Source organism: Phaseolus vulgaris, chromosome 2 (genome assembly GCF_051622355.1).
Source record: "Phaseolus vulgaris cultivar YP4 chromosome 2, ASM5162235v1, whole genome shotgun sequence".
In the NCBI taxonomy this organism is placed as follows: domain Eukaryota; kingdom Viridiplantae; phylum Streptophyta; class Magnoliopsida; order Fabales; family Fabaceae; genus Phaseolus; species Phaseolus vulgaris.
This window is the reverse complement of record NC_143499.1, coordinates 33090525-33162613: the sequence shown is the minus strand read 5'-3', so window position 1 is coordinate 33162613 and position 72089 is coordinate 33090525. Positions and strand designations below refer to the sequence as shown.

General features: G+C 34.3%; 4 protein-coding genes, 1 long non-coding RNA gene and 2 pseudogenes across 11 annotated transcripts; 3 read left to right on the top strand and 4 right to left on the bottom strand.

Annotated features, from left to right (window-relative positions):
* Positions 1–3406: 3406 nt before the first annotated feature.
* On the bottom strand, positions 3407–9562 carry LOC137817139 (MACPF domain-containing protein At4g24290). Of its 2 annotated transcripts, none has more exons than XM_068620378.2 (7): positions 8593–9562; positions 8235–8473; positions 7620–7821; positions 7467–7544; positions 7202–7385; positions 6881–7047; positions 3407–4269 (listed from the first exon to the last, which is right to left on the bottom strand). In XM_068620378.2, exons 1-7 carry the CDS (start codon positions 8845–8847, stop codon positions 3565–3567), a joined length of 1830 nt encoding a protein of 609 aa, XP_068476479.2. In that variant the 5' UTR covers positions 8848–9562; the 3' UTR covers positions 3407–3564. The 2 variants fall into 2 exon arrangements, with proteins under 2 accessions (XP_068476479.2, XP_090154750.1); XM_090298624.1 differs by having other exon boundaries at positions 7620–7825; positions 8593–9374.
* Positions 9563–23111: 13549 nt separating this feature from the next.
* Positions 23112–26986, bottom strand: EMB2816 (Small nuclear ribonucleoprotein family protein). The gene is made up of 5 exons (XM_068620369.1): positions 26818–26986; positions 26555–26636; positions 26272–26343; positions 24970–25022; positions 23112–23475 (listed from the first exon to the last, which is right to left on the bottom strand). The coding sequence occupies exons 1-5, from the start codon at positions 26818–26820 to the stop codon at positions 23386–23388; spliced, it is 300 nt and encodes a 99-aa protein (XP_068476470.1). The 5' UTR covers positions 26821–26986; the 3' UTR covers positions 23112–23385.
* A 5996-nt stretch (positions 26987–32982) lies between these two features.
* Positions 32983–35563, top strand: LOC137817132 (Amidase family protein). Its single transcript, XM_068620370.2, has 5 exons — positions 32983–33628; positions 34097–34308; positions 34404–34640; positions 34716–34908; positions 35066–35563. The coding sequence occupies exons 1-5, from the start codon at positions 33077–33079 to the stop codon at positions 35417–35419; spliced, it is 1548 nt and encodes a 515-aa protein (XP_068476471.1). The 5' UTR covers positions 32983–33076; the 3' UTR covers positions 35420–35563.
* An 8596-nt stretch (positions 35564–44159) lies between these two features.
* Positions 44160–50978, top strand: LOC137817133 (uncharacterized). Of its 6 annotated transcripts, none has more exons than XM_090298619.1 (10): positions 44160–44739; positions 45128–45219; positions 45396–45503; positions 47654–47736; positions 48232–48365; positions 48731–48780; positions 48998–49090; positions 50118–50209; positions 50539–50645; positions 50743–50978. In XM_090298619.1, exons 4-10 carry the CDS (start codon positions 47655–47657, stop codon positions 50782–50784), a joined length of 600 nt encoding a protein of 199 aa, XP_090154745.1. In that variant the 5' UTR covers positions 44160–44739; positions 45128–45219; positions 45396–45503; position 47654; the 3' UTR covers positions 50785–50978. The 6 variants fall into 6 exon arrangements, with proteins under 6 accessions (XP_090154745.1, XP_068476472.1, XP_090154747.1 ...); XM_068620371.2 differs by having other exon boundaries at positions 44163–44546; XM_090298620.1 differs by having other exon boundaries at positions 44667–44739; positions 45410–45503.
* LOC137817134 (uncharacterized) lies at positions 50735–64746 on the bottom strand. The gene is made up of 3 exons (XR_016518655.1): positions 64637–64746; positions 64193–64327; positions 50735–50872 (listed from the first exon to the last, which is right to left on the bottom strand). It is a non-coding gene; the product is annotated as an uncharacterized LOC137817134 (long non-coding RNA).
* On the bottom strand, positions 52420–55691 carry LOC150029120 (uncharacterized; annotated as a pseudogene).
* On the top strand, positions 55831–63006 carry LOC150029119 (uncharacterized; annotated as a pseudogene).
* Positions 64747–72089: the final 7343 nt, after the last annotated feature.

Genomic DNA, 72089 nt, shown 5'->3' with positions numbered 1-72089 from the left:
CAGACCTTGGGTCTACCTTGGTTTTCCAGCTCTTGATGGAACTCCCTTACCTTTGGTTGGGCAGTTCTAGCCCTACTCCTCTGTGGTGTGCCGACCCGATGCGAACCTCTTGACATGTTACAGCGTCTGCCTTTCCTTCCTCTCCCACGACCCCAACTTGACCTTCTATCGTGGTTGTTCTCAATCTGATGCATAAAAAAGTTTAAGAACCCGAACTGGTCAACTCTTCCAGGAGGTCTTTTACTTTGAAGCACTTTTTTGTACTATGGCCCTGGGTTTGGTGATAACTACAGTGCTTAGTTTGTTCCCCCAAAGGATTTCCTGACCTTTTCCTCTTAAAGTTCAAGAAGAACGTCAAGGTTGACGCCTTCATTGCCTTCCTTCATTTTTCTCAATGCTCATATATCTTGCTGCCCTGACCCGTAATTGGTCCATGTCCTTCGGTGGCTCGACATACAAAGTATCCAAGAATTTTCCAAGATGCAAACCTACCAGCAAGGCATGCATGGACACTGTTGGGTGTAAGTCAGGTATATTCAGTATGGCTTGGGAAAATATGGTCGTGTATTTCCTTAGGCCCTCTCTCTCCCCTTGTATTACGTTGTGTAGAGATGTTGAGGTGGCAACTATAGGCTTCGACAAACCTAGCCAAGAATCGACCGCACAATGTGTTGAAAAAATCTACTAAGTTTCGATGTAGAGAGTATTACCATTTTAGGGTTATTCCTGCCAAAGTGGTGGGGAACAACCTGTAGTGCATGACCATATTCTCCAAAAACAGGTTTGCCTGGGTTATATAGACCTTCACATTCTAGGTCTGAGGTTCCCACATACTTCTCCAGGTTGGGCAACTTCCACCGCCTTGATAGTTGGGTATTCATGACCCCGGGCGAGAAAGGATGGAAGCCCTCCAAATTAGCTTTCATGGTTTGGTTGATTAAAGGGTTAGGTATCACCTTAAAGGGTTGGTGTTTGTGCCCTCGAATTTTCATCTAAGTCAAACCTGGTATGGAACTCGTCTAGGTTCCGCTCACAACCTATGTGTATGTGTGTGGGAAGTTGTCCTTTCCTGGCGAGTAGAATAGTCGAGGGAGCCCTACTGGGATTTCGTCATGTGCCTCGAGTAATCCAGATCGTCCTAAGTGCAATCCTCACTCCTTCGAGCTATCTGATCATGCAATGCCTGCAATTTTTCAATATGTTGTTCTTTCAGGGAACTCATGTCCTTCTCCATTTTGTTTTGCATTTGACCCAGGGCATCTTCCATTGTTTTCTACAAGTTCTCCTCACTCCTCCGTAGGAGAACCTCAAGCTACTGATTTATGTTACTTTGTGGAGAACTCATGTTGATAAGGTGTGTCTAGTTGTTATGGTGGTCCTGGAAAAAGTTTGCCAAGACTCCACGGTGGGCGTCAAATGTTTTCTACCAAAAATGAACTCAGGGAGTATAACTCGACGAGGACAGGGTGTTCCTCATGGATCGAGCTTTCAGTTGGTCTCCGATGAGAGTGAGAGATCCGCTTGAAAAAGACTCTATGATGCTTAAGTCAGTAGGAGCACAAAAATGATAAGTTCTTAATAGTATGAGAGTTAATAGTATGAGATAAGATAGATTGGACTTTCTAGAGGGTGCGTATTTATAGATTTCTCAGGTGGTGCTCTTTGAATTGATTGTTATAAGACTTTTGGATTACTCGTATGATTGTTATTTATTGTTCCATAAATAGTTGTTCATCATTTAAGACTCATTGATTAGGTCGTTTCATTCATAATATTCATAATTGTCAATGATGACTATAAAGACTCGATTATGAGAAATATACAGTCACCCAAGTTCTTTGGTATTCTCAATATAATAGGAGAATGGGTCGGTATAATTAGTCATTGGAACAATCTTACATACATACGTAGGCTAATTTAGACACACATAAGTTGTGAGTATAAAATTGTGCACGGGACATGATTATAATTGACACATTCAGAAGCTTCAATATTGACTTAATAATGACAAATAGGATTTTTGTTTCCTAAAATGAGGTTTACTCATAATTTCTTATATTCAAAATACATTTTTCCAGAAGATGTTTGATTAAGTACGAGTTTTCTTTCAGTTGATAATTTATATTAGTGTGTTAAATTTTTTATTATTGAAAAAAATTCAAACACATTACATAACTTTAAACCTAATATAAAAAATAAATAAATGAGGTTGAGAAATGAAGTTTAAAAACTGGTCTAACGCACCTACGTATTCTACCTTCTATTTGTGTCATTTTTTTCTACTTTCAAAGTATGAACAGCCACCTGTCTCCACTTGTTTCTCTCAACCTGGTATACGGCAATTTGGGCAATGGTCAATAGTCAATGGTCAATGTGATAAAAATAGCCGTTTTTTGCGAAACATATTGAAAATATAAAAACAAGGCTTTGACCATTTTGTTGTCAATTGGGTCCTGCAATTTGGAAAGTGGTTCAAACAAAGAGGACCGTTGTTCCCCTTATTCGCTTTTTCAGTTAATTATATAATTCAGACGCAACGCAATCAGTGGGCATCCCATCAAGATTCCTTTCATTCCAAGTGAAGTTCCATAATTACAATTATAATTATCACAACCATTGCAGGAATTAAAGTTGGCTACTAATCAACACAGGAAATCAAGGAGATAGCAATAATTTTCTACTCAAATTTAATTTGATAGTGTTCACTTAAATATAACAAATATGCATACCCAGAGAATTGCAAGAAAGCTACACATTAGGAAGAACCCCCCAATTATGCATTTGATATGGTCACTTGTACCATCTTTCCACAGTATCAACTACCTCCTCTTTCTTTTCCTTAAATGATTGTTAATGTTAATGCATTGATTTTAAGGTAGCAAATATCAAAGGAAGTTGGTATGATTTCATTTTATGTCTGTTTCTTTTGGTATAGTGCACACGTCCTATTCACTAAACGTAAATGCACTCATTAAATTAGTGCTCGGGTAGAGCAATGTGCTGCACTAACAAATGAGAACACAAGAGAACACTAATTTTGACCCATGCCATCGCTGTCCATGTATGTTCAATAACTCCTCTCATCTCATTTGTGAACATATCTTGTGAAATATGAAGGGTTGAAAAGATCATGAATAAGGAAGAAAATAAAGAGTTTGAACAAAACTTTTTTTTTTCGGAAGTTTGTAAAAGATAGTGCTAATTTCTTAATTTTTTTTTATATATTAGAAGAGTTTATAGAAAATTTTCTTCAAATTAGACAAAAAATAATCTTGATACGTGTAGTTAAACAGCCAAGGTTAAATATTCTTATAAGTATCTTGCTACAAAAGATTTGCAATCTCCAGTTAAAATACTTCATCAATAAAAACATTATTTTAAATAGATTTACCCAGACTTAGCGGAATAGACAAATTTAAATTTTCTATTGCCCGATGCCAACAGCCACTCATTTTGTATACTGTACTGTACAAAGCCTTTAGAAAGAATATACAAGTGATGTGTAGTTTCAAAACCATTTCAAGCAACACATAAGTAGCAGTATGAGTGAACTGCAGCCCGGAATCACCAATAATCTAGCAATGCAAACTTAACCTGTAATCCAATCTTACCACCATCAGTCACAAGCTTAGCAGCAGTTACCAACCAATGGCCAGGAGCATCATGTGGACCTCGCACTACCTCAGCTGTCTCCACGTATTTAAGTAGTTTACCGGAGCGAACGGGCACAGGTGGACCATCTGGATAAACACCAGAATTGAGTGCAGTTGGAGCCTGCTTTGGAGGACCAGTGTTGCCATGCTGTGTGAATGAAAATGTTGTGCTCAAATTTGTGAGAAAAGATGTTTTTCTTGAAGCCTCTGGGGCAGCAGACCACTCTAACTTCCGGATACTGCAATTGGGTATATGAGTGAAGAGAAGACGCAGGTGAAGCACATTCCTTGGCCAACTGCCTTTGCTAAGGAGCTGTGCACCTGTAACGATATAAACACCTCCAGAACTATTCAACCAGTTAGGGTCATGTTTAACCACTGCTGTGCACACATTTGAGAATCTCTTCCATCTTATTCGTTCCAGAAACTGATCACTCAAATCGTTATCATCGGATCCTCGCCACATAGATGGCATGCTCGAGGTTGAGGTTCTTGAAGAGAGGATCATTTTATTTGGAAGGCTAGAAAGATGATGTATATGCAAAGCAAGCCTATCACATTTCCTTCCCTCCAAGTACAAGCGCATGCCAACCACAGGTTTTTGTTCACTTACCACCTGACATTTTGTATAAAAGACCACAGTTAACAAGAGAATATGGTGTGAACCATAAGAATAAAGGATTGACAAGTTTTCAGAAACAGATGAGAGGAACAACTAGAACAAGTAAAAATCCCTGCAAAGCTGTGCAGCACATATCATGAAGAAAACAGAAAGAATAGCTCAAGTGGCCAGGAGCTTGCATGGAACTGCTCACATGTTATGACATGTTGGAACTGAGAGCATCTGAGCTCCCAAAATGATCAGAGGTGACCAGACATTCACGTGACCCACTAAAATGTATAAATCATCTAAACTTCACACTTCTTCATATACATGGTATTCTGCCACTTCCACTGTAGTCAGAAGCATGCAAGATATTTTTACATGACACAAGATAGAGGACCAGCCATTCTGGTTTAAACTCCGATGCTAAAGGGGTAAATAAAATGTAAGAATTAACTAGTTGGCAGTCTTTGAGATTCTTCAAAGGAAGCAGCTTGGACTTCTGTAAATTGAACATCTTAATGTAGGTCTGGTTTAGAAAATATACTTTTGCTAACTTTCCTAGAGAGCTCTGGAAATAAAAGCCCCTATTTCTCCTTAAAAAAAAGTATTATGTTTTTGCCTGACTACCTTGACCACTTCTTTGGAAAGATAAATGTTGATGGAAAAACCAAATTTTACCAGTTAATCAGACAAAATACAGCGCAAACCTAACATGTATACTAAAAAATTCTTAAAATCATAGAGAAATAGCTACAAAAGAAAAATTAAATTGAAGGAAGCATATACAGAAAAATAAAAGAAAAATCTCACTTAGTGAGATCAGCTACATGCATTAACGGTTATCCAGGACCCAACTACAACTGCTCCACTAATGGTATTTGAGTTTGTCTTGACTGAAACATAATCGATTATTATTAGCTAATATAGATAATCAAATTGTGTATATTTCCATTCTTTATTTTTTCTACCAAACACATCCTTGATATCTGTTATTCTCTCTTTTATCTTTTCGTTTCCTCTATAGACAAACAAGAAAATTTATTGTTAATTGTGTTTTTGTCCTTAAGGTTTGAGAATAATCAGTTCACAAGGGGGAAATTATTTGGTCCAACTACTTTACTATTGTGCATCCTCTTAAATGCTTCTTTTACCCTAAACTACAGCTTACTAGCATGAAAAAGTAACAAAATTGTATGTATATAGCATAACTGCAGACCCTAAGCTACAAGTAGTTAAATCAACAAAATAGGCATGCCAAATCACCAGGCTTAAAACTTTGTACATTTTCAAAAGTTTTCCTTCGTATTTCTCAATACAAATATATAAGATATACATAGATCATCTTGGAATGTCTTTCTAGATGTGTTTCCAATACATTCTAGTGCTATTGTTAGTGGGTGGGCTAATACTAGTAGTTTTCAAATGGGGAATTTCTTATTGCACCCCTTAATATCCTTCCGCATCCCCATAAATATGAAAATTCCCACTTTGCCTTTTTAGGTTTATGAAAAAAAAGATTTTCAAATTGTGTAATCCGAAAATAATATTTTGCATGAAAAAAACTTACAGATTACAAAATTCGAAAGTCATTTTTTTCATAAAAAATGCTTCTAGATTGCACAATACAAAACACTTTTTTCGTTAAGTTCATCCATGACATAACACACAGACAAAGGTGGTGCTACGACAAGGGGGCGGTGGCGACCACTGCACGGGTGGTGGCAACAAAGAGGCAGTTTGACCTTTTAACTACCCCCATTAGGGTGCAATGGAAACTATGGGGACGCAAAAAGAAATGACCTTTCAAATGTACTTTTCAATATCACCTCTTTCATCCCATATACCTTGCTTGGCCCATGAATCTTGGGCTTCATCAAAACATTTCTAACGAGATTTACATTCTAATCCTACATCATATCATTTATTTCAGACTCCTACAGGTCCAATTCCATAACAATAATACACATGAAAGAAGGGTAACTGTTCTGGTAGAGAGTGATAAAGATAGAAGTCCTTCTCTCCTAGTGTGTTTAAGTGCTCCTTCAAGCCAGAGTTGTCTTGTATTTATAGCAGAGTCACGTTTGGTTAGAGAGGTTTCCGAAAGGTCTCTAGGTACTACAAAACAGCTTCTAAGCTAATTGCAAATCCTGGGTTGAAAGATGAGGAGTTACTCCGTTTTACCTTGGCACTAGAATAACGGTCGGAAATTCTCCCCAAATCAGCTCAAAATGGGGTGGCTTAAGTCGGTCGGCTTATAGGAGATTGGGCCACAATTGGATCTAATCCGCATTATCGATATTCTACCGATCACATAGGCACTCTGATTGGTCCATGGTCACTTTGGTTCCTGGGTGTAAGATTAGTCATAATAGTACAGTAACAGACTAACAGCTAGTGTATCCAATAAAAGAACTAGGAAGGTTGGAAACAAAAGCTGGTTGAAGCATAACCACATTTTATACCCCAGCCTAGTTTGTCACAAGCCAGAAGTGATAGGAGAAAGTCCTGACACTAACCAAGTATGAACCTTCTAAAAGAATATTAACCTCAAAGGTAGGAGTAAAGTCTAACATGCCCAATATTTGCTCTCGCTCAGACACGGGAGTTTGGTTAGCAGTACCTGTGTAGAGATGATATGAAGCTTCGGACCCATGAAACTAAATTGCAGTGAAGGGGAAGCAGTCTTTCTCCGCTGATGCCTGAGTGGCAGCTCGCAAAACATGGGTGCCCATTGCCTCGGAATTTGAAACTCTAAAAAGTACTGTAAATCATCAAGAGAAGGCTTATCTGCAAAGAGTAAGTGAACCAATGAAGTGATGTCTACCTCAACAATAAAGACAATAGACAGTGGTCTGTGCAAGGTAAAAATATATAAATAGTTTTTAGGTGTAAAATGGATTAGCGGATTATAGAAACAATGTTAAATCAGATTAGAACATACATCGTAGATACAGATTGATTGCATGACTAAGATATCCACTTCCAGGAATTCCTGTCAGAAGAGAGGAAATAGGAACAAACTTGAAGAGGATTGCGTCAGGGTTAGAAGGCACTGTCTGAAGCCAATTTGAGTGACTGTGTTTGAACATATCTCCTCCTCTTTTTGAACAAATAATAGTGAGGCCCTGCTCCAAGATAAAACAATTTAGTCACAACCCTAGAACATCTTTATTTCAAATTAAAATTATTTCTCTTTTGTGGCTTACATCCTTGCTTGATGTTTCTGAAATACTAGTGAACTGCATTGTGTTAGATTGCATCACACGGTTAAAGACCTCGGGGACCTACATGAATAGACAGAAAGAATCAACGGAAAAGTAACAAATAAGTTAAAAGTTACAGAAGATATAGCACTTTACCTTCTGTTTTCCATCTGCTGTCTTCCCCTGTAGTAAAGAAGGGCTTCTCACATCTGAGAAAAGAAAATCTCCAAGATCTTCTAAATGTCTCCTGAGATCACCAGGAGGAATTTTTGATGAATGTTTTTGTTTGACACAGATTACATCTTGACCTCCTACAGCCATGCCCACTATTATGTGCGTACCATATGTCTGTATGAACCTGCCTAACAAAATTGATTAGCACCATGTACTTATCAAAACCAACCATGCACCATTCAAACTGTCAATACAGTTACTCGGCCAAACAGTTTCACCCATAAAACATTAAAACACGAACGCAGAAACTAACATCAACTGAAACAGGTGCTACCAAGGAGAGTAGGAAAAAAAGAATGTCTAAAAGGAAATTCGAGCCTCATGTAGAAGACAAGAAAATCCTACATTTCTTTATTAATTTGGTTACCATTGTAGGATGATCGAAATAATGGAAGCACAAAAACCAGCAACAAATTGAATGTATCAAATTCAATCTCATTAAAACTTATAGAAAGTGCGAATAAATTTTACATAGGGAAAACAAAGATGCCATATCTGTCTATGCGCCAAAGATTGTTGTAGTAGCTTAGTGTTTACCTAGACAATGAAGCTGGATCCCACTGAGCCAGAACAGACTTCTTTACCTCTTCTTGCAGTACGAGTGGAGAAGCAGTGAGGTGCAAATAGTAGAGTGAAATGAAATACCCATCAAAAGCAAGGTATTTTGTGTCAGCGGCATCACGAAACCAATCACCAGTCAAATCAAAAAGCGCATTAAAATACCCAGAAGGAACTTTCCCTTGCACTGCCGATTTCTGATTAAGCAACTCGGACATCTGCGACAAGGAGAGAACCACAGAATTAACTAAAAAGATGCACAAAACAACACAGATCTTAATTCAAAACTGAAATCTGCTTCTTAAAAAGTAACATAAAGATGAAAAGGAAAAAGGACCTGGTTGAATTCAAGTACATCAGACTTGAAGCGTATTCTATCCCCTTTATCACACCGAATATTCTCAGAAACCGCTTTAATGGTAACTCCGCCAGTTCCAGGAATCAATATATCCCTTTTGTTATGTTCATCAAGCACCACCAACCTCCCTCCAGGAATCCCCTTTGCAAACCTCAACCGAAAATCACTAGCTATATCGAACCCTTTCCCCAGACACTCCAATGCCACCATCTCAACACCCTTCTCCACCGCCATCTTCCCAACCCAAAATCAGTTCACTGATTCCACAGAGAGAGAGAGAGAGAAAGGTGCTGGCTTTGGTTTAATGTTACGGTGCCAACCAAGCCCAATTCAAATGGCTTAGCTATGCCATGTGGGGTGTGGGCCAAAACGGATAAGATGTTGTCTTTGGTGGTTTACTCGGAAATGGGTATTGTTAGATGTGGGTGGAAGGTTGAGGAAGAAGATGGGATGAGTGAATGTTACGCAGGTTTTAGTGAGGCGAGTTAAAAAGAAGAAGAAAAAAAGAGTAGCTAGGTTTGATTAGGGTGAAGAAGAAGAGTAGAGAGGAAGTAGCGAGTAAGGTAGCTGGTGTGCGAGGGCGAGGAAAGGGTTGAATAAAATGTAATTGTTGGAGTTTGACTGTGTCAGTTGTATTATTGTGAAAATAGCATTGAGATGGTGAAAGAATAATATTTATGTGTATGCTTGAAAAGAATGGGTAACGCTGTGTCAACTGAAGCTTGTGATGCATTTGCCGTTACTTTACTCTCCTCTCTTTCATTGGACTTTACCTACTGCAAATCCTTTATAGTAACACCAAGACGCAACAAAGGAAAGGGAAAATGGGACCAGTCTCCCATGTTTCAAATCTCTCTGTTCAACCCCACGGGACACACATTTGAAAAATTTACCTCTTTTTTTCTTTCGCCTAACCAATTCCCGATGCCAACAATAATCTTTCTTAACTATCATTTACTTCATTTTCTCTGTTTCTATATTTTAACAAGTCTGAAACTTTTCTTGATGGATTTCTAGAAACATCACATGTCATTCAAAATATATACATATACATATATATAATGCTTTTTTTTTACCGCATGTATCATGCTGGAAAGTCAAATATGATTTTTTTCATTCAATATTTATGTAGCATCTTAAATTTTAAAACTTTATTCAAAAAATTTAAAAATGAAATTCAAAAAGTAAATAAGTTGGTCATTTTAAGACATTTTACTGTCTGAGTTAAGACATCTCTGCAGCGAAGAGAACTAACAGACTGATATCCACACAAAATTTAGAAAAAAAATCAATATTTAGAAAACTTTTTCACAGGGCGTTTTTGGTATGAACAAAGCTTCTTGTTTTCTAGAGGTGTAGAACTAGAAAATATAGTATGGTATATTATTTAGAAAATAACATTCTTATCCTACTGCATAAGATTTTTTGGAAACAGTACATAACTAGGTTTCCATAAAAAAAAATATGTATGAAAAAAAAAATAAACTTAAAATAAAAAATTTATCAAACAAATTACCATGTATGTCTCTATACGACTTGGAGAACGCTATATAGAAATATTAAATGCATATAGAAACTAACAAATACAATAAATTAAATAAGTTTTAAAAATAGTTATTATTAATAGTAATTTTAAGGGACCTAAATAATAAAATTACTCATTACAGCACAGAATTTAACTATTTAAGAAGATTCCTAAAAGAAATTCTTTGAAAAAAAGTAATCAATTTTTTTATCATATATTATTTTAAAAAAATTACTTATACAAAATGAATTTCGTAGCATTAAAATTTTAAACATCTATCGATAGTAAAATAATCAAGAGTCAATATATGAACAAGTTTTTTCTTTTTTTATATTAATAAATATGTATTGTTCTTTTTAAATTTGAAATAAAAATTTCTTTATTTATGTGTCATTTTTAAAATTTTAAGATATTATTACTTTTTTCTATTTATACTCCTAATTAAATTAATATGTAGAAAAAACGTTAGTTATGATGAAAGAAAAAATATATGGTAGTATATAAATAGATTGAAATAAGAAAACTGAAACGAGTATAATAAATAACTCACTTAAAATTATATTAAAAAAATACTTTCTTTTTATTTAGATAAAAGAAACTTATGTGATTGTTATAAAGTAACGTAGAAAATAATAATAATAATAATAATTATATTTTATTTTTAAATGTTAAAATAGGTTGAACATAATTATATTTTGTAGAGCATATACATATATATATATATATATATATATTAATTTTTTTAATATGAAGTCGTGTATTTTATAAAAAAAACACTAACGTAATCATCTATACCTTACTCTTCAATATATTATATTTATTAAGAATGTAAGACTATTTTAGAAAGGGGGATTAATTAACTTAGGAAGGCTAAAAAAATTTAATGAGATTATTATTTTTATAATATTCTATTTTTTAAATTCCTCAACTCTTTAATATATTCTTTTAGATGTATTTTTTTAAGTGTTTTTTAAAATCTCATTACACAAATCAGTAAAAACATTAATTTTTATATTTATAATAATTTTTTTAATTATTTTTTAATAATACGTTTATCACTTTATATTTTTGTATTTGTTAAAAATTATTCACATGTCTTCTCTATATAATAAAGGAGTATTCAATCTACTCTCTTTTCACTTAATAAATAAAAATCTTTGAATTCTTTTCAATGAATTACATTACCTTAAACATATTTTTTTCAGATATCAATGAAAATAAGCTTCCTTATACAAATTTTAATCTTAAAAATTTTACCAGTAGAAAATTTGATTTTGAATTATTATAAGAAGATTTTTGCTTCCCACCCAAAAAAATTGATATCACTCTCATTGAATCTGAACTTTAGAAAAATCATTATTTCACAAAATATTTGTACAAGATATATTTTCATTAAGTGAAGTAGATTTAAATGTTTAAATCGCTAATTCATAAATTGAAAATAATGATGCTTAATTTATTTTAGCAAGAGAATCTCACACTTTTTTTTGTCAGACTTAAATATTGGTGCAGAAGATCATTTTTATCTTGACCTTGACATTATTCCATATTCTCCAAAATCAGCTATCATTTTATTTAAACAAAGAGGCACATGACAATGACGATGAGGTGGAAGATACCATACCAACAATGACATTGATATGATATTGCTATATTTATTTTAAAAATATTTAGTTTACTCATTTGGTTGAATTTTGAAAATACTTTTAACTTCCTATTTATTTTATTTGTTTTATTTTTATTTTTATAAATTTAATGTTATATAGGTGCAGACATGAATATGAAAATAAACTTGGAAGTAATAGAATATATTTTCATATTAATAAGTTACTAATGATTTATTGATTAAAATTTATTTATATTTTAGTATCTACAATAATTTTCTTTTGCTTCTAATACTAGGAAATATTAATGGAAGTCAAGAAAATATTGAACACAGAATTCCAAAATCAAGGAAAGGAACTACAAATCTTGAGCAACGAAGAACGTGAAATCATTTATCATGCTCTATTACAAAAAGAACTCTATAGTATGGCCGACCGACATTATGACGTGTCTTGATCTTCTTGTCCGAGATGACCGAGATATGTCTCGGTCTATCTGGCTGAGCTGGACGACACCACGCACGGTCAGACCGACCGACACGTATAACCATTAATGCTCAAACCAAGGTTAGTGAAGCTAAACTATCATTAAGAATTAAGTAATGCAACCCTAAGTGTGATCCATTCCACTAATCAAGCCCAATGAGGTAAGCCCATTAACTATAATATAAATAGCACACATTCCAAGGAACAAGGTACGTCATTTTATTACTGTGCACCTACCCGAGTGTCGATCACCCGCTTTACTGACTTGAGCGTCGAAGTGCCTTCTACAGATACCTCCCCCATTTGGCATTTACCTGAGACTGAGAAACGAAGGAGAAGCACGAAGGCAAGAAGGATCCCAGTGAAGCCCTAACAACTTGCTCGATCGAAGGAGGAAAACGAAGACTTCAATAGTTCTATAGGTCTCATCTCCCTAGCAGAAACAATTGGCGCCCACCGTGGGGCCGAGAGAAACTAGCTGAAGAGAGAAAGTAAATGGTCTCAACCAAAAGCATGGAAAGGATGACTGATGTCGACCAGGCAATGCTGTTGTTGTCTCTCCAAAGAGAAATGGTTGAGATAAAGAGGAGGACAGAGGAAACTGTCCAGAAGAATGAACAACAAATGCAAGCTCTCCGAAGGGAGAATGACGAGATGAAGAAGAAGCTGATGGAGGGAGGACAGTCCACTGGACCGACCAATGTGGTCGGCAGGTCCTTCGCCTCTCCTTCCCACCCGAGACCGGTGGAGGAGACAAGAGACAAGATTCTCACCCACGAGATGGAGGGATAATCCTTTATGAACAGGTCGGCCAGGACGACCATCACCATGGACTCGGCCCGTCGACACCCATTCACCAACACTATCATTGAAGTCCCACTACCAGACAAGTGGAAGGGTTTCAACCGAGACCGATATGACGGGTCTACTGACCCGGACGAGCATATTGATGCATATACTACTCATATGAGTCTCTATACCTCGGACGATGCAGTTTTGTGACGAGTGTTTCCCACATCGCTGAAGGGGGCAGCCCTTAGCTGGTTCACTAAACTCTCACCCAACTCCATTGATAGCTTTGCCACGCTCGTGACAAAGTTTGAGACTCAGTTCGCCACCAGCAAGCCACATCACCTTACCTCCATCGTCCTGGTAGGCATCCGCCAGGAGAAGGGAGAGTCGTTGAGAACCTTTATTGATAGGTTCAGCAAAGTGGCAAGGAGAACCTCAGCCCGGACGTTGTCATGCATCACATGCTGACGACCCTGCGCCCAGGACCTTTGGCTAATAACCTGTGCATGCAGCTGACCGACAGCCTGGACGAGTTGAGGAAAAGAACTCCTAAGTATATGCAGTTGGAGGAACTCAGGGAGTTCCATAACCAAGCCCGAGCCGAGGCTACTAGAGAGAAGAACAAGGAAGAGAAGGACCATCAAGGTCAGTCAGGCCAGCGGGGCGACAGGCGCATAGATAATAGAGACTGACCAATCCGATTCACGAGGTACACACCCCTGGCGACCGAGAGGGGAAGAATTCTGGACGAGGCACTCAACGCCGAGTTGATCCCTCCTCCCAGAAAAGTGGTCAGCCCAAACAATTTCGACTGAAGGAAACAGTTTCGGTACCACCAGAACAGTGGACACTCCAACAACCAGGCCGAGTACGAGGTCTTGCTCGTTGGGCTAAACCTAGCCTACGACATGAGAGCACGCGAGATCATGTGCAAAAGCGACTCCCATATTATGGTTGGCCAAGTCAAGGGAGAGTTCGAGGTGAAGGAGCCTCTACTGAAATGTTACTACGATGTCGCCCAAAATAGCATCGCTCGGTTCAACAAAGCACACTTGGAGCACATACCGAGGGAGGAAAACAAAAGGGTCGACATCTTGTCTGATATGATTCCACTATCAAAGTGGAAAACAAAGAGATGATTCTTTGACATTCTATGGAATCAACTTGAGTTGGAGATAGCTTAGGCACTTTTAATAGAATTGGATCAATGTTCTATGTTTCAAGAACTCAGCAAAACTTGCACCAAACACCAAACTCATATGGAAGATCCATCTATTGTCAATTGAACCGAACAAATTGTGTATAAAATCAAAAGGACCAAATAGAAAGCTACAAAACTGAAAATGAACCGAACAAACAGCAAGAAATGAAGAAGAAACAACTAGGAACAGCCAAGGCAAAGATGAACCGAAGCAAATTCAGAAACAAGATAGAATACCGAATGAAAATGCTAGAAAAGTAAACTAAGACATGTTTAAGCTTCAAATGAACTAGGAGATGAAAGAAAGAAGAACTTATGGAGATGGAGGCTTTGGTTTGATGGTCACGCCACTTGGATGGTGAAGGCTCCAAGATAAGTGAGCTAGTGCCGCCACTTGAGAGAACCAAATGCACTCAAGATAAGACAATGTGAAGGAGAAGACAAGTTCTCACAAATTCTCTCTCAAATTGAGTAGAGTTTCTCTATTACTAATTTCCAATCTGATTTTTACAAAGGCAAACACCTTTATTTATAACCTAAGAGGTGCTGAAATGAAAAGCTAATTAAACTCAAATTACTCCCTAAATGACATAAAAGTGGCGCCAACTTAGAGCATGAGGAAGGTGTGACTTCCTCTCTTAGTTTGGCACCTCCCTATTACACCTACACCCCTCTACTAAGCTCACACCCCCCAAGCTTCCTATTATTTTCCTAAACTAAAGACCTAAAGATGCTTTTACAAAATTTGTTTCCCTCTAAGCACCTTCTAACACAAAGATATTACAAAAAGAGAAAACAACCTTCCATTATTTCCTAATGCCTTGATTTGACTTCTTGTAAGCCTTTGAAGTGGGCTACCAACTCCTTGAGCGTCTAACACTTGAGCCTTTTCCTCTTCTTGTCCTTGAGTATTGGCCTCCATTTGGTCTTGAACTTGATCTCCATCATTGTCTAAGCTGTCGGTCACCAAGAAGAAGAGCCACCTAGGGGTGGCAAAGCGGGCCAGCCCGCCCGGCATTGGCTCACAAAAATGCGGGTCGGGTTGGCCCACCCCGCAAAGTTATTGCGGGCTAGAATTCTCAACTCGCGCCGCATAAGAGCTGGCCCGCGGGTTTGCGGGCCAGTCTGCGTTCTTTTTTCTTTTCTTTTTTTAAATTAAATATATTTTTTTTAACATTTTGTTCTTAAAAAATTGTCAAATTAAACCCATATATTTGTTACTATCAAACCTAAATTCTTTTTCTTCCTTTTCAAACATAGTCAAACATCAAAACATTAAACATTAAGATAAATATCAAATATCACTATTCTTCCACTTCCAAAACATTAAAAATACCTAATTCCAAAACATTAAACAAAAACAAAAATATAAACATTAATTCAAAAACATTAAACATAAACATTATTGACGCGATTGTGTTGTGTTTCTTTCTTTGAAATTTTGTGAAAACCTAATTATGTTGCCTTGCTGCTGCCAAGTGCCAATTTTTTTTTCTTGCGGGTTAGCGGGTTAGCCCGTCCCGCCCCGCTGTTGGCCTGTTCGGGTTGCGGGTTAGCGGGTTAAAAAGGTTAGTCCATCCTGCGTTTTTTACCAACGGGCCGCGGGCTGGCCTGCACGGCCTGCCCCACTTTGTCATCTCTAGTGTCACCAAAGATCAGTCGTACAAATATGGTTGAGGCACCCCAGTATATCCGAGACCGAATGTCTTGCAATAGTCGAGGTCGAAACCGATAACTGGATGACACTCATCATTCAGTACCTAGAGGATGACACATGCAAGGTAGAACAAGAAAAAACCATGAAGCAATAGTGTGCCCGGTACAACATGATCAACTATCTATACCGAATAGGCTACTCGACCCCCCTGTTGAAGTGCATCACCAACAAGCAGGCCAAGTACATCCTGACTGAGATCCACGAGGGTGTCTACGGAAACCACGGACAATGGCCTCCAAGATCCTGAAGGCAGGTTACTACTGCCGACCGTCCAGAGTGACTGTGCCGAGTACGTGAAGAAATGTGCCAAGTGCTAGGAGTTCGGCCCTTTGCACCATACAAGAACGAAAGAGTTGCACAGTCTTATCTCCCCATGATCGTTCACCATCTGGGGAATGGACATTATCGGTCCATTTGCACCAGGAAAATGGCAGACCAAGTTCCTCCTGGTGGGAGTCGACTACTTTACCAAATGGATCAAGGTCGAACCACTTGCATAAATCTCGCCTAAGAATGTTCAAAATTTTGTATGGCAAAGCATTGTTTGCCGCACATAATAATAACTGATAATGGCAAACAATTCATTGACCGAGGTCTATAGTCCTTTTATGATGACTTGGGGATTAAGTTAATCACGACCTCAGTCGAACATCCGCAAACCAACGGGCAGGCCGAGACCACCAACAAGGTCTTACTAAACGAGCTGAAGAAACTCATGGGCAAGGCAAAAGGCCAATTGACCGATGAGCTGATAGAAGTACTCTGGATGTACAGGTGCACCCCCTAGACAACCACACAGAAAACACCATATAGTCTGACATACGGGACCAAGGCGATGATCTCGGTCGAAGTGGGCGAGCCCACCATACGAAGGCAAATGTTTGACCTCACCCTAAACGAGGAAAGCCTAGCGGTCAACCTCGATTTAGTAAGTGAGCTTCACAACAAGAGCAAGATTTGGGAGACCGCGTGCAACCTTCGGGCGTCAAGATAGTAGAACACCAAAGTCCGACCGATGAGCTTTCATAAGGGAGACCACGTCTAGAGGATGCGCAGCGATGCGAGAAAAAATGAAGGGAAGTTCTCGTCCAACTGGGAGGAACCTTTCCGAGTCCGAGAAGTCGCAAAGGGAAAAGCTTATCACTTGGAATGACTTTCGGGAAAAATTGTACCGAGGATGTGGATTGTCGCATACCTCAAGTTTTATTACAGCTGAATAAAAATAAAGTCACACACTCTTTCCTCACCCTATCAGGGAGGTTTTGACGAAGCGTTTTCCTCAAGGTACTAACATTGTTCTCCTACAAATCCTCGGCTCGGTCTGGATGAAGCCTTAACCGGCATATTCTGCCGAGACCGATCAACTAAGGTTGGTCTGGATGAAGCCTTAACCGGCATACTCTGCCGAGACCGATCAACTAGGTCTGGTATGGATGAAGCCCTAACCGACATACCCTGCCAACACCTCACACTCGGCTCCGTCTGAATGAAGCCTTAACCGGCATACCTTGCTGAGACCGATCAACTAGGTTTGGTTTGGATGAAGCCTTAACCGGCATACCCTGCAAACACCTCACACTCCGCTCGGTTTGGATGAAGCCTTAACTGACATACCCTGCCAACACCTCACACTTGGCTCAGTTTGGATGAAGCCTTAACCGGCATACCCTGTCGAGACCGATCAACTAGGTTTGGTCTGGATGAAGCCCTAACCGGCATATCCTACCAACACCTCACACTCGGATCGGTCTGGATGAAGCCTTAACCGGCACACCCTGCCGAGACCAATCAACAAGCCCAAGTTAAACTTATAAGTTGGCACAAATAAACTCAATCACAATTAATGGACGACCACCCATTCAATTTGTTTGATTAAGCAATCACATTAAATGGTCGACAGCCAGTTATACTTGTTCGATTAACGCAATCACATTAATGGCCAACAACCAATTATACTTGTTTGAATATGTCTTCGAGTTAATGGCCGACCGCCCAAACAAATGAAGACCGACATTTTTAACTTGTGGAAATTTTTTCTTCAAAACCCAAGATGACCAAAGGCATCGCATAAAGAAAAGACCGATATATATATATATATATATATATATATTAATTGCAAAAGAGGGAGGCCACAACCCGATCTCGGAGGAGAGAGAAAGCTACAAAACAGAAAGGCCACAGCCCGGCCGAAAGCAAATCTAATCTTGGTTACCTTCGTCTTCATTGCCCTCGGCCGATCCCGCCTCTTGTGTCGCCAAAGCACTCGCCTCGGCGTTGGGCATAAGCCGGCCTTGGTAGACCTCGTGGTCGAGGTTGAAGGCACTAGAGGCCGGCGGGCCCCCCATAAAGCACGTCGGCTTGGCGCACATCCCGAAGAAAGTTCCGCTTGAGTAACTCCTCGGTCTCCTCAAAGTTGCGGTCAAGTTTGGTTTCGACTTCATCCTTCGCCGCCTGGAGGGTGGCCAACTCAGTGGTCGAGGATGAGAGTTTTTCATCTCTCTCCTCGATCATCTTCTTCAACTGGGCGCTCTCAGCCGCCACCCTCGCCAACTCAACCTTCACTGTCGCCAAATAACAACGAGCTTCGGTAGCCTCTCGTTGAGCAATCTCCCTCTCGGCTGTCTCTCGAGCAATTTTCTCTGAAAATTCTGAGTAAGCAGCCAATGCCTGCTTCAAACAGTTGAGAGATCTCCTCAGCATGGTGAACGACCGGGTGAGTATCTCCAGGCCGCCCCTTAACATGACCGAGGAAGGTACGCCTCGGATTACATCCCGCGTGGCTTCGGGGTGGGCCATGCGAACCCTTCGTGTGAATTGAAGGTCACCCCTAGAAGGGCTAGGGGTGACATCGAGACCTCCATCACTAGGTCGGCCTCGGGAGGTGGAGCGGCCTGCTCCGTATGAATGGGTGAGGGAGAGTCCACCTCGAATGCCTCCTGACAAGGCGGAGGTGTTGGCAGAGACCCAGGGGAACGAATGGTGGTGGCAATGTTACCACCATCCCTCGACCTCTTTTTGGACTTGTGGGAAGGGTCGGTCGAGCCCTTGCCAGCTCGGGCATTCGAGCCCTTTGTGGTTTGTAGGACGTTGATGCTTCGACGCCCCTTCCCCTCAGCCGCCCGTTGCCTATATTTGTCTAGGACGCTGGCACCGACTGGTGACTCTTGAACCATTATCTCTGCAAAAAATCACAAGTGTTAGAACATAACAAACAAGACCGACAGAAGTAAAAGACTCATACCCCTAACGGCCGCCCATCGTGCCGATTTGGTATAAACACCGATCAGCCTCCTGGTTGGAAGCTTCCTCGTAAGTGCGTTGAAGAGCGAGAGAATCTCTAGCTCGTCAACACCTCCTGTTGGCCTCGACCACCCTTTAAAGTCACAAGGCTGGCTGGTCCAATAAAGAGGAAACCGAGATCGACCAGCCTCTTAAAAAAAATGAGATGTCGCCTCGGGCTGAATGACGACTTTCACAAACCTCTCCTTAAATCTCTTGTAAGAGACGGTAAAGGAATTAAAAGACTGACCGACCAAGGAGTGCCAAGACACAGGTTAGATGGGGTGAGAAGTATAATAACAAAGAAAGGAAGAGGGAAAGGGGTGAAGACACATGACATCATACAACAGGCGAAAGGCCTGGAGGGACGCCCAGGTATTTTGGTGAATTTGGGTGGGAGCCATGTTGAGTTCCCGAAGGACACCCGTTGTGAACCTATCAAAGGGGAGAGACACGTGTAGGTCGGCAAAGAGACACATATACATGTAGAAGAAAGGGGGACCGGTACCGGGCCTCCCCAAGCAAACACTCTCGGTGGGCTCACAAGGCAAAAAGCTAAAGTGGCCTCGGTTTAAAGGTGGGACGAGATCCCCAATACCTTAGGGTCCACCCAGCTAAGGTCCACAAGAGGAATGGTTGTCGGGGGAAAGTCCGACCGGACAACAGCATTGGCCGGGTCATCCCCTCTGACCACCTCTACCTGGGGTGGCGCCTCGACCACCCCTACCGACAAGGAGTCGGTGGTAGAAGAAGAAGAAGATGAAGAAGAGGATGAAAAAGAAGAAGAGGAAGAATGTCCAAGGGGTACAGATGGGTGACCGAGAAGAGACGAAGGGTGATCATAAGAAGAAGATGTAGGCCAAGATAAGGTCGACATGACTAACCTTATGTTAAAACCGAAGACTGAAGCAAATGAAAGGGGCGAGATATCACTCGGATCTCAGAACTAGGGCGAGAGATTGCTCAATTATCAGACAACTCACAATGAGAAAACACAGTGTCTCGGCACTGTTGGGACCACTATTTATAGGGCCCAAGGACCTCGGAACATGAAACATCAAAACGATCTCAACCGTTAGATCTTCCAGATCCAACGGTCCACAACGTCTCCCGCCTGAAAACCCCCTCATCAATGTAGGTCATGTAACGCCGCCGAAGGTCACATCACACCCCGGGAAGCCCAATAGTCACGCACTCAAGGGAGGTTGACCGACACCTACCATTTAAGACTCATCGAATGTATCCATCCTCGAGCCTAGGGGCAACTGTACCGGTATGGCCGACCGACATCATGACGTGTCTCGGTCTCCCTGCCCAAGATGTTCGAGACACACGTTGACGTGTCTCGATCTACTTGGCCAAGTTGGCCGACACACCACGCACGGCCAAGCCGACCAACACGTATAACTATTAACGCTCAAACCAAGGTTAGTGAAGCTAAACTGTCATTAAGAATTAGGTAATGCAACCCTAAGTGTGATCCATTTCACTAATCAGGCTCAATGAGGTTAGCCCGTTAAAATAATATAAATAGCACACATTTCAAGGAACAAGATACGTCATTTTATTACTGTGCACCTACCTGAGTGTCGATCACTCGCTTTACTGACTTGAGCGTCGGAGTGCCTTCTGCAAGTACCTCCCCCATTTGGCATTCACCCGAGACTAAGAGACGAAGGAGAAACACGAAGGCGAGAAGGATCCCAGTGAAGCCCTAACAACCTGCCCGACCGAAGGAGAAAGACAAAGACTTCAATAGTTCTCTAGTTTGTTATGAAACATAAATAATGTTCTTCTAATACTTTTTTAACTTATTCTAATGTCTTCATCTCTCTTCTATCATCTCATGGATGAGCTTGATAATTGAGAATAATTAAATGTGGTTTAAACAATATTAATTTTGCACTACAAGAAAATCATTAAATAAAAATTAATTTTGAGAAAAAAAATAATTAATTACTATATTTACTAAATTATATATTATTTTAAAGACTAAAAAAATTATTGGTATATAAAGTAGTTTATATTATTAATAAAATTTATAAACTAGTTTTTAAATTGGTATCTAATTAGTTATTAATGTTTTAACTACCAATTACTTTATATATTAAATTTATATTAATGCTAAATTATCTTTACTATATCTTTTGTTGGATATTTTTGGTAGACTTTTTTATTGATGAAAATTTTTCTCAATTCACTTTGACCAATAAAAATAAAATTCTAGTTAATATTAGTTAGCATTAGAAAAAAAAATAACAACGAATTATTGATTAAAAATAACCTCAATATGGTTGATAAAAAAATAATTATTATAGACATTGATAAAAAAAATCACAATAAATGTTAATCGAACCTAGTTTACATTCATAAAAAAAATAACATCTTTGACATTAAATAAGAAAACATTAACTAATATCAAACGAGAAATAACACTATAACAAAAACAAATCATAACGGTGTACATAAAACACTAAATTCTATTTAACATTTATAAAAAATTTGTAGGTAGTCTAACGTATGTTGGTCAAGAAAATCCTAACTAACCGTTGACCAAGAAGTAATCAAGACCTATGATGTTATGCAGATTAGTTAAAAAATAATTTTGGTGTAACGTAAAAAATAAATAATTCTTATGATGTTAGCTGAAAAAAATAAATATAATCGATTTTAATATGGAAGAAACATTCTTCAACATCTATCAAAAGTTAACGTTAAGACTATGATACTCAAAATTCGACCAAATTAACAGTTTTCCGATTTTACTCAAGCCGACAATGTGAAAATTAAAATCGAATTGAAAAGGGAATAAGAAAAAAAAGGACTTAAATTTAACAATACAAAAAATTTGAAATTTTAATACATAAAAAATTCATTCTCTAATTTTAAATAATTTAATTATTTTCCATAAAATTTTATAAGTTTAATTTCTCATAAAAATTCTCACTCAAACAACATTTTTATTTATAAAACATTTCATACTCTCTTTAGATTTTCTATCTCAAAACACTGTCACGCTATTCAGTGGAATGATGTTGAAATATGTGAGCTAATGGCCATTGGAAAAGGACTTAATTAGGCTTATGAACATGGCTTGAGAGGCCTGGTGGTAGAATCTGATTCTCAAGTGGCGGTTAATTTTCTGATCCTAGAATCAGAGCTCACCACTGCTCTTTTCATCTCATTCCTCCTTCTGCTAATAGTTTGGCTTAAGATGGATTTGCTATTTTACATGATGTTCCAGATTTTGTCTGCTGCAATTTAAATCATGCTTTGAAGAAGGAATGAAAATATGAAATAATTTCTCCAAACCAAAATTATTCAAATATCATTTTAATTATTTTCCCTTTTTATTTTGAATAAATATTCCATCCATCCTTGTTAATAAGATCCTTTTAAAAGAAATGGTTTGTCCTCATTCATAAACCCCTTTATAGTTGAATAATAATGCATTAGTTATTATTTTTCTAAAATAACCTTAGTTAATAATTTGAAATAAATCATAAAAAAATATTTTAATCCAATTTGAGAATATAAGAACTCATTCCAAAAGTTTCTCTCAACTACTTTAATTTTAAATATACAAGAAAAACTTGGAATAACATTATAAATTACAGATAAATTTATTATTTTCAACTCATTTAACCAAATTTCTTAAAAGATATCAATTAATTACAAAAGTCTCGGGGACGGAGGGAGTATATACTGTAACAAGCTATAATTCAATTTTTTTAATACGAATAAATCTTTCAATGGTGAGTAACTATGACTTCCTATAGATATTTTTCCTCTATTTATAACTTTTAAGAACCGACGCGAGCTTGCATACAAACAGTGTTCTTGTGCAAATAAAACTACGGTAGCCAGTTTCACAGTAGGTAAGAGAGTGCTGCATAGCATGAATGTGGTAAGATTGATTAACAAGAATGAAGATGAAGTTAAGTGTTATGAAAAGTTCTTTCCAATGTGCCCAAGTTTGCATTAGAGCAATGATCAATATCAACTCCTTAAGCAATGTAAGGTATTCTATAATTGAAAGCATACAAAAACTATCCAAGCTAACGAATTAGACAAACTGTTAACCAGAATCTCCACATTAATGGCTCATAGCAAAGCAATGGCGTACTGACCAGCTTGCACAGAAATTTAGAGAATAAATATTTGAAACTTAGGCCCCGTCTGGCTGTATAAAGGGGTTGGCGATCTCATCTGTACCATCAGTTGGGGACACAAGCATGACAGCAGTTCCTCTACAAACCTGCATTTAAATGAAATGTCTATTGCTAAGCCAGAATAATTCAAACTGTTCAAAGAAATTGACTGGAAAATTCAAAAACACTAGTGGAACTGTAGAAGTGCTAATAGTCGTGTGAATTTTCAACTTTCTTTTCCTTGCAGAAAATACTCAGGTTGGGATAAGTTGATAGAAATTAAAATGCAATGAATACTATCAATTGAGAAATCAGTGAGCGAAGCTCCTCTGATAACACAATACTCTAGAAATGAAAAGAAAATATGACTGTCACTGGTGCAACTCTTCCACCCTGGCCTTCACCAATATTTTTGTCCTCCCTCCTCCTTAAGTTCCCTCGTTTTAACATTCACAATTTAGTTATGACTTTTTATTCTCTCCCTGTTTAACCAAATGTACTTTTTTTACTCTCTCTGACTATTATGCCCATCATATCTCCCTCTCCTCCTGAACATGTGTTAAGGACCTATGACAAGAAATTCTACTAGAGACATTGCACATTCCAAAATTTATAGAATCTAAATAATGAGCGTATACATCTTAAGAAAAAAAAGAGAACTGACTATAGAGTAAAATACAGCTTTTCACTCTCAATAAACAATTAAAATGGCAAAAAATGTCAATTGCTTTCCTATACAACGCCTACTTTCTTAATAGAAAATTACAGTTAGAAAGGATTTTAATTTCTTTTCCTCGTCTCTGCTAATGCAGTTAGATGAGATGCTCTTATTACACTTCACCATATTTAGGTTCCAATCAGAACCTACTAAGGGATCAAGGGAGAAGACAGCGGCAAATATATAGATGTTAGAAAATGAAAAATGTTGCTTATGATTTGCAAGGACATAATTGATCTCTCCTCCATACTAGGACTGTAATTCTAATCAATCAATTAAATTTCTTACGAATACAAGATAAATATCATGTTAACTTGATTTTTAAACTGTCCTACAAAACTCACATACGCAAAATTTCAATGAAGCATGACATTCACAATAGCTAGGCCTAAAGTATCTCATGAAATAAGAGTAAGTTAACACACTGGGATCAGCACAATGTTGCAGTGGAAAAGAAAAGATGGAGATTTAGTTGTGAATAGTTAACATACCCAACCCACATTTCATTATGAATAATCAATTGGCAAAGCATTGGTTTGTTATTTTAGTTTTTCTCCAAAATATGAAATTTAGCCTAAAAATGGATTAGATTAAATGTGAAACGCACAAATATTGATCTATCACTTTCACATATTCATTTGGTAACTTTTAATAAGCTCGCATTACTTTAATTTGATATAGTTTATAACTATAACACATTATCTTCCTCTTTTCTCTATTCCATCTAAAAGTTTTCAGTTGAGGAAGAAAAATCACCAAGTTTCATATAAATTTGTTCACACATTCATGCATGTTGTGTAAATTTTCAAAATGGTTTGTTAGCATGTTTCTGTGAGCCAGAAGGTCCAATTTTGACACTCATTTAATGTTGAAGAAAACTTACAATTAGGCCAAGTTGTCTGGTCTGATCGGTAGTTTTGAGAGGATCATCAGGATCTGAAGCCCGAGGGACAAACACAATCTTCTTTTAGAAACCAGAAATGAAAAGACAGATAATTTTTAAGAAAACTAAATTATAATGCTGATAGTAGTAGAGTCACACAAGCATATGAACTGAGAAAACTGAATTTTCTCCCTTGACACATAATCATACAATATAAGTATAGTTGCATTGATATGTGATGTCCATCTACGCGTATAAACATTCCGCTCTGCTCTGTAATGAAACAATTCTGTATGGAAAATCCATTTTTAATTTGGACTAGTTAAAGCTGAAACAAAATTAAGTAAAAAGATGCTGAATTCAATCAGAAAATTAGAAAATCCAGGGCTTAATTAAAATCTGAATAATTTCAAATATCTTCAGATATGACATTCTGATGCTTATGCTATTTGGTACTAACACTTCAGCCCTAAATCATAATTATCATTATTGATACGATCAAACACACTAAAAATTTGGTAAGGCCTGGGAAGGTTGGCTGCACTACGCCAATGAGATGAAGATATTATAATCTTAAACTTCCGGTGTATATGGGTAAACAACTTAAGCATTTATTCATTTAAGTTTTATAAAATGAGAATTTGCACAAGCCTGGTTGTGGAACTTAATAAATAAGTTAAAAAGAGCTAACTTTAATAAGGTTCATAGTGAAGCTTGTGGTAATAAACTAGAAATCTTACATAAAGATGACAAGCTACTTTAATAAGCTTAAATAAGCTCTTCCAAAAGCTCCCTTAATCTGCCACCATATAGCTCCTTAGTCATAACCAAATTCGAAGGTTTTAAAACAGTATGTGACTGAGATTTTAGTTACAACGTTAAGATTTTGGCATTCACTGGCACCACAACCACATAATGACCACAACTGCAACCGTTATCAACTGCTTTTTTCCTCAATTTCCCACAACGATAAAAATCGCAAGGAATCAACATCCCACCCAATTATAAACCTTGGTCATTACGAATTCAATCTTTCAGCAAAAGCCTCTTTATATAGTTTTCAATGATTTCCTAAATACCAAAATTGTGATTTTGTAAAGACATAATAATCAAGCAACTTCACAACAAATCAACAACAACTAACAGGTTGCACCAATATTCGCTGAAATGGCTGGAAATTTTGTTCATGTACGAAGTCACAAACATAATAACAAAATAACGGATGCAAACAGCCAGTGCGGAAAATATGTCGCTAAATAGGTAATAGAAAAGGAAAACAAGAACCTGCAAGTATTTAGTTACCTCTTAAAAACTCCACAGCTTCATCTAGGACAAGGTTAAGTAACTGATCATACCCTTTCAGTGTCCCTGTCACTGCAATCCATCAAAATAAAATGTAAACAAAAATATACATGTAAAAGAGTTTTCTTGCATCTTAATCATGAAAGACAACTCTCAATTGAATACTTGAAATTTAAAACCGAATGAAATCTCGCTCATTTTAAACAACAGGTGAATGAATCACTAACGCTTTAAAAAAATCACCCAAATCATAATTTGAAAAAAGGGAATTTAGTGAACTAACCTTGTCTGCCACCAGTAAGCTTAACTTGAACGCCTTTGTCTACGAACTTCGCAAGGTCTAGAACGGTTTCTTTTCTGCCCGACTATTCAAATTTTGAAACAATATGAAAGTAAAGAAAGTAAAGAAAGAGAGATGAATGGCAGAGCAAAAAGAGTATTCAAACCAACACATCAAAAAATTAAAGAAAAGGGGAACCCTAAAAGAAGATGGAGAGATTAAATAGTTATGTAATTGGAGAATGATTAGGGTTTGCTGAAACTCACCATGATCAATTAACGTTGAGTAACCTAAAGAGAAGGAAGAGGAGAGAGTGGCAGAATGGATTTGAATATGTATAGAGTAGAGAACTGAGAAATAAGGCGTCCACCAAGGGGACACATGCCAGTCCCGTATATATAGATGGAGATAAGTAAAACAATTTCGAAATATTTTAATTATTAAGCGTAATTGGTTTAATTATTTAGGAATAATCTTTAGCAGGAGAATGAGAAACTTTTAAATTTAAATTCAAGATAAAAGATAACTTTGTTATGAAACTTATTTTTTTTATTTAAAAAAAAAACTATCATGTTAGGCAAAAAATTTAGACATCTCAATTAAGATTTGTTCTCCTCTTAAAAATGGGGATCAAAGATTATTAATGTCCATCATGAAAATAATGTGTATCTTACTAAACTTACTTGAAATTTTGCTTATAATAACAAACATTGGTCTCTTTTTTTGAAAGCCAAAGTGCTTAAATCAAAATACCAAGTTAGAATGGTTTATAGATCCTCTTCTATTTGGTTTAGGATTAAACAATTTTATGACATTATTCTTAAACATACTTTGATATGATTCCAATAGCACAACATGAATTATTCTTGACATTCTTAGGAATCATCTTGAGTTGGATATGAGATAGGCACTTTATCATAGAATTGGATCAAGGTTCTATGAACAAGAACTCACCAAGACTAGTACCAAAACTCAATCTCATATGGAAGTTCCATGTATTGTCAAATTGAACGCCAACTGAAAATTGAAAAAAGCCGAACCAACACAAGCTAAGACATGAACATAAAAAGAGAAGGAAGGAAGGAGAAGAGAAAGCTCATGAAGATGGAGGAATGGTTGGATGATCACGCCACTTAGAGGATGGTGACTCCAAGATGAGTGTGCAAACCGCTACTTGAGGTAACCATTGAACTCTCAAGATAAGACTAGTGAGGAAGGCACAAAGCTCTCCAATGCTCTCTCAAAAATTGAGTATAGTTTCTCTAATCAAAATTCAAATCTGAATTGTACAAGCTAAGCACCTTTATTTATAGCCTAGAGGTGCTGAAAAATAGGTGGAAAAATTCAAATAAACTCATTTGAAATTCCCACAAAAAACAAGTCACATGGGAGATGTGACCTTTTTCTACTATGACACCTCCTAAAAACTACACCTACACACTCTCCTAAGTCACATGGACAATGTGACTTTATTTTATATTTTCACACTCCTTTATTTAATAACCACACCTCCTAAAACTATACAAGAGTATTTCAAAGCTTGGCCTTGCCCCTCATGGGATGGACTTGGGCTCTTTGGGCTTTGGCCTTCTTGGGCTTGGGCTTGGGCTTTGGGCTTGGGCCTCATCTTTATTTTATGTCTTCTTTTAATTTTGAGAAGACTAGAAGGAAGAACTTCAAATGTGAGGGTGGATGTCCTCTTCCTTCATTAATAAAAGCCTCATTTATTTGATTCTCATCATACTCCTCGAGTTGGAGAGAATTCGTCCACGAATTCTGAATCCCTGCATATAACAAAGTCAGCTTATTCTTACAATTAAAAGTGGAAGAAAAAGGAAAACATGACTTAGCATTTGGAAACAATGGGATTTCAGAAAAGGAGGTTCTATAAAACGACCAAGTTGGAAAAATTTGTTTAGGAATGATGATATCTTTTGGAAAAAGTCCTCTTAAATGGTGACAACCATTAGGAGGTATGAAAAAATCATCCCTAACATTTTTAAACCAAGATGGTGGTGAAGTAAGAACCTTTGGTAATGAAAAAGATAAGGAAGGAAAACACCTTGGATGTGAAAGTATAAGACCCATGTCAACTTGGTCTTCTTTGTCTTTTTCATTTTTACTTGTGGTAGGTGGGTGAGTGAGGTCTTGTTTTACCTTGTTTAGCTTTAAGATTTGCTTTTGTGGACAATGAAGAGCTATGTGCCCAAAACCTAAACATTTAAAACATTTGATATTTGAAGTTTTGGTAGGTGACTTAGGAGTAGAAGGATTTGTAGTAGAAACTTTTTTTGGAAACAAGGTTTGTTTGGAAAAATTGGAAGGAGAATTTTGAGTAGAAATTTTGTTGGCATCCTTCCTAGAAGAGTTGTAGAAATCATCATCATGAGTATTTTTGAAAGTTGTTTTCAAAAGATAGGATTCCACCTTGATGACTTTGCGAAACACTTTCTTTAAAGAAGAGTACTCATATAATTCTACAAATTCTCTAATATCTCTTCTCAAACCACGTACAAACCATTTTATCTTTGACTCTTCATTAGCATGTATATTCATTTTAGTCAAAGTTGTTTCAAAATCTTTAAAGTATTCATCTACCATCCTATGTCCTTGAGGAAGCCTTTGGAACTTCAACAAGTGTTCCTTCCTAGAAGGAGGAACAAACCTCGCGTGCATACGCTCTTTCAAACCATTCCAAGAAACCACGGGAGGTTTCTTGCGATATATAATGTCCATGACAATTTTATGCCGCCATTCTTTGGCATAGCCCAAAAAGGATGAAGAAACTACCCTAATTTTATCGTCATCTTGGACCTTATACACATGAAAATAATGGTCAACCTTAGCCTCCCAATCTAAATACACATTAGGATCACTATCACCATTAAAACTAGGGACTTTTTTACAAGCAATGTTGAACACTTGGTGATATCTTTGGTCACGGTTATAGCTCTCTTCATGAGAATGATGGTGAGGCTTCCTTCTTCTATGTTCCTCTTCACGGCCAAAGTCATTTGAAGAACCTCTTGATGAAGGTCTATGTGAATGATGCCCACCATTGATAGAGTGAGATGGCCTAGCTTGTTGCACCTCCATCTTTTGCAATTTTTCTTCCAAACGCCTAATGGTGTGTTGAGCTTCATGCAATTCACCAAGGACTGAAGCTTTGGAAGGAGAGTGCTGCTTGTAAGATTCACCACTTGAATAGGCAGCCATTTGCAAATGAAAACAGCAAACACACAAAAACAGCAAACAAGTCAAGAAACAAAGTTAGCAAAAAAAATGAATTTGGCACCCAAATTGCCGAAGTAAATTTGGCCAGAAAAAGATGTCACTCTCAAAGAAATAATGTCCCTGCACCAATTTGATCTTGAGGTCTTGGAATCCTCAAATGAAATATGTCAAAGCAAGGCACACCAATCTCAAAGCCAACCACAACAAAACCAATGAAGCAATAAAGACAAACAAGAAAAAGTATAAGCAATGAAAGGCTAGAACAAAAGGAATACTAGATGTTTGACAAACTCAAAGATTAAAGAACAATAGACAAGCAAGAAAATAAGGAACTCAATGAAAAAGTAGGCACACAAAAGAATACCTAAAGAAAAGCACTAGAGTAGATGAAGAAAACAAAAAAAACGCTACTGGAAAATATTTTGATGCAAACTGTGCTTGATGTTCACTGATTTAACTGGAACGATATAAAGCGAACTGGATTATGAAATTTTAACCACACAAACTTCAAGATCTTAGCTAAAGAATGGCACTGGAATCACTTAAAAACAGTAAGCCAATTAATTGAGATAAATATTTCAAAATCGCTGACAGATTACCGTATTTTTTTCGGCAGAATTGTACACTTTTTGTATTTTATTTATCATTTTTTGTGTACTTTGAATTTTTGAGTAATTCTTTTTTCTACTATTTTCTAACACTTTGAAGAACACAAATCCAGAATTTCAGAATTTTCCAGTGAGTAAATCAATTGCAATAAGGAAAAACAGTAAGCACGTTTTCAGAAAACAGAGGAATTCTAATAGGAATGAAAAACAGAATTATGAACTAGCAAAGACATAATGGAAAATGATGTATAGGAACTTGTATAGGTCTAGAATACAAGCATGAACTCAAACTAAAACAGAAAATGCACAAAGGATCAAATATCAAACTCAGAAAATTATATGACACCAAAGCAAGAAACAACAAAATCAATAAAAGTACTACAAGAAGTGATGACAATTATGGAAAAACAAGACTAAGACAAAACTTGTATGGATTCAAAAAGGAAAATACTCAAACATATGATAGGCAAAAGAAAGAAAACAGCAAGCAAACTCAAAAAAAGCCTAAAACAGAACCGTAAATTGCAAGAAATTAAAGAGCTCTTGAAATTAAAGTGCAACACTACTCAAAAATTAAACAAGAACACACCTAAACTCATGATACCACATGATATGATTCCAATAGCACAACATGAATGATTCTTGACATTCTTAGGAATCATCTTGAGTTGGATATGAGATAGGCACTTTATCATAGAATTGGATCAAGGTTCTATGAACAAGAACTCACCAAGACTAGTACAAAAACCCAAACTCATATGGAAGTTCCATGTATTGTCAAATTGAACCGATTAAAAATGGAACAAAAGGCAAGATTACCGAATAGAAATGCTGGAAACTTAAAAGCACCGAACCAAAATCAAACAAAAGAAGAACAACCAGCTGAAAATTGAAAAAAGCCGAACCAAAAAAGGCAAGAACACAAGCTAAGACATGAACATAAAAAGAGAAGGAAGGAAGGAGAAGAGAAAGCTCATGAAGATGGAGGAATGGTTGGATGATCACGCCACTTAGAGGATGGTGACTCGAAGATGAGTGTGCAAGCCGCCACTTGAGGTAACCATTGAACTCTCAAGATAAGACTAGTGAGGAAGGCACAAAGCTCTCCAATGCTCTCTCAAAAATTGAGTATAGTTTCTCTAATCAAAATTCAAATATGAATTGTACAAGCTAAGCTCCTTTATTTATAGCCTAGAGGTGCTGAAAAATGGGTGGAAAAATTCAAATAAACTCATTTGAAATTCCCACAAAAAACAAGTCACATGGGAGGTGTGACCTTTTTCTACTATGACACCTCCTAAAAACTACACCTACACCACTCTCCTAAGTCACATGGACAATGTGACTTTATTTTATAGCTTCACACTCCTTTATTTAATAACCACACCTCCTAAAACTATACAAGAGTATTTCAAAGCTTGGCCTTGCCCCTCATGGGATGGACTTGGGCTTTGGGCTTGGGCCTCATCTTTATTTTATGTCTTCTTTTAATTTTGAGAAGACTAGAAGGAAGAACTTCAAATGTGAGGGTGAATGTCCTCATCCTCCATTAATAAAAGCCTCCTTTATTTGATTCTCATCATACTTATTGAACTATTGGTACAAATACTTTTATTAATTTTTGGAATGACAAATAATGTTCAACTCCTTCTTTATCAATCATTGTAGTGGTGCTTGGTGGTTCTAGAATCTCGGATACAGTTTCTCATTTCTACATTGGTAGTGATTGGAGTATTTCCTTGCCATTATGCTAGATGTGTCATTTTTTGAACATATCATGATGAGACAAGAACATAATATTCTTAATTGGATTCTAAAAGATTGTGGGTGTTTCACTCTTAACTTAGCTAGGATTTTTCTTGGATCCTGAAATTCCCTGTGACTGGGATAAACTCATTTGGTCTTCATATATATTTCCTTCCAAAACTCTAGTTTTCTGAAAAGTTTTTCAGGGCGATTACCTATAAATTAACACATTCAACATAGAGATTTGCACATATGTTTTATGTGCATGCTTTATGAAAAGAGGGAGGAATCTATTTGCCATTTATTTTTTGAATGTCTTAATGTTATGCATATTTGGAGTTGGATTTAAGAAATTTTCTTTACTTTATATTAATTAATATTCATTTGATGTAAAAATTACTATTTTTTATGTTTGTTGTTGCTTTAATCTGACTTCAAAATTGACAATTTAAACACTCATATATTTTGGTCAATATACATCCACGGTAAAAATACCCACCCATTTTTTAGTTTTGTTAGTGTTGATGGTAAAGTTAGTTTTTTTATCGCATCAAAGCATAACGTAAAATGACTAATTTTTTTATTTCTTCTATCCATGTTTGACATTCTATATGACGTAATTTGAGTTTAAAAATCAAAGCAAAATGCTTCTTTTTACTACTAATTACTTACCAATCATTTTAATTTATAATTTTATCCTGATTATAAATCTTCAAATAATTTACATATATGTATTTATGGTAGGTAGAAATTAAAACGATAAAATAGAAAAAATTATAAATATTTTATTAAAATAAAAGAATTGTTACATTTATTTAGGAATACTATAGTTAGAGATAATTTATGATGCATTCCCTTTCCCATGGAAAGGATGGTCCTTATATATATAATGATGTTTTTGGTAATGTGATTAATTCTTGAATCTGGATAGTTATAGATGGCTTCCAACACAGTTCGTAGGTTGTCTTTTTGCTTTGAACTCCTTTTTCTCATCCTTCTACCTACTTTCTCTTCTGTTCTAGCAACTAGCACGGTCGAGGGATTCTCAATCCAAGAAGCATCTGTTTACGATCTCCAACTTGCTTTCCGGAGAAACCAGTTAACCTCTAGGCAACTCGTTGAATTCTACCACAACCAAATACAAATCCAAAACCCAGTTCTGAGAGGAGTGTTGGAGTTAAACCCAGATGCTCTTGCAGAGGCTGACAAAGCTGATCAGGAGAGAAAGGCCAAGGCACCACACTCTCTTTCACCACTGCATGGAATACCCATTTTGGTTAAGGATAACATTGCAACTAAGGATAAGATGAACACCACTGCAGGTTCTTTTGCTCTTCTGGGCTCTGTGGTGCCCAGAGATGCAGGTGTAGTCACTAGGTTAAGAAAAGCTGGGGCTATCATCATAGGGAAGGCCACTCTCAGTGAGTGGTCACATTACAGGTCCGATGCAGCACCCAGTGGTTGGAGTGCCAGGGGAGGACATGGAAAGGTGGTTCATTTTCTTCTTTTATATTACTTGCTTAGTTTATTTTATACTTTTGTAGAGGTTAGAGAAGAAATTCAAATTATGCATGTGTCTTTACCAAACAATTTAATCTTTTTGGAGACTATGCACAATCCCATTTGAAATGTTCTTTCACTTACTATCAGGTTGCTGATAAAAAAAAAGAAAATTACTATAAGGTTCTTTCAAATGAATTCATTTAACATTCAATGGGTTCTTCACATGACACTCGGTAATGAAGTCTTTTTATTATAAAATATTACTGATGAGTTGGGTATAGAATGAAATTAAGATGGAGTAGAAAGGAAAGAAAATATTAGAGATTAAGAGGTTTATAAAAAAACTGTTGGGGTTTCATAGCAATTGAAAGGCTATATAAATTGGTGGAATGAGAATGTTATGGAGTGAATGATTAAAAAATAAGGAGTTCACTAAAGTGCTTTTATTCTGCAGAATCCATACACAATGGGTGATCCCTGTGGATCCAGCAGTGGATCTGCAATATCAGTAGCAGCCAATTTGGTGGCAGTGTCGCTTGGTACAGAGACAGATGGGTCTATTTTATGCCCTTCAGATTCTAACTCAGTAGTGGGTATAAAACCAACAGTAGGACTGACTAGCAGGGCAGGGGTAGTTCCGATCAGCCCAAGACAAGACACGGTTGGGTATGTCCACCAAGTCCATTTGCTAGCATAATTAATTTCCCTGTTCAAATTATTTGAACTAGATTCAGTGTGTAACATTCTGTGGGCTGGTGTAGACCAATTTGCAGGACTGTAGCAGATGCTGCTCTTGTTCTTGGAACTATTGTAGGAATTGACACCAATGATAAAGCAACAATCAAAGCATCAAAGTATATCCCAAAAGGAGGCTATGCTAAATTTCTAAGGAAAGATGGGTTACGAGGAAAGAGACTAGGAGTTCTGAGACATTTCTACGATTTTGGAAGTGATACTTTTCTGCATAAAACTTTTGAGCTACACCTAAAAACATTAAGGTAATGAAAATTACTACTTGGCAAGAATATTAGTTTATTGCTGTATTCAGTCTCATGTGTTTCTTACAAATTCAGGGAAAGAGGAGCAGTTTTGGTTGATAATTTGGAGATAGAAAACATTAATGAAATTTATAGCGGTACAAGTGAAGGTATTGCTATGGCATTTGAATTCAAATATTCCTTGAACGCATACCTCAAAGACTTAGTTACTTCCCCTGTGAGAAGCTTGGCCGATGTGATAGCCTTCAACAATAAACACCCAAAACTGGTAAGTGCATGAGAATGTAACATCTAGTTAATGAAGAAATGTAGATATAATATAAAACATGACACTAAAACAAAAAAACACCAATATGAACTATATCTAGCTTTATTGTTTTGATTAACCTATGATTGCTAATATAATATTGGTACGGAAATGGCAGGAGAAAGTTGAGAAGTATCGACAAGGTCTCATGCTGCAGGCTGAGAAGATAAGTGGATCTAAGACACTGAAACAAGCACTATTAAACTTGACAAGATTGTCACAAGATGGGTTTGAGAAAGTAATGAAAGGAAATAAACTTGATGCGGTTGTAGTACCTTTTGCAATCTTTAGTCCTGTACTGGCTATTGGAGGTTATCCTGGAATAACTGTTCCAGCAGGCTATGAAAAGGGTGTGCCATTTGGAGTTTGCTTTGGAGGTTTGAGAGGCTCTGAGCCAAAGCTCATTGAAATTGCCTATTCCTTTGAGCAAGTAACTATGATCAGGAAGCCTCCTCCACTTCCAAAGTTATAATAAGTAATCTTCTATCCTTCACATTATCATTTACTTATGTTATATATATGATGTGTAAAGTAGTTTGAAACTTAAACAGGGAGGTCGAATTGTATTTTAAAGTTTTTTTAATTTTTAAATATCGTTTAAGAATGGTGCTTCAAATTATACTTTTATATAGCAAGTAATTTGTTAATGATTCATTTTTAAATTCAAATTTCGTTTGATAAAATATATCATACATAACTTCAAACTCCTAATAGATTTACTTAATTAAGTTGTTTTTCAAACTTAGTTTTAGTAGTGGTTCTTTCTCTTGATGCAAAATATAAAAGATGAGAAAAAAAAATATTATATTTTATATTGATTTGTCTAACACGTCAGAATACATTTAGTTTTCAACCAATAGATTGGGTTTCACTAGACAGACTAATGTTGCAAAGTACAATCGAGTATTATTTGAGATCGTAACTACTCTTGACTAACCTCTTGAGTATTATCTTGGGTCGCAGCCACTCTTATATAACCCCTTGAGTATTATTTGCAATTGTAACCACTCTTAGCTAACCCCTTGAATATTCTTTGGATCATAGTCATTGTTAGATAACCCCTTGAGTATTCTTTCGGATAGCAGGCATTAATCCCATTGAGTATTCTTTAAACTCAATCACTAATGACTAAATGAGTATCCTTTGGAAGCAACTACTTTTGACTACAAGAGTATTCGTTGTCAAACAGTCACTCCTGACTAACATAAGACATTTTTTGAAAATATGATAAACAAATTATTGGTTTTGCAAACAAGGGAGGGATTACCTCTTTCGACGATTACAAGGCTTATGCACTCTCTCCTAATTTGCTAGATAAACACTCATAATGTTCTCTATGAAGATTTTTAGGCACAAAATCTGACTGTTTTAGCATAGTGCAATGTCCACTCTTGCATTTTTCTTCTTGATGAATGACTTCAAACATACTTTGAAGAATATAATCGTTCCAAATTCGTTTATGGGTCGTTGAGAAGCTTCATCCCACTTAAGTCCTTTCTGCTTCTGCCGAACTTAATAGTGGACGATGCATTAAATACACTCACACAATTTTAAATGATCTTCTTCTTTACACAACATCCTAGATAGCTAGCAAAACTTATCTCCCTCGGTAGCATAACTTTTGCATCAAAATGTGGTTAAAATGCACAATATATTAGGCAACTAGTTGAATTAGAGTTTACATGTGCTGGTGTCAGGTTGTTGTTGAAGCAAACAACCTTAGCTATTTATTGAATAGATCATTTATTGTGACTTGAGCTTGGACAAATCTTCTTGACAGACGAAAACAATAGACATTTCCTACAACATAGAATAAACACACACATATGTTTGTGTAGTACGATGTTAGCTTATATCTATGTGCACATCGTCAAATCATATGGAAGCATTCCAATAGTTTGGTCAATTTGCAACAACATTTGCATGATGTTCACTTCATTGAAAATGGGCTCTTTCACAATTACAACGACCTTTTGATGTAAACCTTAATAGGTAGATCTGATCTTGATCAACTCAAGAGGTGTTGGAGAAGAGAAACTCCATGGATATTAAGAGATGATTGACGAAAGCAAGGAAACCATGGAGAAACCCATTTGTTTTGTATTAGTTTCAAAGGAAAAACAAGAATAAGTAAAGAATTGAAAGTAAAATGGATTGAGATAAGAAAAAGGAGAAGAACATACCACCTTCAACTCAAGAACCAAAGGATAAATGTAAAAACATTCATCACTTGAAAGTTTATCAATATAAGAACCAAAACAAAAGTAGAGAACTCCTAGACTCTCAATGTAAAATCGCAAAGGAGAATTTCATTCAATCATCAATGATGAAGTTACAAATGGAGCAGATTCCCTTTTATAGATGAGGAGCTTGTGTAAAGAAGTGAAATGGATAAGGAAATGGAGTTAACTTTTCTAATCAAGAGTTAACTCCACTAAACATGATTAACACCTCTTAATCCCTTGAAATTAAGAAGTGCACCTGGGTAGTTCCTTAAATCTAGGTGGATGTAATGATTACTTGTGAAAAACAATAATGACTTGAGTAGAATGTTCATGGGTGGTGCCTAAGGAGTTCTAATGGACACAAGAAGACTCTTGAAAGTTTAAAGGGTCAAGTGTAAGAGTCAAACTACCTATGTGCACATGAAAATGACATGTGCTAGTTTAGAAGCTCTTGAAGATACTTTTAACTCTACAATTTTGTTAAACGCTCCTTAAAGTTCCACTCATCAAGTTCTAGTTTGTCTAAAGACTAAGAAATTACTCATGTACAAGTCCTTTAATCTCATCTCCAAAGGTAAGTCTTCCTCTAGTTAGCCTCCCTTAAAATCTCCTTCTTATTTCTTCTTCTATGTGTTTCTTTGTCACGCTTCATGTCTTTATTCCCTTAAACTCATTTTCTCTTTCTTCAACAATTTTTTCTTCTATCATTTATATCATCACCTTCTGTATAATCATCTAACAAGCTACAAGATTGATCTTCTTGTAAAACTTCTCATAAATGTCTTGTTGCCAAAATATTCTCTTGAGCAAGGAAACATATTAGGTGTCTGTAGTATTATATTTCATTCCTTTAATCACCCACGATAAGTTTATGCGAAAAGTTGAAAGGAATGACAAACCTTTTCAGTTCAATCACATGATTATTCGATCCAATTTTACATAAAATCGTCTTAAGAACAATTTCCCATCAAATAACTTAATTTCTTGTACTAGATCTTTATATCAAATGACAACAACTGAATCCAATATTTTTATTTAATTATTGCCAAGAATTATGATACAATTCTATCAAACAATACAAACGTAGTTAATATAGCATTATCCATATCTATACAACTTAAACCTAAAAAATATATATAAAATCATATAACTATAAATATTTTATACTATTTAATTGACCAACAAAAGGAAAATAAATATAAATATTATAAAAAGAACAAATTGATTCGTCTTTCATGAAATTTTCAAATTGATTAATATATTGTTTTTTAATAGTAACTTGGTTTTTCAAACTTTGAAATAAATATAAATAATGCTAAAAAATTAATAAATATCAATATTGTTAGAAAATTTAAAATAATTTGTGCTGAATATATAAAAAAATAATTTCAATATTTTTTTTTGTTACATGTGAATTATTGTATTAAAAAACTTTCCAAATATTAATAACATATATTAATAAGAATGAATAAAAATATAAAAACAGGAGGAATATTGTCAAATTATAGTTTCAAAGTTGTAAGAAACAAATATTTTCATATTTTAACGATTGTTTAGCTTGAATGCTCATATGGTGAAACAAATCACTATGAATTGTTTAAGAGATCTTGATTTAAGAATGCAAAAACAGAAAATCTTCCATATCTGTGATCTTTATTTTTCCATTTCTAAATTTATTTTGAAACTAAATACTCATTTATTTCTCAGCAATGCCAAAATATAATAATTTCTAAATATATCTTGACTTGTTATAAACACAATAATTTTTGTAATCAATATTTTCTAAATTTACACTAATATTAATATAATTTACTTCAACGTTATTTCCTAGGGGCAAAATTTGTCAACATTGATATTTTAAATTATAATATGATCATTTCTAAATATATCATTAGTTTTAATTTTTATTTTCAAAATTTTATTCGATCATAGTATAAAATATTTCTTTTGGTCATAAATACTCATATCCAATAAAATAGAATGTTAGTGTTGTAAATTACAAGGCAAGAGAACTTTAATGGTGAGTGCTTTTTTTTTTTTTTTTTCATTTTTACTTTTCCAAATTTATGGTTCACTTTCACTTTTTTTTTTCTTCTTCATTTTTTTATGATATTTGCATCAACTTGACATAACCATTACATTCACATGAAATAACAATAATGAAAATGGTTATTTAATTATTTATTCTCGCATGTTGATCTCGATCGGACTCGGAAGTGAGTTCCAGGTTGAAGCGACTTTGCTGGGATGTTGAATCGAGTTGAAGACACTTCATGATGAAGGGGACTTCACTTATTGATCACACTCTGACGATCAAATCAGTGAAAACATTCAAACTATAAATTTGTATCAGTATAGGGTTCAAAAAAGCTTACCTTTACTCGGGGTCTTAAACCCCTTTTATAGACATTCCTTCAATGATTTTCATCAACCAGAACATTATTTCAACAACAAGAATATAATCTCAATAATAACAATTTAATTTCAACAATAACTACATTATGTTAACATGTACCTTTTATTTTCGGGTACACTGCACATCATCCCTAACAACTTTTATTTGCATTTAAAATATATATACACTTTAACTAATTCAGTTATTCATTCAGTTGTTTTTACTTTAATTTTCCTTTCCGTGTAGACCACCAAAGATTTGGGTCGACATCATATTGTGTCATGGGCTCATACCTGCCCTAGGCCGAGTTGGGTATTTCTCACATAACCTATCTAATCGAGTTTACTACACTTAAGTGCTTGGGTTGAGGATCCGAGCACGTTCGACCAGTACACAAGCCCCTCAGGCTCGAGCCGAGCTTGACAGGGCAAAGAGGCTCTTCAGTGCTGGCGACTGACATGACATTTTCTCAGGGGGTAGCTGGGGCGCGATTACCGAAGCGTCACGTGAAAAGACATCTCACCTTACTTAATGTGGAGCATACATGTGGCACCTGCATCAATGGTGGGGGAGTCCTGTCGCTTCACCTTCCTCCTTTTGAATGTATGTTCTTTTTCCCCTTATTTCCATCACTCTGCCTCCAAGCTTTCTTCATTTTCATCACTTTGCCTCCACACCTTCTCCAGAACTTCTCTTTCACACGCCCAAAAAACTAGGTATTCCTTTCCCACTTAACTCCACTGGTGATCATCATTCGTTTCATTGATTGCATTATGAGAAATGTATCTTTAATTTATGCTGATTTGATTCATTATGCATATCCTAAATTACATTCATATTATGCTTTTGTTTATGCTTTAGTTGCTTTCGATGATGGATTATAGTTCTGCATATCCTTGGGCTAAAAAGGAACTCCTAAAAGAGACTTCTTATTACACTATCCATTTACGAATTAGGGAATTAAGGGAATCAGTGGCATTAAGTAAGAAAGACCAAGGCTTAGTAAAGGTTGTAGCTTGTAAGGAGGATGAACCCATATGTAGCGATGAGTCGTCAGACCATGATGGTCCATTTTTCTTTTTCTATGCTACTTTCTTTAAAAATGTCATACTCCGTCTACCCTTGTCCATTTTTGAAAAGGAGTTGTTGACCGAGCTAAACATAGCTCCCGCCCAGCTACATCCAAATAGCTGGGCATTCATCCGAGCTTTTATAATTCTGTGTTCACAGCTCGACATTTCGCCGACTGTGGAAGTTTTCTTGTATTTTTTCGAAGCCAAACACTTGGGTCGCCAACTATGGGTCTCTCTAAATGGTTCCCCTGGGAGAGGTTTACTTACCCTCTTCCAGTCTTCCTAAAAAAAATTTAAAGGTCGATTCCTCAAGATCCGGGCTTCGAAAGAAGATTTGTCCCTACTGGACGACTTTCCTTTGTATTGGACTTCTAATCCTAGGTTTCAAAGTGCTCGACGTTTGGAAGATCTGCCTCCAAAGGACCAAGGAATTTGCAAATTTTTGACAAGTTTGAAAGTCGCCTTTGATACCTCAACGTTGTTGACTAAAGAATATCTTCCTGGTGCCCTCAAAGCTTATACCGATACTCCTCCTTTCCTACCTTTGAAAAAGAAACTTACATTGTAACCACTAAGCATTTATTCATTTTTGCAGATAGCATGCTCTCCAACATCAACAAGGCTGAGTTGGTTGAGCTCATCAGGAAGAGCTGAAAAAGAAGGTGACTTGCAAAGGGGGAAGACCTTGTCAAGGCCACCAATTCCTTCAAGCAAGGTGCTGCTCAATCCTACTTCGTCGGATTTGAGGCTGCCTTAGAGCAAGCAGCGATCCATCCCACCATGGATTTTTCAGAGCTAGACCTAGGTAAAATCGCGGTAGATGGACAACTAATGGGGGATTAATTCAAACTCTTATGGATTGTAACATTTATGTGACTGCCGAACTTGTTTAACATTTTGAACTTTTTGTCTATATTTATTCAGTACCTTTGAATTCTTGGGTGCATACTGTTTTTGAAATTTAAAGGGTTTACTTACCTCATTACGAATTTACTTACATCACTACGATTGCGTTTACTTACATCACTACAAATGCATGTCCAAATGCAACTAACTCACCTTTTCCACCTTACACATAGCATAGTTAACCTAATAGGGTCTTGCTAACTTAGGTGAAGTTGGACTCAGATCAATGAAACTTTCTCTTAATCGGAGAGACTAACCTTTTCGTGGATGACCTCCCTAGGGTTAGGGCAATCTTCCACTTCAACTTGACTTGTACTATCTTTTTATCTGGGCATTTACTACACAACTTTATTTCAGGAGTCATGTAAAGGGCATGACATCTTAAGTTATTTGGAATATTCCTAAACTTGGGTATGGTCAAGCTATCATTGCCTCCAAATTAGGTTGTCCTACAACGTGAGTACTGCGTCTATTCCATGATATCTTACCTCACAGGGCACGTACTTGGATAGTTGTATCTACTTTGAGCTTGGTTGTCTTACCGTGCGCTACCTTGTGCCTGTTTTAAACTAATTTATCTCACAGGGTGCCTATGCTTGGGTAATCGTTGTTATGCTGAGTTAGGTCGTCTTACCATGTACCACATCAGATAGTTCATCAAATTAATTTATCTCATAGGGCGCCTATACTTGGTTAATCGTTTTTTCGTCGAGTTAGGTCGTCTTACCATGCGCCAAATCAAATAATTCATCAAATTAATTCATCTCATAGGGCGCCTATACTTAGGTGACTTCATTTATTCCGAGTTAGGTCGTCTTACCATGTGCAAAATCGAATAATTCATCTGTTTAGACTTATTCATCTCATAAAGCGCCTATACTCGGGTAATCGTTCTTACGCTGAGTTAAATCGACTTACCATGTGCAGAGTTGGATAATTCATCTATTCAAGTTAACTTATTTCACACATTTTTCCCAAGAACAATTTTACTATTGGCGACCTCATTAAAATACCCCTTATGAGGGAAAAAGAGTGTCACCTGAAACAAAAATACAGTGTTCAAAAGAAAAGAATGAAAACCTATGCATCTTAACTGAAATAGAACTTAAGATTTGTTGCATTCCACGTTCGTGGGATGACTCCTCCCTCTAGGGTTTCCAGCTTACGTGTTGTTTGCTAGTGCCTCGACGCGGAACAGGCCAGTCTACTTTGGAGACAACTTGTTCTCAATCTGGTAGGGGTGGGCCTTCCTCATCACCAAGTCGACAACCTTGAATTGCCGATGTTTCGTCTTGGTCTTGTGCTTTAGCTCCACCCTTCTCTTTAAAGCTTTCGAATTTATACGAGCATGATCACGTACCTCGTCCAACAAGTCTAAATTCACCCTTCTTCCTTCGTTGGATTCTTCAACATCATTGTCTTGAAACAATGTTACAAGAATCCTGTTATTTCCTTCATGTACATATGAAAAATATTTGTTGGAGCAAGTTTGACATGTATACATATTTATAATAAAATAATATAAAACTGAGAAAATTATAAATTATATAATGAAGTTATATTTGTATAATTTAAACAAAAAATAAATTGTTTTAATATTGGTTGTAAAGAGAAAAAGAGAAGAAACTTAAAGTTTTTGAAGGAAATGAAACTCATTGGAAAGAAAGGTTTGCATATATGTTTTATGTGTACGCTTTGTGAAAAACACGAAAAATCTATTAAACATTTATTTTTTAAATGTTCTAATGCTTTGCATATTTGGAGTTGGGTTCGACAGATTTTTCTTCTCATTTCTCTAAAAAGGATGATCTTTTTTCTTTTATTAAGAGTGATGGTAGTTCTTCGGTTAAATTGATTAAGCTTGCTGTGATAACTTTTTCTATTTGGATGATATGGCGTATGAGGAATTAGGCTAGATTTCAGGATAAGATTGATGTTTCTAGAGCTATTTCGATAATTAAAGATTTAATGTCTAATGGGAAATTTATCTAAAACTTCAATGAAGAATTATATGTTGGATTCCAACGTGATTAAATTTTTTGGTATTAATACTCGTACTGGTAAAGTTGCCTACTTCCTATTAGATGGGTGTTCCCTTCACTAGACTGAGTTAAAATTATATCTTGGTCTTGCTATTTGTGGGGGTATTTTTCGTGAGAGTATGGGGGAATTTATTGGTGTTTTCTTTGCGTTTCTTGAAGTTCAGACTACTATGGTTGTTAAGTTTTTATGAAGCTATATATGAAGGAAGCTCAAAAGATGAGATTTACTAATATATGATTTGAACGTGATTCTGCCTTGGTTTGTGATGCATTTATTGTTAGGACTAATGTTACGTGAATGCTTGGTAATCAATGAAATACTTGTTTTAATTACTTGAAAAAATCAAGTTTAAGATTACTCATATTTTCCGTAAAGAGATGTGTGCGTTGATAAGTTAGCTAATTTAAGATTTATTCATAGCAAATCATTAGTTTATTTTTAATATTCTTTATAAATTGATATATTCTACCTATCGTTTTTGTTAAGTTGTAATTCTGTTTTTAAGAAGAAATCTACCATTTTTTTTCTTTAATTCATTATAAACATGTATATACATATTTTAATTTTTTTATTGATCGATTAATTCATCCAAATTTTTTTGAAGCAGTTGAAGTAAAGAAGGAAGTGTAGCGACGAGCCTTATCCGCTGCTCCACCTTGTGCTCTGCTCGTGGGCACATCATCAAAAGGATTAACATTCAAAGTTCTTCTTCTGCGAATCCAGCTTTCATAGCCTCTACTCGACATTATGCTTTCAAATTCAATGTTACTTGCGTCTTCTCTGTTTTCACCCTTACCTTCCACTCTCATCTGTCCCCACAAGCTTTGTTCTTCCTTTAAAACCATCTCAAAACAAAGCCACGCATTTCTCCACAAAAACCCCTTTCTCTCGCATCACTTGAATTTGGGTTCCAAAAGGGCCCTTTCTTCAGTTTGTTTCTTCAACGCTGGAGACAAGGCACTCTCCTCTCTTGCCCTTTTTACTATTTATTTATTCCTACGCAATTACTTTCCAAGTTCACAAGTTATCGTGGGAATAGTTGCCTTATGCGCTTTAATTTCCGTGCATGTTGAGTAAAAATGTTTGATTTTGGATGCTACTCGTGACCGGCTGAAAAAACGAAGAATTAGAAGAGTGTTTTTTTTTTAAAGTGAGTATATGGTGATTGGGATTTTAGTTTATTCAATACCAATTTACCATCATAATATGATTCCCTTTGCATGTCTGAATTGAGTGTATTTCAGTGAAACTACGAGTTAGAGGTCTTTATGTTGTTTGTTTTTGTTTACAATAATATATGAAAAATTTAATTTCGTAAATTATTTGTAAAGATCTTTTGTTTTGCCAATCAATTAGAAGTCTTTCTATATATATTTTTGAAGTAATTATTAGATAGGTCAGTAATCTTATCATGCATGGCAATGTACTATTGACGATAATGTAAACAACTGTAATATTATCAATACATTCTAATTAAATTCTTTATAAACAATTGTGTAAATTACTTGTATCGTTCTTTTTCTTTGTCCGTTTTTCAGGAATCAGAACTGGAATGGCCTATACTCAGGCGATGGGAGGTGCCTTGGGAATGGCAAACAGTTTCATTGACCTCTCTTGCTTGTGGATTGGGGTGTGTTCTGAGTAGCTGTTGTGATTTCATATCAAACTTGAATTAATGCAAATCTACTGAGAAGATAACATTTAGGGACTTCTTATCTATATACTGTCAATTGATTTACATGTTAGTATTGATTTCTATGTTACTGTTTGAGTTGTATTTTGGGCCATTAATTTATTCCCAGGCAGTTTTGTGTTGACAGGTTTGACTGAAGCAATTGCTCTCCCATATCTTGGGATCAAACCTGATGTGCTAAGTTTAGATGACAAGGCAGAGATACTTTTGTTGGATCAGGGGTATGCTACTCCTCTGGACTCTCTTACCTTTGTAATTTTTGAAGTTGGTTGGTAAATTGTGAAACTACATCCACATTTGCTTCTGAATTGTTTTGGATGGGTCATTGACTTGCAAAGAAGATGAGAAACAACATTTTATGTAGCAAATATCACATGATGTTCATGGAAGTGTGCGATACACATTAGATTTTTAGGTTGTCATCCTTTGCTCAAAGCCTGCGTCCTTGTTAAATGTCTGAATTCTTACTTTGTAACATTTGCTTTTATTGAATTTTAGAGCAGAAAATTCTTAGAAATTTGAACTTTAAGACTAATTCAATATCATAAAACCGGTTTGTAAGGTGAGATTTACATTTATTTATATACTATAATTTGGTTATATTTTTAGTCAATGTGAGATCTCTAATACACTTCTTTACATTCAATTTTGATACTATTAGAAAATGGATCACAAGATCGGTTTGTGATGAGTTTGCACCCACTTATATATTACAATTTGACTATATCACTAGTTAATGTGTGATCTCCATATAGTCTATATAAATATAGGCTCTTGATAAACTTGGGGGACTTTTAGTAGGAGGTCAATTTTTTCCTACTACGGAATTATACTTTCTAGGAATCACAAATCTTGAGAATTAAGATTCTCAGGAATGACCAAAGTATATTTTGGTTAGCAAAAAGTATTGTTGGTGATATTTATATAAACTTTTTAGAAATCAAAGAATAATATGTTATTTTTACTGAAATCTTTAATTTGCTACCACAGTTAATTAATGAGTAATATGGTATTTTTTTTTCAATAAAATTTTTATTTTCACTGGGGAAAGTTAGATTTCCATCTCATGAAAATGTTTGTGGGAAACTTGGCCAAAAACCATTATCAGGAAAACTACTTTTCCAACCTCAGATTCTTGGGGAAAACTAAGTTTCTATTTTGTTGGCTAATATTGTTGGAAAGACACCTTAATTATGGTCACCCTAGCCCTACCTTTGTTGTGACTTCTTTGGGGGGGTTTCCTTAATTGTAGCTCATTAGTGGTGGTTTAGTGCCACATTGACAATATGATTTAAATAGAGGTTATAAAGTTTGGCCAATCCTTATCTTGCAAGTTGATATTGCGAGGAACGAATTTGGTCCCAAGTCCAAATTCTATGATGAATCAAAGCCTATTCTACATTTTTTATTGGATTACTTGCATTTGCAAAACTTTACAACCCTGCGTGTGAGGGCAAGTGTCAAGAGGCCACCTTAATTTAGGTGACTCCTAGTCTGCCTTATTTGCAACTATAGAGTGGTTTAGTTTCACGTCGACTAAAATATAACTTAAATAGAGTATATAAAGTTTGGACAATCATTATCTTGTAAATTGATTTTGTGGGATTGACTTAGGTCCTAAGCCCAAATTCTAGGAAATATTAATAGTGTGGAACTCAGTAGATATTGATACTCACGAATACTAAATAAATTGTATCATTTGATATGTGAACATAATATTTCTCAAGTGCATTAACTATTATTATTAGGGTAAATAGTTGGTGCAATATGACAAGTATTGACGTCAATCTTTCATTTTTAGCACAACAAGAAAAAAAGTTACAGATCTTAGTACAAAAACTTTAATTCGGTTAATTTTGTTTGAGCTCGGTTAATAGTTAAGGTAATTGATGTGTTTGGTCTTTAGGAATTGTCATGTGTGTTTATTAAAGGGAAAATAAACGTTAATATGCAATTAATCTTGAAAGGAACCTTTTACCCTTTGCCTTTTGCTTTATAAATTTGAAATCCTTAGTGGTTCTTTCTAGGTTAATTGCATAATAAAGTTAATTTTTTTCTTTAATAAACGCACGTGATAATTACTAAAGGCCAAACACGTTCTCAATTATATTAACCATTAACCGAGTTCAAACCAAACTAATATAAATAAAGTTGTTGTACTAAAATTGTAATTTTTTTTTCTTACTATACTAAAAACGAAATATGTCAATACTTGTTGTAATGAACTGACTATTTACCCTTATTATTTCCTGCAGCTTTGGCCTTTCTACCAGTACCTAATAATTATTCCAATTTTCTTTCTGGTGTTAAAGACAAAGTACATAAAGTTTTCAATTACTTTCTTATTTTCTCCTATTATTTGTCTTGGCAGCATGACAACTGCTGTTGTTCTTGGAATAATTTATAGTGTTGCCAACACTTTCCAGCCACTTCCTGAAGACTTCTTCAAATACGGTATTATCATTTAAGAACCTTTCAGTTATATCTGGGAATAGGCAGAGGTTTCTAATGTGAGCAGTATTTGCGTGGGACTGTGAGTATAGTGCCTATAGGTTCAACAACCAATCTAGAGTTCAAAAGCTCAAAATAATATTAAGATAACTTCAGCATGGATTTCAATACAATCTTGATTATTATTTTAATACATCTGGAGTTGTTGATTGACTACAAATATAGGCACTATGCTCAAGCAAGAGTTATTCTTCAATGTTTGTATTAATGATTGGCATCAAACCTTAAGGCTTATAAAAGTATTGTTAATTTAGCGAAGTTCACTGCTATCAACACGAACCAGTTTGTGCCTTGATGAACATGCTGTATCTCTGTCCTGTTGCATCATGTTGGTTTAAATCTCATTTTAATCCGATGTTTAGTTTGCTATTGGCTTCTATTAGAAGAATTAGAAAGCACTGATGCTTTTTCCATTCAATGGTAAAAACATGGTTACAGATACGAGGGAGCCTTTCAATCTTCAAAAGGGTTGGCTTTTATGGGCAGGAGTTGGACTTGTTGGTGCCATAATTGCCATTGCATTGACTGGAGTTGCTGTGTCTTTCTTCAGTGGAGAAACCCCACAAAGAGAGGTATATTTTTCAAATTTTACTGGCAGATGCAGATGCATTTATTAGTTTCTACATGTTAAACTATTTTTGATGTAGCATGGGAGGACGAAATTTAGGGTCGCTGATTTTCAAATAGCACTAGTATTGAGTCAGTGATCTTAGAATTACATCACAACTGTTTATAGTATGGTTCCGACTTGCCATCATGGTATGGATCGTCGTAGCTAACTAAGCATATCTGTATATCTTCCTTATGTACCTTAGCAGAACTAATCTTTCTTGATAGGATTGCTACTTTGTTCTGTTAAAGTTTGCCTTATATGATACTGTTTAATTTTTCTGGACTTAAAGGTATCTCTTATATGCTTCTATAATCTGCTTTTCAGACTGATGCTCTTGTTCGCTTGCTTCCATTAATTGGATCTTCAAATCTCAGGTAATTTAAGATATTTAAAATATGGTTTATGCAGCCAAATTGCAGTTGCAGAGGTATCTAAAACCATAACATTGTGGTGACAATTGCAGTCGTGGACTGGAATTTCAGATCATAGTTCCCCCTTCTATTAATGAAAGGAATTTGTCTAAAGTTTCCATCTAGGTTCTGTATCCTAGATTCTTAAGCCAGTGATTGATTGTGTTTATTTTCGTTGTAGTACTGCCTGCTTGGTGGGTATCACAGGTGTTCTTGCTCCACTCCTTGAGGAGACTGTATTTCGAGGATTTTTTATGACTTCTCTGACCAAGTGGTATTGTTTCCTTCATATATTTCCCTTTCTATTTGACACCCGTTGATTTGTTGCTTTTTTTTTTTTTTTCTTGTTGATTTAAGCATTCTTTTATTACCATGTATCAGAATAATTCGTGTTGAAGAAACTGAAGCTTGCCTTGAAAGTAGAACTTTTTCTTTTTGAATTAGATATGCAATGGGAACATAATTGAACACAGGTTTCAACAAGTGCAGTTTCAGCTATGCTGTAGTTAGTTAGTCTTGTATCCTTGACAAAAAAGGGAAAAATTGATTAGAATGTAAAGTGAAGTTTGCATTGTGCTATCTAGTTGCTATTTTTCCTTCCAGTTAAGTTTCTGACCATATTGGAGTATTTAGACTCATAATTTAGGTGGTAGTTCTTCAATCAACTTAGGGAACTTTAATATATGGAGTTTTACCGTTAAGATATTTGATGCATGTATACAATGAGGCCTGGGAGGGTTGGTCTTTAGATATTTTTAAGATCCAATTTCTAGTTCATAAAACTCCAACTAGTTCACTACTCGTTTATACACAAACTTGAGCTTTCCAAAATACTGTTCACGTAGGAGAAAATAGAGGTTTCTAAAATGAGACTGCTAGACTCCAGAGATAGACAATGAAAGGGGGATAATTGGAAAGTAAGAGAAACAACAACCTATTGCTTTGTGTATGTACAAGTGATTAGTGATCTTTAGGAAAAATGATTAGTCAAGTATTCTGAACATTTCTAAGAACAGTATCATGATAAGGTCACAATTTTGGTTTATTTCTATTTTTAATGTGTAAACTAGTAGTGTGTTAGTCTGAGTTATTTGGATTAGCATTGTTAGGCTAAATCACAACTTGAACTTTCTCTTATGCTTTCTTTGTGAAAAATAATCTATATCTGTGAATATACTTGTTTGCAAAATTTGTAGATTTAACTTAATTAGATGCTTCATGAATGCCTCAACTCGGTTGTTTAAGTATGTTTTGTGAATTGATTGTTGTGCAAATTTTCTCATTCACCACCTTCACTGTAGGGTTCCTACACCAGTTGCTGTTGTCATTAGCGCCAGTGTGTTTGCCCTTGCACATCTCACTCCTGGAGAATTTCCACAGTTGTTTGTTCTCGGTATCGTACAAATACATGATAACATCTTCAGATATGGAAATAATGAATTGAGTATACAATAACTTAATTTGATAAAGGGGAAATGTCATTTTTATGAACACAAAAATTCAATCCATTTTTTGATTTTAGAAAATGTTTTTGTTCATTTACATTTTCTGCTGTTTTCATTATTTTCTATACAAAATTGAAAATATAAAACAAAGTGAAAACATTTCTGTAATTATTTGTATAAAAAGAAATGGAAATAGAAACGTGTACTTTCTCTTGAAAGATGCTATTGTTATTCCGAATACTCCAAAGAAAATAACAGGAATTTGTGGCATACGCAGGGACTGCTTTGGGGTTTTCATATGCTCAAACTCACAACCTTCTCACTCCCATCACTATTCATGCCTTTTGGAACTCAGGAGTGATATTATTTCTTACTTTTCTGCAGGTATTAATTATCACTCCGTGTTTGCAAATTCTGATAGTTTTTACAATCATCTTTTATTCAATATTAAGAATACTTCTTCTGCTGTTTGTAATTATAGCTTCAAGGGTACGATATCAGAGAATTGTTGCAGGCAACTTGACGGAAACATTCTCTCCCTTGCATGGATGTGGAGCATCATGTAAAGTTTAGAATAGGCATCCATTTTTTTGTCTATCTGCTCCCTTTCCCTGTTGTAAAACATAATCAGATTGTTGTTTCAAACAGTGAAGTAAGAAAAGATTATTTGATCAATGACAGTTAATATATATGATATCAACTTTGAAATTTTCAGCAGGCATGGTTGGCAAGAACTAGTGCTTGGTTTGGATATCCAATTTTGAATGAAGTATAGTAGAATGAAATGGAATAGAATAAGTTGGTTTGGATATCTATTATGTTCAACTTAACCTATTTCAACACTCACATTGTTTTTATGATTGTGCATTGGAAAGTGCAAAAACTCAATTCAATTGCAATCCAATAGGATTCCAAACACCCTAATATGGTTGTTGGGAATTTGGGATAACTCACTTGAGTCAGTTTACGAGTTAGGAATTTGGATAGTTTTAATGAAGTTGTAGGATCAAACTTTGTTTTCGTTATTTAACACAACAATTGTATTAATCTAAAATTTTCAAATATAGATATCATGATGTATTTGATATATATATATATATATATATATATATATATAACATTTTGTCCCTAAAAACACATATCATATCATAGATGTATTTGATATCACATATCTAAATTTTTTTGTTCCTATATTTTCACGCGAAATTAATTTTCGTTCTTAGTCTAAATTTTGTATCTCCTACATACTTGTAGTAAGAAAATTATTGGTATGAGTTCTTACCAGTTTTTTTGTTTACATAGCAAATAGATTTTCAGTGTGCATTGTGATGTTAAAATATTTCATGTTAACTCATTAGTGACATAGATTTTTATAATATTATAATACATGTGAATGTTATCAAATTGTAAATTGTAATACATGAAAATTCTTGTTACGTAAAAATAAATATCTATTTCAATAATTTTCTTACTACAAGTATTTAAGAAACTTAATTTTGGAAAAAAAAATCAATTTCGCGTTATAGTTCAAGAATGAAAAACATATTTAATTCCAAAAAAGTTTGTGGGTTTTGTGTTGGGTTTTATTAGACCTATGTATTTGATTATATATGATTTGCTAATTAGAACCTTATTCGGACATTAATTTCATTATAATTATTAGATGTTATTGGATCAGCTAGTTAGTAAAGAAATCAAGTAGTATTAGATTCATAGTATAAATAAGATTTTGTTGACCTTTATAAATAACTTTTAGACTAATTTAAAATAGAAGCTTATGCTTATTGATAAAAATTCTCTTAATGTTTTTTCTTGAATTTTTTGTTATCTTTGAATTATTATTTTGATATTTTTGAACTGTGAAGTATTTTCCATGTTCTAATATCCTCACAATGTTTTCCATTTTTTCATTTATTCCATAAAATTTGATCATATGTGAAAGAGAACTACTACTAATTCACTTTGTTGGGAGTCCACGGTACAACCAGTTTAACGGGTTTCAAACAACTGAAATAGTAAAGCTATGCAGCGCCCAGATATGATATCCATGAGCGTCATTGATCATGGAACTGAGCAGATATTGAATTTGAAGTAATACAAGCACGTGAATTCACAATGTTCCCTGCCTTTGTTTAATTTTTTATAAGCATTACAAGATTTACTCTAAATCATCATGTACAAGAGACTCTTTGTTGAATAGCTTAGTCACATGATCTAACCTGAAAAAGAAAAGACTTTCTACTAGGAGCAATTTAATAGTGTTAACACAAGTTAAATTGTCTAGTACATGTTTGTTTTAATTGTCTTAATCATTATTGTTATAATTTGCTTTTTTTTTATTCTCCGCTTGATTTTGAACAAATTGTCTCTTTACATTTTCTTTTTGTCATTGACACACTTCCTATATCTTGTGAGTGATTTGGTTTTGTTCCTAGTACATATGCAAAATGTTTAACCAATGACACATGTGCTTTTGAAATTTCTTCTCCATACACTTCACCCACATTTTCAAATTTTTCTACACAATGTTAACACAAAATAATTAACATTGACAACTAGCCTTGCATTAAATCATTACACTACTATAGAAATAAAATTTAAATGATGTGAACATTGCTTGTTATTTACAATTGTGCTCTAATTCAAGTGTGCAACAATTAAGTTTCATATTAAGTAGCATAATAATTTAGGTGTGCAACAATTAAGTTACATATTTCAACTTACAATTTCTATCCATAATTCAAATATCTATACTAAAATTATAAAAGTTAACAAGAAAAAAAATATAAATTTTAAATCTATTAAAATAAAAGCAAAATTACTTTTTTTACTTACCATAATTTCTTCTCCATTAGGAATACATCAAGTGTTATCAGATCTCATACATGTAGCCTTCCATACTTTCATTGCATTCGGTCATTCCTCACTTTTTAATTCTTCTTTCTATTGAAAACAAGTAAATAAGGTAATGTAATTATACATTAAATAAAAGAACTAAAACAAACTTGTATATGTGGAACATAAAGAAATCATATAAAACCTATATAAAATTTGCACAAATTTCTATATATGAAACATAAAAGTAATATTACCAATTCAAATGTGTTTTGGACAACTGATTTTGTGTCAATAATTGATCTAATTTCTTGTTTACTTCAACTAGCTTTATTTTTCAAACTCTTTTCCTATAAATGTAGAAATAATTTAATATTATAATTCATAAAAAATAAAATTCAAATTTAAGATATATAAATAAAGTAACCTTATCTTAAATTTGGAATCATTCCATTTGTTATGTATTAGCCAATTCCAATCTTCGGGTAATACATCATGTGGCCTACCTTTGTTTTGGAGGTATTTTTTTTATACAAATGGTGATGTCTATTTCTATATTGCTTTTGCAACCGTTTCATTGCATGTTCTTTATCCTCTTCCATCAAACATAATGCATCCTAAAGCCATGAAGTTAAAAACAATACCAAATAATCAAAATATATAAATAAAAATTAATTGAGTACACTTACATGAATAGAGTAATACCAACCTTCATATGTTTTCACATTAGAGTTAAATCATCTTCATATATCTTTTTCTAAGTTTTAACTTGTAAATGAGCCTTTTGATGTATAGATATTTTGCATGTTTTCCACAAAGCTTAAAATAGGGAGGGGGAAATTGGATGTCAAAAGTATTTCCCATTACCATTAACTTTTCTCTTTTCTTTGAGAGTTTTGCATTAATGGTATGCCCACGTCGCTTCTTAACAACATGTTGACCTAAATTAAATTAGGAAAATAAATCTATACCAATTTTAATAATTATTTATTCAATCTAAATAAACAAGTACAAATACCTGTACTTGTTTCATGTTGCTCAACATTAACCAACTCAGAGACATTGACCCTTTTAGAATTTAATTTTAATGGTTTTGTTATCTATAAAATATGAAAGTAAATAATCATAAAAGTTTAAGAATGAGTTACCCTGTCAACCTAAATTAGATACATGTTACTTGTGTAATTAAACTAAAAATAAAAATTTATACATTTTAAGAATCTCATTACATACCTTTTTTTTATTGTATTTTTCATCTTCACTTGAATATTGAACCTCTTCTAATTCTTTGGTTCTATACTCTTCATCTCTTTCTTTTCCCTTCTTTTTCTTGGTATTTTGAGTTAGGACTTTCAAAGAATAAGCTAAATGTGATAATCCGAAAGCCTATAGTTTTGCTTTGTTTTCTACAATTCTTTGTAGCCTTTGTTCTTCTTATTTAGACATGTCTCATGCAAACAAAAAGCTAGGAAAACAAGAAATAATAAGCAATTCACATCATTGAAATAACAAGCATTGTTCACATCATTTACAACTTATTTATATAGTAGTGTAATGATTTAATGCAAGGCTAGTTTCCAATGTTAATTATTTTATGCTAACATTATGTAGGAAAATTTGAAAAATACATCCACATTTGCTTGGTTTTGTTCCTAGTACATATGCAAAATGTTTGACTAATAGCACATGTGCTTTTGAAATTTCTTCTCCATACACTTCACCCACATTTTTCAAATTTTCCTACATAATGTTAGCACAAAATAATTAACATTGACAACTAGCCTTGCACTAAATCATTACACTACTATATCAATAAGTTCTAAATGATGTAAACAATGCTTGTTATTTCAATGATGGGAACTGTTTGTTATTTCTTGTTGGCTTATTTATTTTAGTTTAGTTTATTATTTGACTTGGCCAAGTATAAGCTAAAGTTCACTTTAACGTAGATCCATCTTCAAGTGAGAAAGCATCCTAGCTTTTTGTTTGCAGGAGACATGTCTAAATAAGAACAAAGGCTACAAAGAATTGTAGAAAACAAAGCAAAACTAGAGGCTTTCGGATTATCACATTTAGCTTATTCTTTGAAAGTCCTAACTTAAAATACCAAGAACAAGAAGGGAAAAGAAAGAGATGAAGAGTATAGAACCAAAGAATTAGAAGAGTTTCAATATTCAAGTGAAGATGAAAAATACAATAAAAAAAGGTATGTAATGAGTTTCTTTAAACGTATAAATGTTTATTTTTAGTTTAATTACACAAGTAACATGTATCTAATTTAGGTTGATAGGGTAACTCATTCTTAAACTTTTGTGATTATTTACTTTCATATTTTATAGATAACAAAACCATTAAAATTAAATTCTAAAAGGGTCAATGTCTCTGAGTTGGTTAATGTTGAGCAACATGAAACCAGTACAAGTATTTGTACATGTTTATTTAGATTGAATAAATAATTATTAAAATTGGTATTGATTTATTTTCCTAATTTAATTTAGGTCAACATGGTGTTAAGAAGCGAGGTGGACATACCATTAATGCAAAACTCTCAAAGAAAAGAGAAAAGTTAATGGTAATGGGAAATACTTTTGACATCCAATTTCCACCTCCCCATTTTAAGCTTTGTGGAAAACGTGCAAAATATCTCAAGGTTGAAGCAACTATGTGTATAGGTCAAAAGACTCCTTAATAAGTTAAAACTTAGAAAAATATATATGAAGATGATTTAACTCTAATGTGGAAACATATGAAGGTTAGTATTACTCTATTCATATAAGTGTACTCAATTAATTTTATTTATATACTTAATGTATTTTGATTATTTGGTACTTTTTTTTAACTTCATGGCTTTAGGATGCATTATGTTTGATGGAAGAGGATAAAGAACATGCAATAAAACATTTTCAAAAGCAATATAGAAATAGACATCACCATTTGTATAAAAAAATACATCTAAAACAAAGGTAGGTCACATGATGTATTACCCGAAGATTGGAATTTGCTAATACATAACAAATGAAATGATTCCAAATTTAAGATAAGGTTACTTTCTTTGTATATTTATATCTATATCTTAAATTTGAATTTTATTTTTTATGTATTATAATATTAAATTATTTCTACATTTATAGGAAATGAACTTAAAAAATAAAGCTAGTCGAAGTAAACAAGAAATTAGATCAATTATTGGCACAAAATCAATTATAAAAACACATTTGAATTGATAATGTTACTTTTTTGTTTCATATATAGAAATTTGTGCAACTTTTATATCGGTTTTATATGATTTCTTTATGTTCCACATATACAAGTTTGTTTTTGTTCTTTTATTTAATGTATAATTATATTACCTTATTTATTTGTTTTCAATAGAAAGAAGAATTAAAAAGTGAGGAATGACCGAATGCAATGAAAGTATGGAAGGATACACGTATGAGATCTGATGACACTTGATGTATTCCTAATGGAGAAGAAATTATGGTAAGTAAAAAAAGTACTTTTGCTTTAATTTTAATAGATTTAAATTTTTTTTTCTTGTTTTCAGGAATGTGGGATTTTCCCGAAGGGTTGTAATGCGTCGTTTATTGCTCTTGTCCCTAAAGTGAAGGATCATGTTATGATTGACCAATTCAGGCCTATTTCTCTCGTGGGAGCTATGTATAAGATCATCACTAAAGCAATGTCACATAGTATCAAGAATGTCTTGCCTTTGGTTATTGATGAAACTCAGTCAGCTTTTCTGAAAGGAAGGGGGATGTTGGAAAGTGTCCTAATGGGCAACGAAGAGATTGAGGAGGTACGAAGATGTCGGAGGAGTGGAGTTTTCTTGAAAGTGGACTTTGAAAAGGCATATGACTCGGTTAGGTGGAGCTTCTTGTTGGATATGTTGCATACGATGGGGTACCATAGTAAGTGGATTAAGTGGGTACAAGGCTGTCTGGAGTCGGCAACTGTGTCGGTTTTGATTAACGGTTGTCCGACAGAGGAGTTTAAACCTTCTAGGGGTCTGACGCAAGGTGATCCTTTGGCCCCTTTTTTATTCCTTATTGTTGCCGAGGGGTTGGCGGGTCTATTCCGTAATGCATTAAAGGAGAACGTGTTAAAAGGAGTGAAGGTGGGGAGAGCGCAGACTGAATGCTGTACAGTTTGCTGATGACACTTTGTTTATGTGTGAAGAGTCTGTCTCTAATATTTTTACAATCAAAACAATCTTCAGGGTTTTCGAGCTAGCTTCAGGCCTCAAGGTTAACTTTCATAAATCAAAGTTTGAGGAGGAGTGGAGTTTTCTTGAAGGTGGACTTTGAAAAGGCATATGACTCGGTTAGGTGGAGCTTCTTGTTGGATATGTTGCATAGGATGGGGTTCCATAGTAAGTGGATTAAGTGGGTACAAGGTTGTTTGGAGTTGACAACTGTGTCGGTTTTGATTAACGGTAGTCCGACAGAGGAGTTTAAACCTTCTAGGGGTCTGAGGCAAGACGATCCTTTGGCCCCTTTTTTATTCCTTACTGTTGCCGAAGGGTTGACTGGTTTAGTACGTAATGCATTAAAGGAGAACGTGTTAAAAGGAGGGAAGGTGTGGAGAGCGCAGACTGAATGCTGCATGTTACAGTTTGCTGATGACACTTTGTTTATGTGTGAAGACTCTTTCTCTAATATTTTTACAATCGAAACAATCCTCAGGGTTTTCGAGCTAGCTTCAGGCCTTAAGGTTAACTTTCATAAATCAAAGTTTGAGGAGGAGTGGAGATTTCTTGAAGGTGGACTTTGAAAAGGCATATGACTCGGTTAGGTGGAGCTTCTTGTTGGATATGTTGCATAGGATGGGGTACCATATTAAGTGGATTAAGTGGGTACAAGGCTGTCTGGAGTCGGCAACTGTGTCGGTTTTGATTAACGGTTGTCCGACAGAGGAGTTTAAACCTTCTAGGGGTCTGACGCAAGGTGATCCTTTGGCCCCTTTTTTATTCCTTATTGTTGCCGAGGTGTTGGCTGTTCTAGTCCGTAATGCATTAAAGGAGAACGTGTTAAAATGAGTGTAGGTGGGGAGATCGCAGACTGAATGCTGCATGTTATAGTTTGCTGATGACACTTTCTTTATATGTGAAGAGTTTGTCTCTAATATTTTTACAATCAAAACAATCCTCAGGGTTTTCGAGCTAGCTTCAGGCCTCAAGGTTAACTTTCATAAATCAAAGTTTGAGGAGGAGTGGAGTTTTCTTGAAGGTGGACTTTGAAAAGGCATATGACTCGGTTAGGTGGAGGTTCTTGTTGGATATGTTGCATAGGATAGGGTTTCATAGTAAGTGGATTAAGTGAGTACAAGGCTGTTTAGAGTCGACAACTGTGTCGGTTTTGATTAACGGTAGTCCGACATAGGAGTTTAAACCTTCTAGGGGTCTGAGCCAAGGCGATCCTTTGGCCCCTTTTTTATTCCTTATTGTTGTCGAGGGGTTGGCGGGTCTAGTCCGTAATGCATTTAAAGGAGAACGTGTTAAAAGGAGGGAAGGTGGGGAGAGCGCAGACTGAATGATGCATGTCATAGTTTGCTGATGACACTTTGTTTATGCGTTAAGAATGTGTCTCTAATATTTTTACAATCAAAACAATCCTCAAGGTTTTCAACCTAGCTTCAGGCCTCAAGGTTAACTTTCATAAATCAAAGTTTGAGGAGAAGTGGAGTTTTCTTGAAGGTGGACTTTGAAAAGGCATATGACTTGGTTAGGTGGAGCTTCTTGTTGGATTTGTTGCATGGGATGAGGTTCCATAGTAAGTGGATTAAGTGGTTCCATAGTAAGTGGATTAAGTGGGTACAAGGTTGTCTGAAGTCGGCAACTGTGTCGGTTTTGATTAACGGTAGTCCAAAGAGGAGTTTAAACCTTCTAGGGGTCTGAGGCAAGGCGATCCTTTGGCCCCTTTTTTATTCCTTATTGTTGCCGAGGGTTTGGCGGGTCTAGTCCGTAATGCATTAAAGGAGAACATGTTAAAAGGAGTGAAGGTGGGGAGAGCGCAGACTGAATGCTGCATGTTACAGTTTGCTGATGACACTTTGTTTATGTGTGAAGAGTCTGTCTCTAATATTTTTACAATCAAAACAATCCTCAGGGTTTTCGAGCTAGCTTCAGGCCTCAAGGTTAACTTTCATAAATCAAAGTTTGAGGAGGAGTGGAGTTTTCTTGAAGGTGGACTTTGAAAAGGCATATGACTCGGTTAGGTGGAGCTTCTTGTTGGATATGTTGCATAGGATGGATTAAGTGGGTACATGGTTGTCTGGAGTTGGCAACTGTGTTGGTTTTGATTAATGGTAGTTCGACAGAGGAGTTTAAACCTTTTAGGGGTCTGAGGCAACGCGATCCTTTGGCCCCTTTTTTATTTCTTATTGTTGCCGAGGGGTTGGCGGGTCTAGTCCGTAATGCATTAAAGGAGAACGTGTTAAAAGGAGTGAAGGTGGGGAGAGCGCAGACTGAATGTTGCATGTTACAGTTTGCTAATGACACTTTGTTTATGTGTGAACAGTCTGTCTCTAATATTTTTACAATCAAAACAATCCTCAGGATTTTCGAGCTAGGTTCAGGCCTCAAGGTTAACTTTCATAAATCAAAGTTGTCAGGTATCAAGGTAGAAAGGAATTCCCTAGAGCTATATGCAAGAACTCTTAACTGTGGTGTTATCCAGATCCCGTTTAAATACTTGGGGATGCAAGTTGGTGGCAATCCAAGGAGGAGGCAGTTTTTGGAACCAGTTGTGGACAAGGTTAAAACCAGACTTAGTGCCTGGAAAGGGAAATGCCTATCCTTAGCTGGTAGAGTATGCCTGGTTAAGTCGATTCTAACCTCTATACCCCTGTTTTATGTTTTTCTCTTTAAAGCCCTACATGCAGTCTGCCACAAAATCTCTAGCATTCAGAGGAGATTCTTGTGGACAGGGGGTGACGATCATAGGCATATCTCTTGGGTAAGCTGGGAAAACGTGTGTAAGCCAAAGGAGGAAGGGGGTTTGGGGATCAAGGATATTAGAATATTCAACTGTGCCTTGCTAGCAATGTGGAAATGGAGGCTGCTGAGTGAGGAAAAGGGGAAATGGAAAGACATTTTACTATCGAAGTACAGTCCTGGTACAGTAAGTAATAATAAGACTCTTTCTTGGTGGCGGAAAGATCTATCAAAGGTGTATGAGGAGGGAGAAGAGGAGGGATGGCTTCAAAAACATGTAGCTTGGAAGGTCGGGTCCGGGGTTAAAGTTAGATTTTGGGAAGACGCTTGGGTGGAGAACAAAAAGCTTAAAACCTTGTTTCCCAGGCTTTTTTCCGTCTCCCTGGACCAAGGAAAGACGGTGGCTAAGGTAGGTTCTTGGGAGGATTCAGATTGGAATTGGTGGTTAAGGTGGAGAAGAGCTAGGTTTAGTTGGGAGAGTGCTATGGAGGGAGAATTGCTTAATCTCATAACAGGGAAGACCTTGAGCAAAGAAGCCAAGGATACTTTAGTTTGGAGTGGGGATCAGAATGGTGATTTTTCAGTGAAATCTGCTTATCTGAATTTACCTCATCAGCATGTAGGCTTTTCAAATGAAGTCTTTTCTCTTCTGTGGGAAGCAAAAGCGATGCCCAAAGCCCTGGTAACTGCATGGAGGATCTTACTTGGACGCCTTCCAACTTATGATAATCTCATTCGAAGAGGTTTGGTAGTCACCTCTTCGTCCTGCGTGTTTTGTAATGGGTCTGAAGAATCGGCACAACACATCTTCCTGGATTGCATCCTTGCTCAGAGTGTTTGGTCTTTATGTTTTAGATGGATAGGCATATTGTTTGTCCAGCATAAGGACATTCTAGTCCACTTTGAGAGCTTTCAGTTACCACACTTCACAGTTAGTCAGAATCTGTGGGATCAAAGGAACTTGATTGTTTTTAAGCAAGGGGTAGCTGATGCTGATGAAATTGTCCACCTAGCCCAGTTGGCAGCGTGGCTAATGTTGAAACATGGGGCCTTCCCTTTCGACTTCGCCTTCTCGAATTGGATTCTTAATCCGGGTATCTGCTTACAGAATTGTCGTTAGTGATGGTGATGAGGGCCAAGTTCTCCTTTTGGTATGTTGAAGGAATACAGGTAGAATGGGAGCTGCATGTTTTAGTGAGCTGGAATAACGTCTAGATTGATGGGCTGGTGCAGGAAATAGCTAGATAGGGTGAATTATTCATCTATCAGTTGCCTGAACAGAAGCAAGTTTGTATACGAGAAGTATGAACATATGAAGACACGAAGCAGTGGAGGTGATGCATAGATGGAAATGTTGCGGTTGCAAGTGTTGTGAATGCAAAGCAGTTTGTGTAACAACTGTGGAGTAATACAGAAGCTAATTTGTAGCCTAATGGAGTGTCACACTGCAAATTTCCAGTTTGTTCGATGGCTGGACTGTGCTCAATTAATTCTGTTAGTGTTAGAAGAATAAAGTGCAAAATTATGATGATTTGGTTGTGAGGTCAATCATTAGCCTTTGGTATGTTCTGTGCTGGTTTTGCTAAGGGTAATTTTGTTGAGCACGTGGTGAGCAAGCTAGGTTGGATCAAATAAGGGTACGTGGGATGGTAGACTAGTGCCCATAACAGTGTTTCAATCACAACAGAGTGGACTCTGACGTGAGCAGGTCCAGCAATTGGTTTTGTGAAGGACTAGCAGTTTGGCTACTGTTATGTGTGAATAATCCCCTGTTGGGGGGGGGGGGGGGGGGTGCGTAAAGGTGAAGCAGAACAACTAGGAGGAGGTTCAAACGGGTGCAAGCAATGCTGGAGTTAGGTTGACTATGAAGTTTAGCGTGAACAACATGTGGAGGTTCTGAAGTGTCCTGGCAGTAAAGGAAATCATGGGAGGATGGGGCATGATGGTTTTCTGGTACGAAGGATGGGGAAGAAAGAATTCTACTGAGGAGAAACATGTGTTTTATGCTATAGCTTCAACTATAGGGAGTATAGAAGCTATATAGTGCTTGAGAGTTTGGGTTTGAGAAGAGGACAAACCTACAAGCAGCAGGGTTTTCTTTAACAGCTTTTAATAATAGGGTGTTTATGGGTGTAGCCTTGTATATCTTTAGCAATTGGTTGCTGCTGGTTTTTTCTGGATCATGGTTTGTAATGTTGACTATGGATCCCTCCTGTGAGGAGCTCGGTTTTGTATATGGGTTGGAATAACCCTTAAGTATCCCTTTTAATTTTATTTTATTCTTTGCTGATAAAAAAAAAACTTTTACAATTTTAGTATAGATATTTGAATTATGGATAAAAATTGTAAGTTGAAATATGTAACTTAATTGTTGCACACCTAAATTACTATGCTACTTAATATGAAACTTAATTGTTGCACACTTGAATTAGAGCACAATTGTAAATAAAAAGTTCACATCATTTAAATTTTATTTCTCTAGTAGTGTAATGATTTAATGCAAAGCGAGTTGCCAATGTTATTTAATTTGTGTTAACATTGTGTAGGAAAATTTGAAAAATGTGGGTGAAGTGTATGGAGAAGAAATTTCAAAAGCACATGTGCCATTGGTTAAACATTTTGCATATGTACTAGGAACAAAACCAAATCACTCACAAGGTATAGGAAGTGTATCAATGACAAAAGGAAAATGTAGAGAGACAATTTGTTCAAAGTCAAGTGGAGAATGCACAAAAAAGAGCAAATGATTTAGAGTGAGGAATGCATAATCCAACAACAAGAAGAGGCTAACATTCAACTTCAAAGTGAATTGAAATCTCAAAGTCTATTAATTGAGGATAAAAACTTTTTGTGAAAACTCAACATGACCAAATGAAACAAGAGATTGAAAGGGAGCTGAAACGTCAAATGACTACTTTATTAGGAGTTTTATCATTTAACAATTCAAATGTTCCTTCACTAAGTTGTGTTATTATTTAAGTTGTTCCATTACTATGTCTATAATTACATTTTACATTTCTAAAATATTATTAATTATTTTTTTATTGATATTAGTGGTTTATTTTGCATGATCAAAATTCTTGAAGATATTAAAGACCATTTATTGTAATTTTTCAAATACTTGTGTAGTTAAATGTTATGAAGTAGAATTAAATCTCATCTCATATATGCATGTTTGAATTTATTGTTGGATATTTTAGTTTTTATCAATTTGAATGTAATGAATATTTTATATTTTCATTTAAAATTTTAAAAAAGTTATGTCTATTAATTGTGATATCATATTTATTTGTAACAACCATACACTGTCAAAAGAACTTTTTTTTGCACATTTCACATACTCTTCGGCTTATACAAAAACACCAATTTGAGTGTGGTTGTTGTGGCTGAACAAGGAGCAGAACACATGGAGACAAGGTTGGAAGCAAGGGTGTGCAAATATTATTATTATTATGTAAGTTGAAATTTTTTATGCCCCTTTGCTTTTTATGCAGTTTTGTTTCCTATTTGCTTTTGCTGCTGTAGTTTATGTTGTTTTTCTAGGATGTTTAAACTTCTCACTATGTTTTTATTGTTATTCATATAATTGGGTAAATGGGGAAGTATTAAGTCTACATGTTACCATTTCTTGTTTACCCATTAACTCCTTGAAGTGTCTTGCGAAGTCGATCATGCATTTTACTGCATTGGTGTTGTATTATGCTTGTTTCACTCATTCTGTATCTATTCAAATGGTTTCAGCTTGTGTTCTCGTCTTCAGCAAAATAGGAGAGGGAGGTTTTGGGGCCGTCTACAGGGGATTTATAAGAGGGTTAAACACTCATGTTGCCATTAAGGGTAAACTAGTTATTATTTAGTTAGATAGTTAAGGGTAAAATAATTATTTAGTTAGAATACAAAGCCTCTAACTGACAAGATATATCACAGTGGTTCATAAATTCAGTTCACATAGTGGTTCATAAATTCAATACACAGAGATACAGTAACTGCGTACATGATGCAATCAAGCTTACAAAGCTTAAAAGATATAGACTTCAAGATAAACAATAATTATATAGGAGTAGCAAGCGTTCCAAATTTTTTATCTTCATAAATATGTATGATAAAATCCTTCAGAAAAAAAATAAATAGCAGAAAATATGATTAAAAACTATAGATCTGTTACCTGTACCCCAAATAGTGAGCTTTAATATTACTACCAACTGTAAAAAAGTGTATCTTGAATTCCACAGCTTAAATTATTAAAGAACAACCAACAACTCAGTATGCAATGATGGCACAACAAATTACTCTGCAGAACCTGTACAGAAATAAAACAAATAGAAACAATAAATAATGACTAAAAGTTGAAATTGAAATTAAAAAACAGGAAATAGAAAAACTCTACTTCATTTGAAACCCATAAACCTGTATAATGCTACTGCATTTGTTAAATAGAATCAAAAGGAGCCACCCCTAAACCTTAAATGGATTTAAATCTGTATAATGCTACTGCATTTGTTAAATAGAATCAAAGGAGCCACCCCTAAACCTTAAATGGATTTAAATCCCAAATTTCATAGTAAAAACCCTAATCTATAAGAAAATCAAAAGAAAAGAGATGACTTACTGTTCAGAGTATTTTGATTTTGAAAACGAAAAAGACTTTCAAAGTGAAATGCGAATTTGCTATGGTTCATAAGCACCTGCACCAAAAAACTGAAAACTGATATATTTTGAAGACTGCCAAATAAATGCGCATAAAACTTTTCTTATAGCTAAAAAGAACGATTTCATAATTAGTTACAATTGCAGTTAACATTTTTTATCATTTAATTTGATATATAATTTATTTAACTATTTATGTTGTTCTATGCTAATAAATAATATTTATATTTTTTAATAAAATAATATTTGTTTTTTATTTTATTTTATTTAGAAATAGGTGTTGATTATATTTTAAATTAAATATGATTATGTTTTTATTTTATTGTTTATTATTTTAATATATTATGGTGTACATAATAAAAATAATAATTATAATTAAATAATTCTATATTGCAATGTTAATAACAAGTTTTATTCTATATTTTTTAACAAAATTAATAAATTGATAAACTTGTTTTAAAAGAGAACAAATGCAGGTTTTTTTTCATTAGTGGTCTAAATATTAATTTTTTATTCCTACTACCCGATGATTTTAAAATATTGAGAGTTAGGTTAATTGTTTCCGATATATATATATATATATATATATATATATAATTATCTACAATGTTAACAACTTAAATATTAATATATACATAATAAATAATTTTGTTATAACTGATTTATTCAAATTTATCTTTCAATATTTTAATTTATAATAAAATTAATTTATTCAAAATTATCTTTGAATATTTTAATTTATACTAAAAGTCTATAAATATATATTGATTATTTAGAAAATATTCACTTAATCCTTCTCATTTCATACTCATATACTTACACTCTTAAATTTCTTTACTTCCTATCCTATTGACTTAAGCATTCAAGAATTGTGAATCTTTATTTCTCACAATTCAATGACCATTCTTTCAATCGATTTTTTTAAACCACCACAAATTATTCACGCTCCTACTCTATAAGAACCTCCATTAATTTTATTTCACTTTATTTTCTAATATAAGAGTTCAGACTTATTATTCTCTATATTTATGATTTATGTATGATAGCAAACTTTATAAACTAATCAAATGCATTTTATAATAATATATAATCATATTATGTTGTTAATAATAACTTAGTAAATATAATCATATAATTATACATTATGATTTTAATAACATATTTCACTAAACAACTAAAAACTATAATATATTAAAGATAATGATAAACTTTATTTTTTAAAATATGCATGCATCCTCAAATTTAACAATATATATAAATATTGCACAATAAACCGAAATATTTATAATATATTTGCAGAACAAATGTAAAGCTTTGCATTGATACTATATTAAAATAGTATAAACTTTAGAAATGAAAAGTCAATAATTTTATAATAATAATAAAAGTTGTGGAGTGATATTATTATTTTTAAGTTGGGGAGTTAAATAGTTACTTTTAGATTGCGAAATTATACAATTATAAATAATATAACTAATTTCATTAAATAAAAATAAAATTATATAATTAAAAATGAAAAAAGTAAAAAAGTAAAAAAAATTACATCTGTTATCTAACCTTACGTATAAGGAAAACAAAATAATATGTATTTGAATAAAAAAAAGTCAGTAAAATAAAGCCAAAAACTGTTATTCATTTTTTTAAAAATTTATTTTAAATTTTATAGACTTATCAAACCGTCATATAGATTTTTTTTTTTCATCAGATAAAAAAATAATATTTTTCTCTAAAAATGAATTTTTTAATTTTTATTATATATTTTCATTTGCACTTTTTCATTTGGTTATTTGGAAATTTTATAATTTTATAAGTTAATAAAACAGTTTTTTAATTTTAAAATTTTATTTTATTTGTTCTCATTTAACTAACATGAGTAAAGAGATTAGTACATGTTAATTTTATTTTGTTGTCATGTATGAGAGTGGAGAGATTGGTTACTTTTGTGTTTTAAACTATATTCTTCTGTATTAAATAAGTAGTTTTTTAATTTTAAAATTTTATTTTATTTCTGGTCACTTGGCAGGAGAGTGGAGAGATGACATGACATGCTACTTTTCTGTTTTAAACGGCTCTTCTCTGTTAAATAAAAATTAAAAAATTAATTAAAAATTAAAGATATTTGTTAATATTTGTTGCTAGATGTGGACCGCATTAACAAGAGAGTTGAGAGATTGATACGTTACTTTTCTGTTTTAAACTGATTTTTGTAGTCCTTTTCTTTTGCACACATAGTCTCTCTCGAATACAATAACATGATTCAGGTGGTCAAACTCACCAAAAAAACCTCTAGAGTTATCTGATGGCAACCAAGGATTGAAACACCACCACTTCTACCTTCAGATGACATTGTTGTACGAAAATGATATATTGTTTGGGATATTAAAAAATTATTCAAAATGCATCAATCCAAGTTTTGCATAGAGAAAGAAAACTTTAATCTGAAACCCACCCGCATCATCTTCCTGGTATTAGATAGATTATTCCAATGCGATGAGAGACACATTTTCATGTAGACTGTTTTACTTTATTATCACGTGGCAGTGTGGTTTCTTTGTTTTTAAATCTCTCATACAGGCACAAAGAAAAAATAGGACGATTCATTCATTTCGTTGGCCAATCAAGGAATCTTCGATGACTTCTTCTCTCAAATCTGTTATAGCACCCCACCAATATCACTCATCGAAAATTCATATGTTATGCTTCAATACTTTCTCTTATGTGTCATTTAAATTTTATAAATGTCAATGTAGTATTTATTTTCAAGTTTCTATTTATTAATTTTATGAACCGGAGACAGATTTAGAAATGCACCAACGAGTTGATTTAAACTATAATAATTTATAATTTTTACTTATTTTGATGATATTTGACGTTTTTTCCTGATGATTGTATGTTATTTCCGATGCCACTGAAAGAAACAAGGAGAGATGACCAGGTTAGTTGTTTTCTACAATATATGAACTTTACCATTAGTATGTGTTTTTGATGTGTCTGTTCTCATAATATTCTATTTCCCCCTATCATCTAAAATTTGATATTTGGCTGCATGAGGGTCACATGGTTACTCTAAATGTGAAGGCATATGGTGAGTGCTTCCCTTTATTGTTGATTATGGAAAAATGAATGTGAAAGGTTGATTTCATTGTATATTCATCTCTTTAAGTTTTAACCTTTGTTGATAAGTCTTACTTTGACAAATTAGTAATTTTGTTTGTACTTTATGTAAAACACTTAACACTTACATATTGATGTTGTATGTCTTGCAGATGTGGAATGTGTTCAAAATGTGCAAATGATTTGGGTCACATACATAATCAGAATACATGTTAGTGACAATTTCTTTAACATATATACGTTTTTAAGTAGTTTCTTTTAATAAATTTTTGTTAAATGGATTTTCCGATAGCCATGATTATGAAATGAATAAAAATATTTTGTTTGATTTAGTTGTTTGAGATTTTATTTTTTATTTTATATTTGGATCAAAGTCAAATGGGTTACCAAATGGGAATTAAAAAATTAATAATTTTTAATTAATATATATATATATATATATATATTATTGATAATTATATTTATAAATATTAAAAATATGAAGAAGCGTACATATTATAAATAGTTTTGTATATCTCTTTCATTAATAACTATATTTATATATTATGTTAATATAATTATTTGTACAGAAAGTAATTATCTTAAAATTTATATATTTATAATTAATTATTTTAAAAATAAAATTTGTTTTTAAAATAACTAATTTCTTTATTTCTCTAGGTTTCTCCTAACAAATGAACATCAAAATACTGTATAAAAAAATTATTATTAGAATAGTAAATATTATGTTATTTGTTATTTCTTTAATCTTTAATTTCAATAATTAAATAATAATTATTATTAACGGAAACAACATTGTCTAATTTTACTATAAATTTATATGTATAGGCATATTTTACTATTTGGCTTGTGTATTCTAATTTTTAATATAAGATGCATGTAAATTTGTATTTTTTATTATAAGAAATATTTAAAAATATAGATACACAGTCGCTGTAATATTAAAAAATAAAAATACACAAGTATTGTCAAATACTAAAAGATGTAAATTTTTAAATGACAGGAATAATGGAAGATTTTGAATACCAATCTTTATTTAATATCTTAGAATTTGTTACTGACATTGTAAACTAATGTTTTCTTCTATGATATAATTTTGTATAACATTTAAAAATTTATTATATATAACTATTAGGTTGGTATGTTTCCTTCATAACATAGTGTGTACTTAGATAATTTATGAGTCTCTAATAATAGAAGTTGAGGAGTTATATTATTGTTTTTAAGTTGAGGAGTTAAATAGTTATTTTTAGATTGCCAAATTATACAATTATAAATAATATAACTATTTTCATTAAATAAAAATAAAATTGTATAATTAAAAATGAAAAAAAGTAAAAATAAATTACATCTGTTATGTAACCGTACGTATAAGGAAAACAAAATAATATGCATTTGAATAAAAAAAGTCAGTAAAATAAAGCCAAAAAAATATTATTAATTTTTTTTGTTAAATTTATTTAAAATTTTATAGACTTATCAAAACACTGTCATACAGATTTTTTTTCATCCGATTAAAAACAATATTTTTCTCTAAAGATGAAATTTTTAATTTTTAATTATTCTATAATTTTTATTATATGTTTTCAGCATATTTAATTGTCCACTTTCTTAAATTGTTAATATAATAAATTTTTTTAATAGATATGAGATTAGGTAAAAGTTGGATGCAAATTATTGATGGAACAAAATCTTTATATGAAAAAAGAATTATTGACTTTATGAATTTGCATTTACTAATAGCGTTTAATTAAGACGTTGTCCGCAAAAAAGTGCAACAATGATTTTTTTAGTTTAAAAAGATCATATATGAGCACTTGATCATAATTGAGATAAGAGACTATGTTATATGGGATCTTCATGTAGAGAGACTAATTTAGACGATTTAAATTTTATATGTTGAATTTAAATTTGAAGTGAATATATTATTTACTAATATTATATTTAAAAGTATAAATGTATAAAAGTATCAAATATAAGTATTGCAATTGTAAAGTGGCACAATAAAAATAAAATTGCTTCTTGAATAAAAAGATCATGTTCAAATTTCAAGTAGAAAAAAAAATAATGTTTTTTCTTAATAATTACCAGTGATATAATAATAATAATAATAAAAATTAATATTTTATAATATTTTATATTATATAATCCTTATTACTTTATAAGAATTAAAAAAAATTAATTATATTCTTATCTAAAGAAAAATAAATTTATCATATAATATTTTATATTAATGAATAATTAATTGTGACGTGCATATTTTGTCATTTTTAATAAAATAATTGTGAAAAATTAAGAAAAGTCACAACTAATATACAAATAGTGACAAATTAAAATATACTCACAATTAATATACAAATAGAGATAAATTTTATATATATCATTATTAATTACATTATCACAAAATAAAAATAATATTTACTTATAAAAAGAAAGAAACTCTGTGTGTGAAACTGAGAAGTGTTGTGTGTTCTTGAGGTTGTCTCTCTATCCCTTATGCATAAATTTCAATCTCTCTATCCCTTAAACTCTTTAATTTCAGTTTGTATTTGTGAACTGGTATAAACAACTGATTGTTTTGGCAAAACAACCAATTGTTTTTCTGGTGTTGTGCTAATTTGCTTTGTGTTTTGACAAACTGATTTCTTAATCAAGTTTTTCTCAAAGTAATTTCATTCTAGACTTAAAAGTTTGCGAAAGCCCTCTTTAAACCATTCACCCCCCCTCTAGTTTAAAGCGATACATTCTTACAATGTTTATGCATAGTATGAGAACCATCAAATATCATGGTAGTTAAGGTACTCATTAATGTCTTGGCAAGAGACTTATCAATAGTTTGGGAACGTGATGACTTTCTACGACAAGTGCACCGTGTTGTCAGAAGTAATAATCGCTAAATATATAACAAAACAATAAAAAGAATGTTGAATTGATTGTGTTGACAATGATCAATAAGAAAACAGACAAAGAATTAGTTGTTTCAAGTTGGAAAAATAGGGATTAGGTTTCATCTTTCTCACTCTCATGTATTTTGATTAGCATGTCAATATTAAGTTCTTTGATTGAAATTGATGCCCATAGAAAATTCATTTATATCGATGTCTCACATATAAAATTCTTAATAATGTTTCCTAAATATCAATTTCTCGCATATTTATAAAAACAACTTAGAATCACACTCGGACATTAATGGCAATTAACATTTCAAGTCTATTTTTAGCACTCTTATATGTTAAGTATTTGTTGTTTAGGTCAGAACGTTAAAAATATCTTTCAATCAGATTTAAGATTCCCAAGTTGTCATGAATTTTTAGAAATAAAACAAAAATACCAATAATAAATCAAGAACTGAATATTTTAATATGTAAATATCACCTCAATATGTAAGAGTTTGAGCATATTACTCATATTCCAAAGGGTATAATTAGCCACGCATACTTCTAACACCTTCCATTATCCCAATTGGGTTACAATTCACTATATGGTGTTTTCCTCTCAATCTAGCACACTATGATTGTGCCTCTAGTCCCCTATTTAACCTAATTTTCTAGGGTTAGGTTGCTTCCTGTGTCGCGTTGATGGACTAAATGATAAAACATAAAAAAGACCAAATCTATCTGATGCATTCTCGCTCAAGCGAGATATTCCTGTTGCAAAATTGACTTTTTTGGCGCTTTCTATATTCTGGAACCTTCCAGCTTTCTCTTTTTAGCTCAAATAATTCTCCTTTACTCCAAATCCTCCCTAGAAATATGCAATTAGCACCAAATTTGGGAATAAAATGTTCTTATTCAAATAAAGATCATAAAAAGTGTAAAAAGATATAAATTCATAAATTAGGGGTTATTTAGATGTAAATTAACAATAAATCCTCATAATTGTCTATATTTTAATATGAAATATTACTGAAATTAGACACTTATCAGAGGGCTCTTCCACAAATCTCATAAATTCTTTTGCACTCTCAGTTTTGAAGAACTAACTTAATATTACTTACTATGCTCATTCGCATAAACATCAAGTTAAGTCTGTTTGACATTTACCAAGCCTTATAATGAGTTTTCTCTTCCTTACTACTTGTACCGTCCCGTATAAGGGCGTTGACTAAGTCAAGGTCAAAGTCAACGACTGGAAGGTCAAAGTCAACTCAAGGCGTCGCTAAGGCACGGTGTCGCCTAGGGGAAGGCGTCGCCCAGGTGAAGGCGTCGCCCAGGTGAAGGCGTCGCCCAGGTGAAGGCGTCGCCCAGGTGAAGGCGTCGCCGGATCGAACAGTGTAAAAGCAAGGCAATCACGGTGTGGTT

Coding starts and splice junctions, on each gene's coding strand:
- LOC137817139 (XM_068620378.2), bottom strand. CDS start 8,847: ATGGCGGTGGAGAAGGGTGTTGAGATGGTGGCATTGGAGTGTCTGGGG. Junction 7,386..7,466: donor CAGAAACATCAAGCAAGGAT/GTAAGCCACAAA, acceptor ATCTTGGAGCAG/GGCCTCACTATTATTTGTTC. Junction 4,270..6,880: donor TTCATATCATCTCTACACAG/GTACTGCTAACC, acceptor ACAAAATGTCAG/GTGGTAAGTGAACAAAAACC.
- EMB2816 (XM_068620369.1), bottom strand. Junction 26,344..26,554: donor GCTTACTGGTGGCAGACAAG/GTTAGTTCACTA, acceptor GATGGATTGCAG/TGACAGGGACACTGAAAGGG. Junction 25,023..26,271: donor AGCTGTGGAGTTTTTAAGAG/GTAACTAAATAC, acceptor CTCGGGCTTCAG/ATCCTGATGATCCTCTCAAA.
- LOC137817132 (XM_068620370.2), top strand. CDS start 33,077: ATGGCTTCCAACACAGTTCGTAGGTTGTCTTTTTGCTTTGAACTCCTT. Junction 34,309..34,403: donor CCAAGACAAGACACGGTTGG/GTATGTCCACCA, acceptor GGGCTGGTGTAG/ACCAATTTGCAGGACTGTAG. Junction 34,909..35,065: donor ACAATAAACACCCAAAACTG/GTAAGTGCATGA, acceptor CGGAAATGGCAG/GAGAAAGTTGAGAAGTATCG.
- LOC137817133 (XM_068620371.2), top strand. CDS start 44,337: ATGCTTTCAAATTCAATGTTACTTGCGTCTTCTCTGTTTTCACCCTTA. Junction 44,547..45,127: donor TCTTCAACGCTGGAGACAAG/GCACTCTCCTCT, acceptor TCCGTTTTTCAG/GAATCAGAACTGGAATGGCC. Junction 50,646..50,742: donor TATTTCTTACTTTTCTGCAG/GTATTAATTATC, acceptor TTGTAATTATAG/CTTCAAGGGTACGATATCAG.